At 39.0% G+C, this 72,089-nt stretch overlaps 2 protein-coding genes across 6 annotated transcripts; both read right to left on the bottom strand.

The window, feature by feature from the left end:
- Positions 1-21,889: 21,889 nt before the first annotated feature.
- On the bottom strand, positions 21,890-63,882 carry LOC121257168 (DNA repair protein XRCC2 homolog). Of its 5 annotated transcripts, XM_041158077.1 has the most exons (11): positions 63,621-63,882; positions 63,281-63,431; positions 60,458-60,618; positions 57,700-57,770; positions 33,069-33,131; positions 30,337-30,471; positions 22,961-23,054; positions 22,586-22,622; positions 22,358-22,458; positions 22,184-22,281; positions 21,890-22,128 (listed from the first exon to the last, which is right to left on the bottom strand). In XM_041158077.1, the coding sequence occupies exons 1-10, from the start codon at positions 63,810-63,812 to the stop codon at positions 22,258-22,260; spliced, it is 1,029 nt and encodes a 342-aa protein (XP_041014011.1). In that variant the 5' UTR covers positions 63,813-63,882; the 3' UTR covers positions 21,890-22,128; positions 22,184-22,257. The 5 variants fall into 5 exon arrangements, with proteins under 5 accessions (XP_041014011.1, XP_041014010.1, XP_041014012.1 ...); XM_041158076.1 differs by lacking the exon at positions 22,586-22,622; XM_041158078.1 differs by lacking the exon at positions 22,586-22,622 and having other exon boundaries at positions 60,458-60,637; positions 63,366-63,431.
- Positions 63,883-66,026: 2,144 nt separating this feature from the next.
- LOC121258703 lies at positions 66,027-67,745 on the bottom strand. Its single transcript, XM_041160245.1, has 2 exons — positions 66,844-67,745; positions 66,027-66,123 (listed from the first exon to the last, which is right to left on the bottom strand). Exons 1-2 carry the CDS (start codon positions 67,743-67,745, stop codon positions 66,027-66,029), a joined length of 999 nt encoding a protein of 332 aa, XP_041016179.1.
- Positions 67,746-72,089: the final 4,344 nt, after the last annotated feature.

Below are 72,089 nucleotides of genomic sequence, written 5' to 3'. Positions count from 1 at the left end.
AGTACTTGGCAACTAGGAGAGGGTCATGATGCTTTCATCAAGGACTATTTTGAGAAGATTTTTACTACCTCCTTTGAGAGAGGTAATATGGCTTTTTTGCACACTTTACATGGTAGGGTTACCTCTACTATGAATGAGAATCTGGCCATGCCTTATACTGAAGAGGAGGTGAGAGCTGCTTTAAGGGAGATGCATCCTTCTATGGCACCAGGCCCTGATGGGATGGTCCCTCTTTTCTACTAGAAATATTGGAGTGTGGTGGGGAGAGCAGTTACAAAGGCAGTCCTTACAACCCTAAATACCAATGAGCTCCCAACTGAGTTGAATCGCACATTTATCACTCTGGTTCCAAAAAAGAAAGACCCTACTTGCATGGTATACTACAAACCCATTAGTCTCTGTAATGTCCTATATAAAGTGGTGTCAAAGGTTCTTGCAAATTGTTTGAAGAGGGTCCTTCCTGATATTATCTCTGATACACAGAGTGCCTTTGTCCCTGGTCAATTGATTAGTGATAGCATTTTGGTTGCCTATGAGTTAATTCACCTTTTAAAATGGAAGAAGGGGGGAAGAAGGGTTATATGTCCATCAACTTGGACATGAGTAAATCATATGATCGGATTGAGTGGTCTTTTCTAAGAGAGGTGATGAGATCAATGGGTTTTGCTAAGAAATTAGTAGAGATGACCATGGTTTGGGTGTCTACTGTCTCTTTTTCAATATTAGGAAATGGTGAGTCTGTTGATCTAATAGTTCCAAGCAGGGGGATTAGACAAGGGGATCCATTATCCCCTTATCTATTTCTCCATGTACTGAGGGTTTAATCTCCTTGTTAAGAGCTGCTGAGGTAGAAAGCATTGTACCAGGGATCAGAATTTGTAAAGGGGCCCCACGAGTTAACCATATGATGTTCGCTGATGATAGTGTTGTCTTTTGTAGAGCAGATATACCTACTAGTGACAAGCTTAAGAATTTACTCAGTAATTATGAGCAGGCTTCTAGGCAGAAAGTTAATATAAGCAAAATAGCTATGGTTTTTAGTTCGAATGTGAGTTCAGAGGTGTAGGGTCAGATTCTTCAAAAGTGGGGAGTTGAGAGAGTACAACAGTATGAAAGATATCTGGGGTTGCCACCAATGGTTGGAAGATAAAAAACTTAGGCCTTTGTCTCAAGGGGATAAGGAAGTGCTAATCAAAGCAGTAGCACTTTCTATACCAACATATGCAATGAGCTTTTTCTTATTGCCAAAGGGGTTATGTTCAGAAATGGAGGCCATGATGGCTAGGTGGTAGGGTCAGAGAAAGAATGAAAGGAAGATCCATTGGCGGAGTTGGGAGAGTATGTGTGAGCCAAAATATAAAGGGGGCCTTGGTTTGAAAGACTTAAGAAGTTTCAATCTTGCCTTGCTTGCAAAGTAAGGAGGAGGATCTTACAAAGTGAGACTTCTCTACTCCATAAAATTTATAAGGCTCGATATTTCCCTCAAAATCAGTTCCTGGAGGCAGGCTTGAACTACAATCCTTCATATGCTTGGAGAGGTTTGTGGGAGGCCAAGAAATGATTAATTCATGGGTGTAGATGGAGGATTGGGGATGGGAAGAAGGCAAAGATTTGGAAGGATTGTTGGATACCGAGGCATAAAGCTCTTGAGTTGTCTGGGAGTAGTGCAGAAGAATGTGAAGAGACAGTTGATACCTTGATTGATGAAGATACAAAGGGGTGGAAAGTGGATAGGATTCGAGCTCTATTCAATCCACATATTGCAGCAGAAGTCTTGAAGATTGTGATTTTCCCTGGTAACCATTCTGATCAATGGATATGGGCTTGTGAAAGGAGTGGTAGATTCATTGTGAGGAGTATGTATAGATTGATTAGGAGCAGTTTGAAGGGTTCTGTTGGGGAGTGTTTTGATACAAAATAGCAACAAATTCTATGGAAGGCCATATGGAAGATGAGAGTACCAACTAAGATTAAAGTCTTTGCATGGAGATTACATAAGGAAAGCCTGCCAACTCAACAAAACCCGAGTAAGAAGAATATACTGACAGAGGGGGTTTGCTATTTCTATAAAAAGGATATTGGAAGGCATTCCACATGCTATTCTACGTTGTCAGTCTGTTAAGAAGTGCTGGAGTGAGTTTATGCCCATGATGGGGAACCTAGATCCACGACAATTTATGATGAAGACTGCATTATAACTAAGGGGTGGAGATAATTCAGAGGAGTTAGCAATTTTTTTCTCAGTGGCCTGGGGCATTTGGTACAGAAGGAACGAGATGGTTCATGACAAAGAAACTCTGGACCTGAGACAGGTGATTGAGCATGCTTTGTCACTGCTGAGGAGTTTTGCAATGTGCAAAGACCAACCTGTCTTGAAAGTTACGGAACATTTTCAATGGAACTCACCTCCAGCAGGGGTATTAAAGTTAAATGTAGATGGTGCTATGTTTAGGGATCCTTATCAGGCAGGGGTTGGGGTGGTGCTTCAAGATGAGAGGGGAGATATCCTCATGGCAGCTAGTATATTGGAACCAGCAGTTGATGAGCCTGAGTCGATAGAATTACTTGCTATATTCTATAACACTCAGCGAAGGAATTAGGGCAAAAATGGAATTGAGTCACTTAGAGGGTGAGAAGCCTCCAGAACAATGGAGAGGAAAAGAAATGGAATTGATAGAAACTATATTCAATAACCAAATAATATTCTTCAATACCTATTCCGTCGTTCCAGCAAGACATATATACCCATAGATTCCCACTAACAGCTAGCAGAGCATCCTCTAATCAGATGGCAGGATCCATAACAAACTAAAGCTAAAATAAACATAAGGAAATATAATGACTTCAACAGAAATGAGCCGTATAAGGCTTCAGTAGTAAAAGCAGTAAAGTGGGCCTAGACCATGGCCGCATGTCCATGCCTTAGAGCCCAAACCGAGTCTTCAATGTCCCTGGCCCTTGTTCAACCCAAGTCTTCCTTCAGCCCTAACACATGTGTGACAGATACCCCTTCTCTTTAGAAAACCTTGCCCACAAGGTGTGGGTAGGTTTCTTTCAACTCTGAATACGGTTCCCATGTCGCCTCCTCCATACGCTGCCCTTGCCAGCAAACTAAGAGTTCCACGAGGGCTTGATTTCTACTCTTCCTCATCCTACGACCCACGATCTCTTCAAGTTCGAGCTTAATCATCTCCTTGACGTTGACTGGTGGCAGAGTTGGAAATGTCGAAGCCACGATCCTTAGCTTTCTTTTCAACTGCGAGATGTGAAATACCTAGTGGATGGACGTCGTGGGTGGTAGTTCAAGCCAATAAGCCACTTCTTGGATTCGTTGTGTCACCTGGAAAGGCCCATAGTACCAGGGCGAAAGTTTCAAACTTTGTCGTTGGGCCACTGTCATCTACCTATATGGCTACAATTTGAGGTAAACCCACTCCCCCAGTTCAAAAGTTTTTTCCTTGTGCTTAAGATCTACATATCTCTTCATGCGTTGTTGGGCCTTGTGTAGATTCTATTTCAACAAGTGCATAATTTGGTCTCTGGTTTTGAGGTTCTCTTCCACGGCTTCCACCTTAGTGGTTCCTGGAACGTAAGGTAGTAGCTTTGGCGGCCCGTACCCATATAGGGCCTCAAAGGGGGTAGTCGGGTTGATGAATGGTGGTTGGTATTGTACCACCACTCAGCTAGTGATATCTAGTGAGCCCATGACTTAGGTTGATCACCCACAAAGCACTGTAGATAATTTTCCAAGCATTTTTTCACTGCCTCTATCTAGCCGTCTAGTTGGGGATGGTAGGAGGTACTAAAAAATAATTGTATCCCCTGAATCTTGAAGAGTTCCTGCCAAAATAAGCTTGTGAAGACACTGCCCCTGTTTGACACTATCGACTGTGGCATCCCGTGTAGTTTAAGCACATGTTTAACAAAGAGCAAAGCCACTGTTTTTGCTAAAAAAGGATGGGATAAGGGAACAAAGTGTGCATACTTAGTTAGTCTGTCCACTACCACCCACACACTGTTAAACTCCTGATAATTGGGTAGACCCTCAACAAAATCCATGGTCATGCACAACCATGGTTGGGAAGGAATGGGTAGTGGTTGGAGGAGCCCTCCAGACTTAGACTTGTCTGATTTCACCCCCTGACACAGCTCACACTCCCTTATAATTTTTTTTAAGTCAGACCTCATGCCAGGCCAATAAAATTCCCTTTTTACATGATGTAGGGTCTTGTCATATCTTGAATGGCCCCCGGAAGGCCCACTATGGAGAGTCTGTAACACTTTTTGCCTTGAATCCCCATAATCAGCCACACAAAGCCTCTGCTTGTAGTATATCAGCCCATCCCTCACTGTAAATTTCTGAGGAAGTTGGTCTTTTTCAAACTGAGTGAGGAGCTTGGATGTGTAAGGGTCTTGGGGATATCCCTTTTTTACCTCTTCCCACCAATTAGTGGTAGGTGCTGACGAGGTAGAAATGCTTACCTCCACCTCCTCCTTTCCATCTTCATCTTTTCTAGACAAGGCATCAACTACTTTATTCTCAGTCCCCTTCTTGTACTCAACCCTCAAGTCATATCCTAGTAGTTTAGACACCCATTTTTGTTGCATAGGGGTGCCAACCTTCTGTTCTAATAGAAATTTAAGGCTTTGATGATCTGTTCTTACTATAAAAATCTGCTCAATCAAGTAGGGCCTCCATTTTTGGATGGTAAGCACTAAAGCAAACAATTCCTTCTCATAAGTCGACCATGCTAGCACCCTTCCCTTAAAGGCTTGACTAAAATAAGCAATGGGCCTATTTTTTTGCATTAATACAGCCCTAATTGCTTTCCTTGAAGCATCACACTCTGATGAAAGGGAGTGTGGAATCTAGTAAGGCTAGGACAAGGGGATTAGTAACTGTTGGCTTAAGTTTGATAAAAGCTTCTCTAGCTTCAGGGGTCCAACTAAACTGGTTCTTCTTTAACAAGTTGGTTAAAGGGCTTGCAATGCCCCCATATCCCTTTATAAACCTCCTGTAATATCTAGTAAGGGCCTGCAATGCCCCCATATCCCTTTGTCGGGAAAGGCCATTCTTCCATGACTCTAATTTTTTATGGATCTGCCCTCACCCCACTAGCAGATATCAAATGCCCCAAATAGGCCACTTCAACACAAGTAAATCTACACTTTGAGGGCTTAGCAAGTAAGTTGTGTTCCCTTAGAGCCTCCAAAGTTAGTTTTAAGTGTTGTCCATGCTCCACCATATTTTTGTTGTAGACTAAAATGTCATAAAAAAAACTAGAATAAATCTTCTTAAGTAGGGTCTAAATATTTCATTCATTAAGCTTTGGACAGTTGATGAGGCATTAGTTAGCCCAAATGGCATAACTAGGAACTCGTAGTGCCCTCATGTGTCCTAAAGGCCATTTTAGGAATGTCTTCCTCCCTTACTCTTATCTGGTGGTAACCTGAACATAAGTCTAGTTTTGAAAACACTTTAGCCCCACTGAGCTCATCAAGCAGCTCCTCCACCTCTAGTATGGGGTATTTATCTTTGATAGTGGCCTTGTTAAGGGCCCAGTAGTCCACACACATCCTCCAAGACCCATCTGCATTTCTAACCAATAAAACTGGTGAGGAAAAAGGACTTTGACTGGGCTGAATCACCCCAGTTGACAGCAGCTCTTAGATATTTTTTCAATTTCATCCTTCTGAAAGTAAGGGTACGTTTAGGGTTTCGGTTTCAACCAAGCTTTTGGAGTTTCAATTGGATCCCAACCATTTAAGGTTTCGCTAGGATTGAAGCCTTCTTTGGTCTGGCACAAATTGGTTGATCAAATAAAATAAAACTTTGCTTAGGTGGCATGATCTCACACCTTGATTTCCTTCACAATTCTATCTAATGGTTCATCTTTGTGCCAAATGTCTAATACTATTTACTATGTGTGGCTAAGATCTTGCCAAGTGTCCAAATAAAACTTCTCTAACCTAATTTGGATATTCCACACTGTGATTTTAAAAACACTGCACTGGGTGCGCTCATCGAAGTTACTATTTACTCCAAAAAAATGCATAATAAACTTAGCACTAAAAAATTATAAATATTCATACTAACTTATATGAAAATCGTTTACCGAAATTCAATCCTGAAGTGCCTTTAAAAAAAATTTCACAATTTCGAACAGGCCTTTCGTCTGAAATTATGAAAATGAGCTATTGCGCCATAAAATCCTAAATAATGAACAGAGTCTAATGGCATAGACCAAAACACATTCTGACACTTCTAGCTGCCTCAAATAATTAAACTCATATTTCTAGCACCATAGTGAGTGATAACACTGACTATATTGACAGACTAAAACATGTACGATTGGTCGATGCGTAAAAATTTATAGGATTTTCACGACGTTCCTAAAATCAATAGAAATTCCACCAGTGAATTTCTAACGGGCTGTTACACCCTCAATCTCATGGTTTTGGGATTTTGGGAACCTAATAAGGCATGTAGGGAGATTTCTGGTTGGGTGTTGAGCATTGGGTTTTCTAAGGTTTCTTCCTCCCCACTTTCCTCCCCCAAGTCCTCCTCTACCTCCTCAATAAGGAATAATTTTGGGTTGGAGCATTTGTGGTTTGGGTTCTATTTTGAATCGCAGTAATAGCATAATCCTTCATCCCTGCGATCCTTCATTTGGGCATGGTTTATTTTTTGGACAAGGACTAGGGGTTTGGGAGGTCCTTTGGGTGCAGTTTTTAGGTTGTAATAAGGTTTTCTTGTGGTTGTGGTTTCAGGTATGGGCAATATTCCCTTAGAACTTCTCCTTATTGCTCCCAATAGTTCCTCTTGTATCCTTGCTAGGCTATAGGCAGTAAGTAATTTTTTTGGTTTGAACATTTTAATAGACAGCCTTATATCATCCCTTAGACCACTCAAAAACAATTGAGTATGTAAGACTCAGATAAGCCTCCCAACCTATTCGACAAGGCCTCAAAACTAGATTTATAATCCTCCACAATCCCCACTTGCTTCAAATGGGTTAACAATTCCATGGGGTCATCATATGAGCTGGGTCCAAACCTAGTTAATAAGGCTTGAGTTGAATCCTTCCCAAAGGTCCACACTACCAGTTTCTTCCAGGTCTTGGAACCAGATGAGTGCTTGACCCTCCATATGAAAGGATGTCAACCTCAATTTGTGTTGTGGTAGTGTATTGTAAAAATTAAAGAAATGATTGGCCTTATAAAGCCATCCCGTGGGGTCTTCCACTTTAAAACTTGGAAAATCTATGCGTACTAACCTTGGCATCATTTCTCCTCCAGATTCATGGTGCTCCTCGCGACAGTGGTGGTGGTTGGATGACTCCGAGTGACCAGAGTTATGAGACAACTTTTGCAGCTCAGTATTAATGGTTGTCAGCTGCTGCATGATACCATCAGATTGGCGTTTTAATGCAAGCATTTCAGTTTCCACTGTTTTAAATTTAGACTCTATAGATTTGTTCAGATTCATTAATCCCTCTTGTAATTGACTCATTCTTGTACCATCTACCATTGTAAGCACAGTGAGATCGAAATCTCTGATACTAGATTGTAATACTCAGCCAAGGAATTAGGAAAAAAATGGAATTGACTCACTTAGAGGGTGAGAAGCCTCCAAGACAATGGAGACGAAAAGAAGTGGAGTTGATAGAAACTGTATTCAATAACCAAATAATATTCTTCAATGCCTATTTCATCTTTCTAGTAGGACTTATACCCGTAAATTCCCACTAACAGCTAGCAGAGCATCCTCCAATCAGATGGCAGGATCCATAACAAACTAAAGCTAAAATAAACATAAGGAAATATAATGACTTAAACAGAAATGAGTCGTATAAGGCTTCAGTAGTAAAATCAGTAAAGTGGGCCCAACCCATGGTTGCACGTCCATGTCGTAGAGCCCAAACCAAGTCTTCAGTGTCCCTGGCCCATGTTCAACCCAAGTCTTCCTTCAGTCCTAACATGTGTGTGACATATTCTGAGGCCTGCAACTATGTGCAACAATGGGGATTCCTAAACTTATGTCAGAGAGTGATTGCTTACTCATGGTGAATAAATTCCAAGCTGTAGAGGCTTTGGATGTTGTGTATGACATACTATTGAGTGAAGCCAGGAAAAACATGACATTTTTTGAAGATTGTTCTATCCAACATGTAAACCACCTGGGTAATGAAGTTGCTCATAAACTTGTTAGGTTTGCTTGTAATGTTGATAGTTTAACGATGTGGTAGGACTATATTTCAGACTTTATTTCTCAAGCCGTATGACTTGATAAATGTTTGTAATTTCTTTTATTAATGAGAAGGTCATGATGTCTTGTTATCAAAAAAAGAAAAAAGAATAAAAAACAAATTGAAAATATTCTCAATTGTGCAAGTTCATCTCTAATCTTACTTAAAAATTTAATTATCTATTTGAGCACGAACAATAAAAACTCTGCAAAAACCCCCCAAGCAAAACGAAAACCTAGAAATAAAAACTGGCCTCTCCGTCTTGCTTTCGAAACTCTAATATATTATTTGAAAGGTTTCCCAGCACACGTTGAAGAGTCCCCGTCGGTCAAAAAGCTTGCCCGTTGGTTGTGAAAGTCCTTATTTTGAAAAGTCTATGTAGTCCTTCACATGTTTCCCACCTACCCCATCATTATCTGATATTTGAAACTCCAAAAGTAACTCACTCGTAAATCCTCACCGATCACTCCAATATCATAATATTTGAAATTCCTAAAAAAACTCACCAACCACCAATGACCAACCCATTAGATTTGTAAAGAAGGTCAACGTTGAAGAATCTTCTCATGTTGAGTCATATGCTTTTCACCTCAAATCTCGTGCCTCACCAACCAACAAATCCAATATCTCATTTTAAAACCGATTCATTTAATTATGTAATTTAGATTAGACGAGATTAAATATTTTAAATAATATTAAATATTTTAAATTAAATTAAAATAAAATAATTTGTAAAAATGGGTGCAAGACTCATTCAAGGGTGCAAGACTCGTTTAGTTACCGTTCGATTTAAAACTTTTTACTTCCACACTCAGGGTGCAAGACTCTACGTCATAAATAAAATGTGCTTTTAGAATAAAAGGGGTTTATAGTGGAAAACATTAATCTTACAATAAAATAAAAAGGCCTCTCATGTAATTAAAACTCTTACGCATAGACTTTTGTGCTCTTCCCTTTGAGCCGTGTCTGTCCTGATGCATTCTACTCATTCGATCCCTATAGAAGGAGGGGCATACATAAAATCTAAAATGAGTTGATGACTTGTAAGTATTACTTCATGCGGTTAAAATATAATAACATAGGTTTTCATTCATGCATTCATCATTCCATACATATTATACGTACATGCATTCATTTGAAAACATCATTGGACATAGTTTTTCTTTAAAAAAGGTTTTCTTTTCATAAAACGTTTCCTCCGTCAGTGCCTTCATTTCTTAAAGAATGCGATGCATTCATACATTTATACATTCTTCCTTATCACTTTTTTTGGTAGGTACACACCGTTACGCCTCGTGTGTTAGGGTTAGTGGTCTTCCTTTGGACCTGGATTCCATCCATGGCCATAGGTTGTGAATCCCTTTCAATCAGGGGGCAGCACTGGGTGCCCGGCATTGCAATCTGCCCATTTCTTTGGTACCCTTTTCATTCATTCATTTATTTTCATTTCATGTTTTTTAGAAAACTCTAGAAGAGTATTAACATAATATTTATCTGGACTCCATGCTACTTTCATATCATGCAATCCATTCATGTGCATGTTAGATGGCAACCTACATGCAGACAGATAACCTTGATGTCATTCTTTATCTAGTGCAAAAGCAACTTAAACTAGAAAAAGAGCTACACTTCACTTGAAACACTATCCTTCTATCTTGTGCTCTTAGGTGTCCTTTACTATGATAAAACCTTCGAGATCCACTTACAGTCACTACTTCTTTCAAACTCGACGTTCTACTACGAGTGCTTATCCACTAGGGTGAATCCATGATTCACCTTAGTAAGACACTAAGACCTTCATCTTTTTCTTCTTATTGACCACAATCTAACGCATGACTTAGACCGACTAAGTCACACATCCCAGTCCTAGACAATACACCCGTCACTACTTTCATGCATCTTAGCCCACGCTCAATCTTCATTCCCATCCATTTACGCCACATAGCTCTAAACCAACTTTGAGGCTTAAGCACCGTGTAACCATACTTAGGACAGATTACCCATTACATATAGTGAATACGTCCGGTACATGTGTCTCACTAGATTACACATATACCTTATCCCTTTATCAGCTAAGACTAACATATAACACGTTGATCACCTGCTTGTGTATACAAGCCCATACTCCGATACCAACCTTCTATTAACCTAGCTAGCATGACTCTTCATGCTACCCATCCCTTTTGACAATTCATCCCAACACTTAACATGACAAGACTCCATTCACAACTATGCTTCACGTCATATCATATAGCTCGAGACTACTCCAAAACTACACCGTGACTTTGTCACGTCACCTGACATCCTGCTATGTCATTTCTACGCTCCTAACTCATCGTGAGTACGGTCCCTCACGTACTCCTGTCACATCGTGACATCTCGTCACGTTCCTGCTACGCCATTCTTACACTAACTCATCACCCATCACAAGCACAACTTCTGGTTTAACCATGTCACAAAGTGACATTCCCCAGTTATGCTTCCATTGCGCACTCTTACACTTGTTCTATCGCTTCACACATGCTCCCAGCCATAAGTCAAATACGGTGACACATGTCACCTCAGACTATAGGCCAAATCACAGCTACTTCGGGATACTGTTCCACAGTTACCGACACTACTCACCACGCTCTGCTCTCATCAACTACACGATCATCCTTGTCTTGGCAACATGCCACACGGTGTATCACTGTACCTCATGGAGTACACCACACGTGCACTCCCTTTACACACGCTACGACACCTCACCACAATGGCGTACATGCCATATGGTCCATCACTCCATCACAAGGAATAGACTCCATGTGTACTCCTTTCACACACGCTACGCCACACAGAGTACACTCCATGTGTACTCTTCCCAATCCACACTTCACAACGTAGTCCACAACACTACATAGCACATCACATCACATCACCACACTACACAGCGAACTCCAAAATTACTAATAGCACAGTCCACAACCTAACCAACCAATTAACATATAACATAAATAACGAGGGATATAGTGTTATACTATCAACAGGATAACCCGTGCGTCGCTCACTGTCCGGCATGGCCAATGGCGTCGAAAGCCACTAGCTTGTGTGGTAGTGGTCACTACCATGACCTTACGACAGGACTATCTCAGGGACCGGATCTAGAATTTTGGTGGATAGATCTGGGCTATGTGAGGATAGCCAACATGGTGGGAGTTCATGGGTGGCGGCTAAGGCTGTGTACAGTGGCCATTAGCCACATATAGTGGCTATCCACCACGTAAAGTGGCGGTTTGGACTTAGGGCTAGGCTAAGGGAGGCCAAGGGAGGCTGAGTGTGGTCTCATGGTGGCTGGGGTGGCGGAACATGGCGGAGCCGTAGGTTTCCAAGGGGAACCCGTGTGCTAGAGCGTGAGAGGGCATGCGGTTGAGGGAGACCATGGGGCTTCGTGGGGAGTTGGGGGAAGGGAGGAGGGAGGAGGGAGGCCGGTGGTGGTGCTTGGTGGGCTAAAACCGCAGCATGGCAATGCTAGGGCTGTCGGTGTCAGTGAAACCGTGTGAAACTCATTTATGGGTAGTGTGCGTGTGTGCGACGGAGAGGAAAAGGGAGGTTCGTGGTGGCTGGGTTTGTGAGAGGTGGTCGCCAATGTGAGGTAGTGGAGGTGCGGTGGCCTAGGTAGCCACGTATGGCGGCGCTAGGAGCTACGCACGATGAAGTCATGCGTGAGGAGCTGCGAGCGTGCTGGAGAGGGTGGCTAGAAGATGGAGGATGGGTCTGGTGGTGGGAACTCGTCGGCGTGCAAAGAGGCCGTTGGTGGTGGCAGTGAGGTTGGGCGGCGCACAGTGGCGCCGGGCTGAGCTGAGGGAGAATCAGCTAGGGGAGAGGGGGCGTACGCGTGAAGGAGAGGGAAGAGAGAGAGGGAAGGGAAAAGTGAGGGAGAAAGAGAGAGGGCTTGGGTATTTAATCCGAGCCCTTTATCTTGGGATCCTCAAAACGATCTAATGGTAAGAGATTAAACACCGATTTAACTTAAAAACACTGAGAAGAATTAAAATAGAATATTATTTAAACTAAATTTTAGTTTATAAAATAATATCCCTTCATCATTAATAAAATGATGAAGTCTTATTTAATATCTTTAAGGGAATAAAACCATCTAATTAATTAGAGTTTTCAACATAATTTAAATCTCATAGTATTTTAAATAACTGAAATCATTTTAATAAGATGATTTCTAACAATTATAATATTTTTGGAGCTCTTCAAAAATATTATAATTGTCTTATTTAAAATCAGGCTTGGTTCAATAACACTGGAAATACATTATATAAATACTTTCAGGACATTTAAAATATTCGAAGGCTTTAAAACACTAGGCTTACCTTAGAAGTTACTTAATATATTTAAAAACACGCCATTGAGATTCGACACGCATAGCGTGATTCACATCCAAATTTGCTTACGTCGGAAAGAATGAGCAAGGTGTTACAAAACAGCTCATCATCTTCCCTTTGGACTGCCACAATCACTAACTTAGCATCACCTTCAAAGATTGCATTATGAATATTAGGTTCACTACAAAGTTCTAGAGCCATCCTCAATGCATAACTTTCTGTGACCATTGGGTGTTCAACATTGTTCTTTTGATCACAGACAGCAACTAGAGCTTCCCCTTCCTCATCCTTGATAATGATTCCCACTCTCATTCTTCTACTCTTCACATCTAATGAAGCATCCCAATTTACTTTTGTTGACCCTGGACCTAGTTTCTCCCATTTCAATGAACCCTTTCCACCATCTAGGCCCTGATTTTCTTGTTTCTGTAGAATCTAGGCAGACTTGTAATCAATTAAAGTTTCACTTGCCTTCTGCAGTAAAGCTTTGGGAAAAACTACCTTCTTTTCAAACACAAACAAGTTTCTTCTCATCCACTGTCTTCTGAATAAAACTACCACAAGTTCCAATTGCTCCTTACTCAACTTGTTCATCATCTTCTCCCACAACTGCATAAAGTCAGCTTCCTTTCTACTCCACTTTTGAACCCCACATCCTATTTTCGCCCAAATATCATTAGTTGTTAGGCACTCCTAAAGTACATGCATGATAGTTTCAAATTCTGCAGTGCAAATTAGGTAGGATTTTTCTGTCACTATCTTTCTTCGAAACAAGTTCTCCTTAGTTGGCAGTAAATTGTTTCTAGCCTTCGATAGGAACATTTTTGTTACACTAGGCACTGTAAGATCCCATATATTACTCCACCTTTCATCCATATGCTCCTCCATTGAGCTTTCACGTTTTCATCTTTTTAATCTTTCTAACTATAGGAAGTGTGCACTACCAACAGAGAATTCTCCTTTCTTAGAAAAGCCCCAAATCAATTTGTCTTGTGCCAATCATCTACTCAAAGGGATGCTCAATATCTGTACAACTTCATTTTGTGTGAAAATTGTTTGAATTATGGCTTCATTCCAGTCCCCCTTCTGCTTATCAATCAGTTCCTCAACTTTTGCCTCAGCCTGCAAAACAAAAATTGGTGACTATATAGACAAAGATAAGGGAGTAGGTAACCACTTCTCACCTCAAATTTTTATTTTACTACCATCACCCACTCTCCACCTTATACCATCTTTCACCAATTCCCTAGCATACCATATGCTCCTCCAAATCAATGAAGGCTAAGAACTCAATTTTGTATCCAAGAAACTTGACTGACGATAGTACTTCTCTTTAAAAACCACAGCTTCTAATGTCTTTGGGCTTTTAATCAACCTCCATCCTTGCTTTGCGAAGAGGGCCATGTTAAAGGACTTCATATCCCTGAAACCTAACCCCCCCCTCCCCCCCCCCCCTCCCCGGTTTCTTTTCTGCTCCCCCAATTTCTCCCATTTCCTCCAACAAATACAATTATCTCCCTACTGTTTTCCCCACCAAAATTTTGATAATAACTAATGGGCTCCAACATGGACCTAGTCTTAAATATCCATTGCAAGTTTCAAATGGGCCAATTACAAGATCAAGAGCGAAGAAGATCAAGCAAGCAATGCAAGGATTGGTGCAATCCACTTGAGATGAATCTAGCAAGAGCCCAACACACAAGATGGGCTTTAAAGAAGAAGAATCAGTTTTGATCCACTTGATACAAGCTGTAGAAGACATGACTTAGAGTTATTGTTTGGGCCTATTGTTATTAAAGGCTTTCAATTTGTTTAAATCATTTAAAGGATTTATTTTATTAGTTTAAAATAATTGGGCTTGAGGATGTTTGGCCCACATATGTTTTATTTTGTTGAACTAAGGTTTCAAGAAGTTACTGTAGTCGCGGCACTATTCATTCAAGGGTATTTTTGGAAGAAATGGCTTTACTTTGGCTTGAGTTTTAATTAGCTTTTGGTTTAAATACTCTTTGTAGCCTCATCATTTTAATCAATTTTATGAAATTTGATAAATTTATTCATTGTGAGTTGAGTTTATCCTCTCTTATTATTGAATGAACTTTTAAACTTATCAAAGGTAAATCACAACATTTATGGCGTTCTTCCTTATAATTTAGGTTCTTGAGACAGGTTCTTCAACAGATTTAGATTTTCATATAATCTAGGTTATTGAAATGAGTTCCACAACAGGTCTAAATTTTCTATTTGGCTTGATTTTGGCTTTCTTGGGTGAGTTTTCAAATTGATTGTGAGTTCAAGGGATTCTATTCCCACAGATTCATATCATTTGGTATTCAGAACTCAGTTTCCAATCAGGTCTGACTCTATCTTTTAATTCTTGTATATTTAAATTTAATTCTAGGGTTTCATTGTTCTAAAGGTGCAAAAGAAAACAAAAAATAAAAAGTAGGCTGCCGAAATTCTTAGAATTTTTGGTTTGATTAAAATTCACATCACCTAGGGTTTCTTGCATCTCTAAGTTTGTTAATTGCTTAGAGTGTCGTTCCATTGATTATCTTATACTTCATTATCAATTCTTGTGTGTTTGAATTCAATTGCTTGATTTCCACAATTGAATATTGATGTTTGTGATTGAATTATAGAAAAAAAAAAAAAAAGGAAAAGAAAAGAAAATTCGAAAAAAAAAAAAAAGAAAAAAAAGGTAGCATATTCAAAGGTTACTATATAATTACAACAAAGAGAAAGAAAACCATTTGTTGATTGAGCTTTATTGTCAAAGGGGCTGAATACATCTTTCTAGTTGGCATCTTGTTTTATAATTACTATTTCCCTTATATAAATTCCTTGAGTCTCGTGTCATTTTATTCCTTCCTTGTTTCTTGTTTCTTGCTTTTGTTTCTTGAACCTATTGTTGGTTGGAATAAAACAAGGTTGTATTTTCTTGATTTAGTTCAACTAGTTCTTAAAAAACTTGGCGGGAAAACTATTGGGGTAAAAGACAAGAGAGTGTGAGACTATTATCGAGAAAAAACCAATTAAGAGTTAAACACGAGTGGAGTGCCATTCTTCGAGTGTAAACACATAAGGGAGTGTATGAGGTTTTTCACTAACATTCTTTTTGTACAGTACATTACGATGTCTCGTAGGAGTGACTCATCACCAAAGGGGATGGCAGATAACTCATCATTTGTGTTGCAAGCCATGCAACAACAGTTTGAGCAATTGAACTTGGTGTTGGGCGAAATGAGGGATATGATGGATCATCAAGAAGCAGTGATTAGAAATCTGCAAGGTGGGAGAGATAGGAGGTGACGTGAGCCTAATATTGAGAATGGGTATGAGAATGGAGAGTACGGTGAGGATGAGGAAGATCTAACATCTGAAGTTGGGTTGGGTAGACATAGAGAAGTTAGGTGTGAAAGAGGACTTAGGGGAAACCCAGAGAGTTGAGATGGAGTAGATAGGAACCTTGGGAGCATCAAAATGAAAATATCATCTTTCCAAGGTAGAACTGACCCTGAAGCTTATTTAGAGTGGGAGAAAAAGATAGAGTTGATCTTTGATTTTCATAATTATTTAGAGGAGAAGAAAGTGAAGTTGATGGTAATTGAGTTCACTGATTATGCTATTATTTGGTGGGATAATTAGTGACCAATAGGAGGAGGAATTATGAGATGCCTGTAGAGACATGGGGAGAGTTGAAAGCTCTCATGAGGCGGAGATTTATACCTAGCCATTACTATAGAGACCTTTACCATAAATTACAAAATCTTACACAAGGGTCTAGGAGTGTGGAGGATTACCATAAGGAGATGGAGGTGACAATGATTTGGGCTAATGTAGAGGAGGATCGGGTGGCCACCATGGCTAGATTTTTTAGTGGTTTGAATAGGAAAATAGCCAATGTAGTAGAGTTACAACATTATGTGGAGATAGAGGACATGGTGCACATGGCTATGAAGGTAGAGAGGCAGTTAAAAAGAAAGGAGACAACAAGGTACACTTTGGTTTCTAACATTCCTTGGAAATCAAAGTGGGATAAGAATAAGAATGATCAAGTTGTAGCAAAGAGAAAGATCGAACCACCTAAGGGAAAATATGAGGGAACTAGCAAGGACAAACCCAAGATAGAATTCCAACCTTCAAGTAATAGAGATATTAAATATTTTAAGTGTTTGGGTTCAATGCACATTGCTTCTCAATGTCCAAACAAACGGGTGATGATTATGCGTGACAATGGAAAGGTGATGATTGAGAGTGAGGATGATAGTGATGAGATACCCAAGTTGGTTGATGCTAGTGATGAGGATGGAGTGGAATACGCCGTGACAGGTGAGTCTCTTTTGCCAAGCGTGCTCTCAATACACATATTAGCAGATGGATGATGCAGAGCAACAGAGGGAGAACATTTTTCATACTAGATGTCACATCAACGGAAGGTATGTAGTATGATCATTGATGGGAGGAGTTGTACTAATGTGGCTAGCACTACTTTAGTTGAGAAATTGAATTTACCTACCTTGAAACACTCTAGATCGTACAAGTTGTAGTGGTTGAATAATTGTGGAGAGGTTAAGGTGGATAGACAAGTGTTAGTTACTTTTTCAATTGTACAGTATCAGGATGAAGTGCTTTATGATGTTGTGTCTATGCATACTAGCCAAATTTTGTTGGGGAGGCCGTGGCAGTATAATAGGAGGGTGGCCCATGATAGGTTCAAGAACATGTACAACTTTGTAAAGGAGGGCAAAATGATCAAGTTTGCTCCTTTAACTCCAAGACAGGTTCATGAGGACCAACTGAAACTAAAATGTGAGGTTGCTCAAAAAAGAAAGAATTGAAAATGTGAGTGATCAAAAAAGAAAGAATGGAAGTGAGAGTGATAAAAAAAGAAAGAGTAAAAAAGAGATTGAGCAAAAAATAAAGAGTGAGAGTGAAAATGAGCAAAAAAGAAAGAGTAAAAGAGAAAATAGAGAGGTAGTTGAGAGTAAAGAAAAAATAGTAGAGCCATGAGAGAAAAAAGAAAGATAGCCCGCGGAGAGAAAATGAAAGACAAAAGGGAGTTTCTATACAAAAGAGAGTAAGGCTAAGAGGGCTTTCTTAGCAGATCATACTATGATTTTTCTTGTCTATAAAGAGTCTTACCTTAATTTTGATGAAACTAACCAATCTCTTCCTAGTTTGGTTGTTTTTTAGTTGCAGGAGTTTGATGATGTATTCCCAGAGGAGATGTCAAATGAGTTGCCACCCATTAGAGGCATGAAGCATTAGATTGATTTTGTACCTGGAACTGCTATTCCAAACCGACCAGGCTATAGGAGTAATCCAGAGGAGACAAAGGAGCTTCAAAGGCAAGTTAAGGATTTGATGAACAAGGAGTACGTGAGGGAGAGCATGAGCCCATGTGCAATACTAGTGCTACTAGTGCCAAAGAAGGATGGGACTTGGAGGATGTGCGTTGATTGTAGGGCGGTCAACAACATCACAGTAAAGTATCACCATCCCATTCCTAAATTAGATGATATACTTGATGAATTGCATGACTCATGTATTTTTAGTAAAATTGATCTTAAAAGTGGGTACCATCAAATTAGAATGAAAGAGGGTGATGAATTGGAAACTGATTTTAAGACAAAGTATGGGCTTTATGAATGGTTGATTATGCCATTTGAACTTACAAATGCACCTAATACTTTCATGAGACTAATGAACCATGTCCTACGTGCGTTCATAGGCAAGTTTGTGGTTATGTACTTTGATGATATCTTAGTGTACAACAAGGACTTACATGAACATATTGAGCATTTGAGATATGTGTTTGATGTGTTGATATGTGAAAAGTTGTATGCCAATTTTAAGAAATGTACCTTTTGTATTGAAAAAGTTGTTTTTCTTGGTTATGTTGTTAGTACAAAAGGTATTGAGATGTACGAAAAGAAAGTCAAGGCCATCAAGGAATGGCCAACGCCTAAGAGCATAACTGAGGTAAGAAGTTTCATGGCTTAGCTAGCTTTTATCGGCATTTTGTTAAAGACTTTAGCACCATTGCTATACTACTCACTGAGACAATTAAAAAGAATGTTGGGTTTCGTTGGGAGGCTAATCAAGAGAATGCTTTTACTACTATCAAAGAAAAGTTGTGCTTTGCACCTGTGTTAGCATTACCTGACTTTAACAAAACTTTTAAGATTGAATGTGATGTCTCGAATAGAGATTGGAGTCGTTTTGATACAAGATAGGCGGCCTATAGCCTTCTTCAATGAGAAGCTAAGTGGGGTGTCCCTAAGGTATCCTACTTATGACAGAGCTTTATGCTCTTGTTCATGCTTTAGAGACTTGGCAGCACTACCTATGGCCTAGGGAATTTGTGATCCACACCGATCATGAATCATTGAAGCATCTCAAGGGTCAAGATAAGTTGAATAAAAGGCATGCTAGATGGATGGAATAACATTGAGACCTTTCTACATGTCATCCATTACAAGTAAGGTAAGGAGAACATTGTTGCTAATGCGTTATCCCAGAGGTATGTCCTTCTTACTTCTTTGAGTGCCAAAATGCTTGAGTTTGAATATGTGAAAGACATGTATGCCAATGACGCTGAATTTTCTTATGTATATATGGCATATAATAAGGCAGCAATTGGTAAGTTTTACAAGCATGATGGTTATTTGTTTAAAGAAAGCATACTTTGTGTGCCAAGTTGTTGTTCTATGCGTGAGTTATTGGTGTGTGAGGCACATAGTAGGGGACTAATGGGACACTTTAGTGTCAAGAAAATTTTAGATATTTTGCAGAAACATTTCTTTTGGCCTAAGATGAAGAGAGACGTCAATCGCATTTGTGGCAGATGCATTACATGTAGAAAGACTAAATCTAAGGTTTTATCACATGGGTTGTATACACCCTTACCTGTTCCTAGTGAACCATGGATAGACATATCTATGGACTTTGTTTTACTACTGCCTAGGACAAAAAAGAGTAGAGATTCTATTTTTGTAGTTTTAGATAGATTTAGTAAGATGTCACATTTCATTCCATGCTATAAAACAGATGATGCCACAAACATAGATGATTTGTTTTTCAGGGAGATAGTGCGACTCCATGGTGTGCCTAGGAGTATTGTTTCTGATAGGATGTTAAATTTCTTAGCTACTTTTGGAAGGTGTTGTAGGGAAAATTGGATACTAAGCTCTTATTTTTCACTACTTGTTACCCACAGACTGACGATCAGACTGAATAGTTAATAGGACTTTAAGTCAGCTTTTACGCACTGTTGTTCATAAGAATTTAAAAACTTGGGAGGATTATTTGTCATTTATAGAGTTTGCATATAATAGGACTATGCATACAACTACTTCATATTCTCCTTTTGAAATTGTTTATGGTTTTAATCTACTTACTCCTTTAGATTTGATGTCTTTACCTGTTGATGGTAGGAGTAGCTTGGATGGACAAAAGAAGGCGAAGTTTGTGAAGTCACTTCATGAGAGGGTACGGCTTCAAATTGCTCAAAAGAATGAGAGGTTTGCTTCCTAAGCCAATAAAGGGCAAAGGCGTGTCATCTTTGAATCAGGAGATTGGGTTTGGGTTCACATGCGCCAAAAAAGATTCCCAACTCATAGACGAACTAAGTTGCATCCTCGAGGAGATGGATCGTTCCAAATTCTTGAGAAAATTAATGACAATGCATATAAAGTCAATCTTCCAGGTTAGTACAATGTGTCTGCTACTTTCAATGTTTCTGACATTTCTCCTTTTGATGTAGGTGAAGATTCGAGATTGAATCCTTTTGAGGAAAGGGTAAATGATAGACACAAACATAGACCTAGTCTTAAAAATCCTTTACAAATTCCAAATGGGTCAATTACAAGATCAAGAACTAAAAAGATCAATGAAGCAATGCAAGGATTGATGCAATCCACTAGGGATGAAACTAGCAAGAGCCCAACACACAAGATGGGCATTAAAGAAGAAAAACAAGTTTTGATCCACTTGATACAAGCTGTGGAAGATATGACTTAGAGTTATTATTTGGGCCTATTGTTATTAAAAGCTTTCAATTTGTTTAAATCATTTAAATGATTTATTTTATTAGTTTAGAATAATTGGGCTTGAATCCGTTTGGCCCACATATGTTTTATTTTGTTGAACTAGAGTTTCAAGAAGTTACTGTAGCTGTTGCACTACTCATTCAAGAGTATTTTTGGAAGAAAGTGCTTTATTTTGGTAAGGGTTTTTGATTAGGTTTTGATTTAAATACTCTTTGTAGCCTCATTTTAATCAATTTATTAAATTTGATGAATTTATTCATTGTGAGTTAAGTTTATCTCATCTTATTCTTGAATGAACTTTTGAACTTATCAAAGGAAAATTACAAACTTTGTGGCGTTCTTCCTTATAATTTAGGTTCTTCAGACAGGTTCTTCAACGGGTCTAGATTTCCATATAATCTAGGTTCTTGAAACGAGTTCCTCAACGAGTCTAAATTTTCCATTGCCTTGATTTTAACTTTCTTGGATGAATTTTCAAATTGATTGTGAATTCAATGGATTCTATTCCCACGAGTTCATATCAATAACATATTAATCTAGGCAAAGCATTTTAGGTAGTTTAAACACTGACATACTATACATTGGTATGGCCTAGAGGACTGCCTTAATCAGTATTTCTTTCCCAACTAGGGAAAGAAAAGGCAACATCTATTTGGACCACGTTAAATAAGGCAACATCCGTCTATGGTGAACTTGAATTATTGAGATGTTTAGTTCATTATGGCCTGAAAATTTTATAAATCACCATTTTTCATTGCAATTATTACATACTAAGATGCACTGCATATTATTTATGATGAACAATAATATTTAACCATATGTTGCATGTTCTGACACTCCAAGTTTCTGTTATATTCCAAGCAGAGGTTGGGGGCATCACACGTGTTCTGACTGAAACACTGAAATTAAGCCGGAATAATTCGGAATGGTCAAAATTTGACCCGAAATGGATCACCTCATCAAACCATGCCAGTTACTATTCTGGTACAAAATGTCCCGACCACTCCGGTCAGAACAAAATGAAATTATAAACTTTGTTCAAAGGCACACAAGAACCAATACTCTTTTGACTTCCAACACTGATTTTTGTCATATGATTTTTCCTTGACAAGGTTTTAATGAGACGCATTTTTCTATATGGTCATACAACGAGTTGTAAATGCATGCATGCGGATGGCCATATAGATTCTACCTCTTGGAATTCCTATTCATGTACTTTTTTAGAATTTCCAAGTTCATGGAAATTCATGTGTCACCATTTTATAGTTGTTATCCTTCAATGTCTATAAAAGTGAATCTTGAGGATCATATGTAATACATAAGTAATTTGAGATAAATGATATTGAGTTCCTGAAGAGCTAGATTCATATATTACAATCTTTCAATTCTCTTACTATTTTCTCTTTAACTTTACAATAGTTTCTTGTAATTGTTTTTCTTCCCCCCTTTTATCTCGCTTTTTTTTTTTTTTTTTTTTTTGGGGGGGGGGGGGGGGGGGGGGGGGTGCATTAAGTACTTTTGATCGGCATCATGTTAGAGATCAAGAAAGAACCAAGACTGCACACCAAATCTTCACGCAGTTCATGGGACCATGAAGACACCGGCCTACAGGTTCCAAAACAAATTACGATGTCAAATTTAGAACATTCGCAATCGATGAGTACCATGGGCTCTTGCTTACCTCTTTGACAGTAAATTTATCCACAAAACTCTGTGGTGGGAGCAGCCATTCTGAAAAATAGAGCGAGCAATCATCGTCATTGGTTCGAATGAGAGGATCATCTGGAAGCAACAAAACAATGTACATCCGTAGTTAAGAACAAAAAAAAAAGCTATTGGCTGATATTGCCATGACGACAATTAGTAAGGCAAAATTCATTGCATTTTCACCATAAAGAAAATTCTAAACCTGATGCTCCTACAAGTACCCTGTGTGTAACAAAGGTCTGCAAAGATTTAAGATAAAAGCAAGTATTCAATAAGACTTTTAACACTGATGCACCCTAAAAATTTCAAAATTAATAATTTAACATCAAAGTCCTTTCTAACTATCCCACAGTCCAATGCATATTCTTATAATCAACCACAAAGAACCACAAGATACATGGACAAAAATGTATGCATCTTGAAACACCACATTCAAGTAATATATTGGTGAAAATTGGTGAAACACCACATTCAAGTAACCTTTGCAACTGCGATATCACCTGCAGTTGAATATTACCTCCTCGTTATATATTGGTGAAAATATAATATTAAAAAGCAACTAATCATGAAACATTACCTGCCAGACAGAAGGCATGTACTCACGGTAAGGAAGTTGCAGAGATGTACTGCTCATGCTTCTTGAATTTGAGGTATCCAATTTCCCCAAATTCCTGCCAGCACATAGAACAATAAATCAAGAACCTAAAGCAGAATGAAGACTTGCAAAGGAAAAGTGGCCTACAAATTAGCCATCGCTGTCACGAAACCAAGAACTGACATAGAGATCACACTTTTCTATCATACAAGAATTACACTTTCTCCACTTGGTCCTTTTAGGACAAGAATTGGCAAAAGCTAATATAAAGGCATATATACCAGTCTGTCAAAGTTAGAGAAAGACTAAATAAAATTCCCAGCAGCTCTTTATGTAACCATCCAGGGGCGGCCCAAGCCACGTATAGGACTAGTAAGGTTACAATTGGAGTCCTTTGAAGTGCATAATAAAGGGCAAGAAACTTTCCTTCCCAAACAATGAAGAAACCCATTCACCACTTTCGAAGGATTCATGACTCATTTCCTTCCTACTCCTTCCTAGTAATTTCCTAGATACTTATCGACTTCTTATCTGTATTTTCTTAAGCCCACATGGCAAAACCAAAAATTGAATTTTAAAATTATAGCTACAAACCCCAAGTCTCATCCTCGGCTTTCCGGCAAGCTTGGATTGTTGTCACAACACCAACTTTATTAAGGGGGTAAAATAGCAATTTTCGTAATTTTCTCTGTATCACATTATTATTTCTGCAGGTTTATTCAATGGGCTTTAAAGAGGTATAAGAAAACTAGTTTATTATGCAAGAAAACACCCAATCCATGTCCTAATAGGAATAGTAAATAAAATGCAAGAAAAACTAGGAATCCTTGTACAATGATTCCTCTTGATCAAACAGATCTGCCCCCCCCCCCCCCCCCCCAAATTTTTATGTATAAAGCCTAAAATTCAGGATACCTTTTCCTCAAATTATGCTGCCAGCTTTTTCCTAAAAGAATAGAAAGTTGTCTAAAAGTCTATCATAGGGAAACTCAATTCCTATGAAATAGGAATGCCATTTTGCTGCCAGCCCTATCTTTTAGGACAAATCATAGATTTAGGACTCTTCTTCCAATACTTGTTGTCAGAACTCTAGGAGTTTATCCAAATTTATTTTCCAAGGAATCAAGTCTTTTTAAGGAGTTAAAAAGCTTATTTTTGTCAGCCCTGATGTATCCCAACAAACCCTAGCATTTTTTACGAGTAAGATAAATTTTGAAAAGTGATACATGAATTCACTTTTCATGTATACAGGAATTATACATGAATTCACATATCTAACAAAGGGGGAAAGAGGTATAAAATTCTGAAAATGAGAAATAGAAAAGGGAGCACCATGATGGGCATAATTATGTCCACTGATAAAAGGTGGTTAAACACAACTTTAACTCTGACACGATCTTTCACTATCCTCAAAGCCACACAGGTTTCTTTCCCTCGAGATGCACCATAAGATGCACAATTGAACCATCTTGCACAATCAAACATACTGATAGTGGCTAAACTGTCCATTCCAAAGTGCTAACAGCTTCACCACCTTTGAAGGCATCACCCACTTAGTACCAAGAAATTGAAGAATATGCTCCATGCTAGCAAACTGATAATGTAAAAGTAGGCGATCCCCAGCCTCTTCATTTCTTCTACACGTGCAACACGGGTTGACCGCTATCATGTCCAATGCCTCTTAATTTTATCCAGGCTAAGGACTTTCCTTAGAGCCGCTTCCCACATGTAAAAAGATGCCCTTGGAGAAACCCCGTCTTCCAAATAAGCTTCCATGGAAAACGTTCCTTGGAGTGATTACATAGCACTTCACAGTAAGACTTCACTTAAAAGAAGTCTCTCCTAGATAGGTTCTAAAGCAACTTATTAACACCATTTTGTTCCACCATATGTGCATAAAACTTGTCAAAGAATGATGAAAAAAGGTCAACCTCCCATTCATTAGCCTAGCTAGTGAATATGACACCCCATGAGCTGAATCATGTCAAGGAGTATAGAGGTCGGCCACATATGCATGCAAGCGGTTCTATAACTGGAAAAGTACTTCTCAAGGATTGATCCCCACATCTTTGAGTCCTTGCTCACTGTTAAATATAGTATACCGGGAGAAATCATCCCACTCTCTTCTGATGTTCTTCTGAAGACCCACCCCTTAAGACTCATTTACCTCAAGAGAACACCAATCTCTTCCATACTCTCCATAGGCTCTCCCGTAGGCTCTCCTGTTCATAGGAATACCGCCAAAGCCACTTCCCCATAAAAGCCTGATAAAAGACCATTAAATTTCTGACCCATAGCCCACCACCTTCAACTAGCATGCAAACCTTAGCACATTTCTTCACAAAATGGACCTTGGTGTCTTCCCCAACCCTCTGACAGCATGCTACGTTACCTTCTTTCCTTATTTAGCTTTCATATTTTGTATATATTTATGCTTCCTTATTTAGATAGCAGATGTTCCTTACTTAGACAGATTTTGTACATAGTCCTAGTTTCGTTACTTAGACTGATTCAATTGCTGTAATTTAGGCTTGATTCTAGCCTTGTATCTTGCACAGTTGTGCCTATATAATGAAAGGAAATCCTCACAAAGGAGGTATTCAATCCAGTTGACACCCTCCCTCAAAAAAATCTCATTGTATCTTCTCCAAACGGTTGGCCACTCCTACAATTTTATGTTAAGAGTTACGTATCAAAATATTTATGAAAATTCATGATTTTATATGAAGAGCTATGCATCAAAATATGTATGAAAATTCATGATTTTATATGAAGAGCTACGCATCAAAATATTTATGAAATTTTATGATTTTATGTGAGGAAACATATGTCATGACAGTCTATGAAAGATTACAATTTCATTTGAAATCTAAGATATGATAAGGCACAATTTAATTTGAAACTATGATATGATAAGACAAAATATAACAAGAAAGAATGCATGTATGATTATCAAGTATGATTGTTAATATAGGTAGCAGCCTATGTTATGATATTAGGATGGTACCATATGTTTAAAGGGCATATTGCATTGCTAAGATGTACATGCTGGTAGCATACCCAGCATGTCTTTCTTATATATAGATTCCACAACCCGAGGTCATGGGCAAAATTGGAATCTATTAAGATTTGCTAACCCTAACTCATAGATATCAACAGTGGGTACCGGCCTATGACAAGTAAAAGAAAAGTTAAGGCATTTCATGCACAGATCAGATTCATGTTCATGTTCATGTTCTTTACGTATGTAACTATGAGTATGCATGTTTTCCAAGAAACCCTATGTTAATATTATGTTTACTGTATGATGTGCTACTATTGAGTATTCAACACATTTTTGTATGTTTTTATATTTTAACCTCCTCAGGTAAGGTGAGGACCTTTATGAAGATTGACTTGCAGACAAGACTTGGCCCATGGAGGCGAGGTAGAGGCCTAGGTAGTTTATAACATGCTTATTTTTATTATTTTCAGTTTAATAAGTTATTCTTGATAAGTACATGAGATTTGATTGATTGTAATAAGTGCTTCCGCAGACTCTTTTAGATTTTAAGTATTTTAATAAAGACATCGCCAACGAGGAGCAATTCGGACTTTGCCAAGTTTACCTTCAACCCAGACATTTGCCTAACATTTTCTTATGAAGGACCCTAAACCCTATTCCTTCACCCTAGCCACCATTCCCACTTACTTCTGCCCCTTTTAAGCCCCCAAAAGTCAAGGAATCTCCTAAAACGCAGTGCTTCTCCTTTCCTAACAGATATCCTATGTACAGCCTCCCTTTTGTCATTCAAATGAGTTTTCTTCAAGCTTTGTAACTCCTTTCATCAAATTTCAAGTTTAGATATCTAGTAACCTTCTAATAGATTGTTACATCTTTCTTGGATAGTTTTGTCATGAAAATCAGTAAAAGCTCTCTAGCTCTTGAGGAATTGCCAGTCTTGCAGAATACGTCGATCATATACCCTTAAGGGTGCGGTAACTATTATATTCTTGCTTGAAAAGTGCTATTACATTATTATGCTACGTATGATCCTTCATTGAAAGCCCATTTCATGTACCAAAGCTATGGTAATAAGCAAGTTGCCTGTGAATTACTTGTTATATGCCACACATGTTTAATATGAATGTCATATTAGCTCATGTCAGCTTATAAGTCAAGAGAAAATCATAGTTATGTGAATGAATGTGAAGCATCAAATGATGGCCATAACTTATAAGAGATGCATGGTACCCATGCAAAGTTAAGGGTGGATGTGCAAGCCACACTGAAGGACAGTTGCGTGAAGGTATGGTAACCTATGGTCAACCAAAGAGAAGTTAATTTACAAGAACAAGAATATTTAGCAATCGCCCCTCTGCTCATAGGCTGTGGGATCGGTGCACAACCTTACACACAAGAGTTAACGCATGTTGGCCATAAAGAAACCTAAAGAGAAGTTTGATTCATGCAAAGAACATGTTGTTTTTCTATTCATTCTTAGACATGATGAACATGTTATTAGTGTATTCATTAATTGTCATATGTGTGATATGTTGATTGTTTATTAATTATGAAATCCATAGCAGAAGCCCCTTGGAGAACTTTGATACTCAAAGAATAACGGTTGGAGTATAACTAAGTGCTTGTTTGGTGAATAAGTGAGCTAGGGAGAGCAACGAATGAGCAAGCGGAAAGAACGGGCGAGCAAAATAAAGCGAGCAAGCTCAGGGGGCGAGCAATGGGCTGAGTAAAGCATTGGGTGAGCAAAGATAGACAAGTTGGTGTTCGAAACACGTACCACGAGCAAAACAATAAGAGTCCGAGCAGGTATCCAGAACACCTTCATCGTTCTACCTTCCATCCAAGCTAAAGCCCAGAGTTTATTCCCACGTTGTGTTGAGAAGCCGAGCAAATGGTTGGACATATGTTTCCCCATAACTCTCGGTAGAGGCTAGAGCAAATGCTCTAGAAGTACATTAGTCATACTTGGGAAAACATTAAGGAGTGCTCGGAAGTCACTTAAGCCGACCAAATGCTCGAAAGTAGGCAAGATAGTTGCTCGGTATTCCATCAAACAACATCTTTTTGAGATGATGCACGCACAAATGAGAGGGAGTCACAAACTCCACCAACACACGCATCCCACCCTAACACTTGGGACAATCTTTCGCCACTTGGGTGACATTCACAAGTGGTAGGAATGAGCTTCATTCCTTTCCTTGGCCGAGAAAATGCTTGGGAGTACGTTAGTCATGCTTGGGAACAAATTAAGGAGTGCTCAAAAGTCAATTAACCCGACCAAATACTCGAAAGCATGCAAGGTAGTCACTTGGTATTCCATCAAATGGCTTCGTATGGAGATGATGCACACATAGGTAAGAGGGAGTCATGGACTCCACCAACACACACATCCCACCCTAACACTTTGTAGTTGGCGTCAGACATTTTTTCGCCATGTGGGTGACATTCACAACTGGTAGGAATAAGCTTCATTCCTTTCCTTGGCCAAGCAAATGCTTGGGAGTATGTTAGTCAAGCTTGGGAACACATTAAGGAGTGCTCAGAAGTGACTTAAACCGACCAAATACTCGGAAGCATGCAAGGTATTCACTCAGTATTCCATCAAACGGTGTCTTTTTGAGATGATGCATGCATAGGTTAGAGGCAGTCATGGACTCCACCAACATATGAATCCCACCCTGACACTTCGCAGCTGGCGTCACACTTTTTCACACTGTGGGCGACATTCACAAGTGGTAGGAATGAGCTTCATTCTCCTTAGTCGAGCTCCTGACTCACGTCTAAGCACGTCCTTTCCTTCTCTGTCTCCCTTTCATCCAGCGTACACCAGGACCGACGATTACCTACCAATCAAGGAACCAACCCGCAACGAGTAAAACTGTGCACTCATGAAGATGACTTCCTTTTATCCCATGCCACTCAATCTTCTCCCCACACTTTGGTTTTGCAATCCAGGATCCTTCTCTCTCTCTCTCTCTCTCTCTCTCGTCTATTCTAATCTCCAAAGAGAAGGCAAAACTATAACTCTGCAAGTTGAGCTCTACTTTCACCCACTCGGACTACCATAATCATCATCAACGAGCAACTCAGTAAGAACTCACTGATAAGGTAGGTTCTTCTCTACGAAAACGCTAGCAATGTTGGTTAATGACTATGAGCATGTCGTGTTACAATCTACTACGTCTTCGCCCCATTCTTTTGATATTTTTCTGCATGCATTATACCCCACTATAATTTTTTTTTGGCACCAGGTTGAGAACAACATTCTGACTAATCCCAATGGTGTATTGGCCCTCGGCAAGGAGTGTCCAGCAGTGTACCTCGAGTAATTCAAGGGGAAAATTCCCCAGTCCGATAGTGCCTAGAGATTGTTTGCACCCAAGAGGACTCGAACCTTAAAATTCGAGGGAGCATACTACCAAGACCAAGTCCTTTACCACTTGGGCCAACCCCTAGGGAGCATATGGGTTGGCTGGTAATATGGGTTGGCTCAAGTGGTAAAGGCCAAAACCTGAGGGAAGCATACCATCAACACTTTACCACTTGATATGTATGTTGTTCCTTTGCAATGTATGCTTCAATGCACATGTTCCAATGGTAAAACATAAGCTAAATTACATTTGTTGAATGAAATGCTATTTACTAAGTGGAACAAATATTGGAGGAAAGCTATTTAAGAAGTCACATCGAGCTTTAAGTAATATAATTTATATTTGATTGTCCGGATATCATATCAACTCATCATATTTCTCTTTATGAAAACTTTGACCTTTGTCTTACAGACCTTGATCGGTAAATCAATATCATATGATAATTTTCAGATTATTTGAAGCCAAATAATGGAACAAATATTGGAGAAAAGCTATTCACTGTCTGAGTGTATTCTGTATAATGTGGAGCTGAATTATGATATACAACATGTAATACTTCAAATTTGAAACTAGGAGGTTTGTCAACAGTTCAATTAAAATTAATTTGTAATGTAATTACTGATTCATTTAGTCATGTTCTGGATGATCATTTAATAAACTTCTTTTTAAGACTTAATTGATACTGAAGTTGTTCGTTTGATCAATTACCAACGGGTAATCCCCACATCTAGATCTGGAGCTTGGATCTAGGATGATGACCCTTGACCACAAAAAAAAAAATCTACTTATGTGAAGAATCAGCATCATTTGACCTTTGGGAACAAAAAATTAGGATCTTTCACACAAAAGGAAAGTAAGATTGGAACTCACATTCCCATGTGCTTGGGCTTTTGCCTATTCTTACGACCAATATAATTTTGTTTACTGATAAGAAAAGGATTGGAACTGGCATAATCAGAACTTTTGGCCTTTCGGGGACTCACCGTTTGGTCTCCATGGAATATCTATCTCCAAAAATGGTAGCTTTTGTAGCTATGACAAGCATGGGATGCAACAGCAGAAGCTTTCTAATCTCCTGAACTACAGTTTCTGACACAGTCTGAAGAGAGGGGGTTTTCCTTCAAATCAAACAATATAATCAGCAAGATCAAGTACGATCTAAGAATCTCGTAACAAATCAGATTTACACCGACAATTATTAAATTTACAGCACATATTGTACCAACTTAACATAATAAAAGTCAAATGCATATATGTGAGGATGATTGCTACTTGGGTGTTGGGGTGTAAGTTAATCGGTCTGGACTGGAAAACCTGACCGGACCGAATGGTTTGGTCTCAACCCGACATTTTCGGTCTGGTCCATATATATTTTAGAGTTTTGGTTTTCGGTTAAGTCTCGGGGTGTATTTTTTTGGACCGGGTTAGACTGACCAAAATATATATATATATATATAGTTTTTTTAAAATAAATTTATATATATTATTTTATATGGTAGTTATATAAGTTAATTATGTAATTTTCATCTAACCTATCACCATTGACCATATGTATTTGGACTTTGGATGATATTGCATTTTTTAATTTCATTTTCTCTATTTTTTTTTTTTTTTGTAACTTTATTATTTTTGATAAGATATCTATTTTTGTAACTTTATTATGATAATTGCTAATTCTCATGGACGGATATGGGTAATTTCGATAATTTTCCCAACTTTTTTTAGGCTATTTTCAAGCACAAAATGTGAAAATTAAGATAAATAGTTTATATTCAAAACTGCAAACATTGTAGGATTTTTGTATTGATGGGCCGAATATAGCCAACATACACATTAGAAGTGATTTTGGGCTTTTTGTATGTTTGACCCATTTTACATTGGCCTGGACCGAATTGGACCAAATGGACTGAGTGGATCAATTACACCCCTACTTGGATGTATGAGGAACAGAAAACCAAAACGAAATTAATGTCACTATATCAATGAGAAAATGACAAATTATTTATTCAAAATCTAACTCCTTTTATTGCCCAGCTCCACTTTTGTACCAATCTAAGATCAAGCTTGTTTCAACCAAGCGCTATACCGAACTTTGATGAATTATACATACAATCTGGATGGATGCTTGGATTTGGCAATGAATTGTATTATGGATGTGGATTTGGAGGGCCCAATGCAAATTTTCTTTTTAGTCTCTCAAAATTGGCTTCAAATTGGTTTTGAGTTTCAATTCTAAAGCCAAAAGTCCAATTTCACAATAAAACTAAGAATCTGTGATCCCAAACCTTAGCCGTTTCATGCATCTCTCAAACTGCACCTCCCATGTCTCTCGAAACAATATATCAGTGTTCGAATGGATAATTTTACTTTGATTTTTGTGTTTTGCTTTATTTGGTTTTCTGGAAAGTCTATTTTAGTGGGTTTTCTTTGTTGCACGAAAATAGAGGAACGGGTAATGAAGACAGTTTTCGCTTACTGAGGTGCAGAAAAGTTTTAGTTTCTTCGACTGGTGGAACTTCAGTTTGCTGTGGTGTGAAGCTGACTCTTGTGTGTTTATTTTTTCCCTTTGCTGATTGTTTGTTTCCTTGTGCTTGTGACTTGTTGTGCTTCTACTCTCTTTCTTTACTGTTTCAGTGACTTTTAGTTGTTTGTATTTTATATATTCGTTTTGTCATCTACCGTGTGCTTGACAGAGTGTTTGTGAGGTTTGGGTTGTCTTTTTTTTTAACCTTTAATTGTTCACCAGCAGTTCTTGTCTTCCAGTGGGTTCCTCCTGGCAGCAATTATAGCAACAAGAAGAAAAGGGAAGCCTGAGGAAGGAGGACCTCAGTTCACTTAAAACTCTTTCAAAATCAGTAAAAAGCCTCTCACTTCATATCTGTGTTGTCAGTGACAGATCCATAAATTCATCTTGGGCGAAATCAAGTCCCTTAACTCCACCCCCTGCAGTAGTTCACATTAAGACAATCTGTATACACTTCTCTAGGCGGTGGTAGTTCCTAAGCCTAAAATAATGTAGTTTTAGGTTGGGTATATTTTTTATATTTAAATAAGAATTTTAAAACAGAATAAAAGACTAGCCGAAGCCCAAGTACACAGGACGTATACAAGAATGAGCACCTAACTAGAGTTAATAAAAATAGATACAAGGTATTCCTGAATATCAAGCCCATTTTGGCTTTGGTATAGTGGTTCTGATAGCTATAAATAGAGGCAATAACAATCATTTGGTAATGTACTTGAAATTCTCCACCTTTTCAAGGTGAAGGCATGGGGTTCAAAACATTAAAAGTATTGCACTTTGTGAGATATAATATTCTTTTTTTGATTGATAAAAAGAACAGGTAACTATAAGCACCAGGGCTCCTGGCATTGGAGATCAATTTTATGAGTTGGATTTATAAGCACCAACTAGGCATATCAAATGGTTTTTCCTACATTATACGGACACAAGGAGTGAGAAGCTCCAAGGAAAGCAAGCATAAAGATCAAATTATTCAAAAGTATGGTCTAGATTTGAATTGGGCCATAGTTGGAATCCTACAAAGTCTATGTGCTTAGTATGATAACCAAAAAGCCAAACTAGGGAAAAAATATGGTTGCAGGAAAATTATAAATTGACTGATAACAAATCCATAGAAGCCAAAACAATTCATAACAAGGAAAAAAATCAATGACTCGACTGAAGTATCAGTCACCTAATTGCTCTTGTTACCTGTTAGTAGCCCCTAATGGCATGAATGTTGAGGCACGATCTATCCAATGGAAAGCTCCAATACTGGTATGAAAGGGATCCAAATTTAGATATTATCAATTAAACAAAATCAATCTATTTTCAGATCCAATTGCACTAAAACCAACATAACCTCACATTGGATATCATGCTAAGGGTAAGAAGCATACCATTTAATTTCAAAAGGTTTAAAGTTTCTTATTAATACATTAGAAGTATGAAAAGATAGTCTGTGTTTCTCATTTCTCTCATATTTAAGATCAACAACAAATCCTGGAAAAACATGTGCAGGTAGAAGTAGACAGCTGCAATTATTTCCTTTTTAAAGCTTGGCTTAAAGAGGGCCATCCATCTTCTATTAGCACAGGACCTATCCGATCCCCACTCGCATCACACTCTATAACAAAGGTTTTAGAAGAATCAGGCAATGCCAACACTGGAGGATTATGACAGCAACCTTCAGTCTTTAAAATGTTCCAATGAAAGGGGTCCTTGAGAAAGGCAGTCAAGGGGGCAGCAATCATTCCGTAATCTTTGATAAACTTCAGATAATAGCAAGTAAGCCCAAGAAATCCCCGCAAGGATTTCACACTCCTAGGGCAGAGCCATTTCACCATAGCTTCAATCTTAGAGGCATCTGCTTTAACACCATCCTGAGATATACTATGGCCCAAGTACTCTATCTCAAAGTATACATATTTTTGCACTTGGACTGTTTAGCATATAATTGATGGTCCTATGAGGTCTGCAACACAGATTGCAAATGCATTAGATGAGCCTCTAGACTCTTGATGTATACCAAATATCATAAAACAAAACAATATCAAACTTTCTCAAGAAAGGCCTGAAAACTTCATTCATGAGGCCTTGAAATGTGGAAGGTGCATTTGTTAAACCAAAAGGCATAACCAAAAATTCATAGTGGCCTTCATGAGTGCAAAAAGCTGTCTTGGAAATGTCCTCCTCTCCTTCATTCTAATCTGGTGGTAACCAAAACGCAAGTCCAGCTTAGAGAAAATTGTAGCTCCTTGTAACTAGTCCAAGAGCTCATTCACCACTGGAATAGGATACTTATCCTTCACTGTAACCTGGTTCAAAACACTGTACTCGATACACATATGCCACATACCATTAGCCTTTCTCACCAACAAGATAGGAGATGAAAATGGTGACTGACTAGGCCTTATCACTTCAGTTGCTAAGAGCTCTTTCACTATCTTTTCAATTTCAGTCTTCTAGTAATATGGGTGACGATAAGGTCTCACAAAAACTGATTGATCTAGGCTGGAATTGGAAATGGAAAGAAGGAATATGTGATTTGGTGATCTTGAACTCTTTGAGGGGGTAAACTCTTAGGTTCCTCGAAAACCTTGGTAAACTTTGCTAATAGAGTAGTAATTTCAGCCTGCTCTTTAGGAGTGGCACTTCTGTTAAGCTCATAAGCTCTAAAACAATTCCCAATTTAGGAACCTTAGTAACCTCCTTTTCATGAATCAACTCCCCATTATTAGTGTGGAGTCCTTCTAAGACTACATACTGTTGTTATAGGGAAACTTCATTGTCATCTGCACAAAATCCCAGACTATAGTACCCAATGATCTTAACCATTGGACTCCCAACACCACAATCACAAACCCCCAATGATAAGATAAAGAAATCAGTAGAAAAGTTCATACCTTGCACCCTGAAGTTTGTATCGGTACATTTTCCCTCACTACATAAGGTTTCTCCATTTGCCACCTTCACATTTATAAGTTGTCTTCGAAATGGGTAACTGACATCGAGTAGCTATTAAGGTATCCAAAAAATTATGGGTACTCCCAACATCTATCAAAATACTATCCCATTGATTCTATGTCCTTCCCAAAACTCATTGTTCTCGGGTTAGGAAACACTACAGAATGTAAGGAAATTTCAGCCAACTCTATCAATTCTTCATTGATTGTGTTATGCCCAATTCCTCAATCATCTACTCCTGCTCCAACTCTTCTTGTGTGAGGAACGCACCAGCGCAAGAAGACGGACCACCTTCCAAGGGCAAAGGAAAGGTGAATGAGTCTTTCCTTGGCAAGTGGAAGGCCAAGATGATCCTCCCTCATTAGTTTAGTGAAAAATGAGAGGCAAGGTCTGCAAAATGCATCTAATCAAAAGAAAGGACGAGCAGCACCACGTAGAAAGCCTGACAGACACATCTGAGTGCAGATGTAACAATTTTCACTTTGTGCCGAGCGAGCAAGTATGGAGGCAAGAAAGGCTGGTGCAAAAGGCAAGAAACAGGAGCTGAAGAGGCTGGTAGCTCGGGCGAACGACAAGCAACTAACGACAAGACCCATGAGGATGTATGAGCTTTCCGGCATAACATGAAAATACTCATAAGGCAGCAGTATCATATGCAAAAGCCTACACTCCACCTGAGAGGTCAAATTAGGAGTGAGTCTGCAAAAAAGATTGTGGTCCTGCAGGCCATATTGTATGAATCTCCAAAGGTATGGTCCAGGGCTACGTGGGAGACCCATACTTAGGGAAGGAATCCGGATTGGACACATGACAAGCCACAAGAATGTGCATGCCTTGTCCCGTCAGTCTGTCTCTATCATCCTGCAAAGGGACGACCAAGACTAAAGGGCTCCTATTCAATGACATAAGAAGTCAGAAGGACACCTGACGATCCCGGCCTATAAATGGCTTAAAGTAAAAGTCAAAATCTCAATTTTGAGATCTCAAGCATTGGAGTTTTTTAGAATCGACGTCTTCAAAGAGAGCAAGTGACTTCAAGAGAGTAACGAGAAGAGTAGTGTCAGCGTTGTCGTAGTATTTTATATATTGTGAGATAAGTTAGCTTCTAAGATAATTATGAGAATATGGGGTGAATGTTGTGGGAATGTTAAGGTTTAACTTTGCATATTCTGTAACTTTTCCCTTTCTGCTCATGAAAATAAGATATATCTCCTTCATTATATCTATGGATTATCTTTACTCTGTGATTTGAGAGTCCCCGCACTCCCCGCACTATTCCTATGACACATTGCCACGAGTTTCATACAGGAAGTAAGGGTCCACGTGATAATCGAGGTGAAATGGTTTCGTATTGGCCTCACTTGATAGACGAGTTGAGAGATTCCCAAGGCATAACATGTGTGGTGTCTTCGAGTAGGTGATTGGGTAGACGTGTCCCCAGGGCAAAAAGTATACTTCATGCTTAGAGGTTGATTCCTCGTCATGCATGAATATTTGTTCACGGATCTTTTACATGAAATTTTGCATTACATCTTTGTTATGGAGATGTGATTTGGGAAGATTTATTGTATTTTTGGTGATAATCTTATTTATAGCTAGATTATATATAGATGTCAATCAGGCTGTAAATACTTACCTTGTATAACATATTAGTGGTGGGTAGACGCATAGAATTTGGTGACAATCTTGTATATTCTCTTCTATATAATGAAAGTAAACCCTCAGTAAAGGGCATCAGACCAATTGACATGGTATCAGAGCCCCTACTTTGATTTCCGTCTTTGTGGTCTTAATCACTGGTGTGCGATTTCAGTTGCTGGTGGGAGGAAATTTTTTTCCTCTATTTTCACAAGTTTTTTTCTTGCTCTTGGTGTTCTCGGTTGGGAGTCGGTGCTTTATGTGGTGATCAACTTTGTGGGTTTAATATTTTGGTGGTTGTCGGCAATTTTTTGTTGAATTGCGAGTATCGTTTTGTTGCAGACTCCTTTTGGTGCTTTTTCGTGGTGGCTAGGTAGCTGTGTGACAATCGGCTCTCTGTGTGGCAATTGGCAGTTTTTGTGCGTGGCTGTGTGGTGGTCGACTACTCCTGGTGTGGCCGATGAAGGTGCTGGTTGTCTCTTTCTGGTGTGTCATCAATTCTAGGAAGGCACTTTAACTAGGGCAATCTGGTTGCATGACTTGGGCCTATTAACGTTTGGGCTTTTCCTTATTCTCATTTGGATTTGGACCTGAATTGGGTTGGGCTTGCTGTTTATTTTTCTTGGGCTTATTATTCGGAAATTATTTTGCTAGTTATTGTCGTGATTGCCTGAGTATTTTTTGGTTGGAATTATTGCTATTTTTAAGTTGTTTTCATTATGTCTATTGAGAATACTATTGTTCGATTTATTGGAAAGAATTTTCCTAAGCGGAAATTTCAATTTAAAATGTTTTTGAAAGAGAGAGAATTATCAAATCATATTGATAGTTCTGCTAAAGTTCCCACTTATGAAAATGAATTTGCACAATGGGAGGTCAAGGATGCTAAGGTGGTCTCCTGGCCATTGGGGACAATTGAGCCCCATCTTGTAGCAAATATTTGTTGTTTTACTTTTTTATTACGACTCAGGCTATGTGGGGACTATCTCCATATTTATCACAAAGATCACATCGCTCGAAAGTTCCAATTGGAGTTGAAAATTAGTAATTACAGTCAAGGTAATTTGACCATTAAACAATTTTATTCTTATTAATCTTTGGAGCGAGTATTCTGCAATTGTTCATGCTAAGGTCCCCCCGGTGGCACTAGCGGCTCTTCAAGTGGTTGATGATAAGTCAACACGATCAATTTCTGATGAAGCTTCGGCCTCAATTTGAGCCTGTCTGGGCCGCTTATTGAACTGTAATATAGTTCCTTCTTTGGATATTTGTTTGGGAGATTTATTGCGTGAAGAACAGCGTTTATCTACTCATATGAGTATGACTCTCGAGAAGGTCTCTTCTAAGGCTGTTAATGTCGCCTATGCAACACAAGGGAGAAGGATAAACAAGTTGCAGTGTTTCGGTTGCAAGGAGTTTGGTCACATTGCTTGCAATTGACCTAAGAAAGTTTGTAACTGCTGTAAGAAAGGTCATATCATCAAGGGCTGTCGGGTGTGGCCTCAAAATCGCCAATACTAAGTTCTTCAGGATGTTGTTCCGTCATCTTCTTCAGTTGCACCTCGCACCGTAAGCTCTGATTCATCTATTCTCACACCAACAATGGTTCAGCAGTTGATTGTGTCTGTTTTTACTGCTTTAGGCCTACAAGGTATAGGTACTAACTCAACTTCTTGGATTGTTGATTCGGGTGCTTCTAATCATATGACTGGTAGTGCGACGGGTCTCCATGGTGTTCGTAAGTATAGGGGCACGCAAAACATTCAAATTTTCGATGACAGTACTCTTCTTATCACTGTTGTAGGTAATATGGGCTCTTCTTTTCGCAATGTTTTTGTCTCTTCTGGATTATCTACCAATTTGATTTCAGTTGGACAATTGGTGAATAATAACTATGATGTTCATTTTTCTCATGGTGACATTTGTTTCCTTTACAATTTTATATTCCTAATATTGTTTATTTTGCTTGTATAGCTACTGTCAATAACAATGAGGTCTGGCATAAGAAATTGTGTCACCCTAATTACGTTGTCTTGACTCATCTTATGAAACATAGTTTTTTGGGTAATAAAAATTCGTTTTCTTCTTCTAATGCATCGTTTGATTGTGCTACTTCTCGACTTGGTAATAGTAAAACTTTACCTTTTCTTGTGCATGGAAGTCGTGCTTATACATGTTTTGAGATTGTGCAAACTGATGTTTGGAATGTGAGTCCTGTTATTTCTCATCAATTAACGTTGCAAGATATTGATATTGACCATGAGAAATAACAGAACTCACACTCCAAACATCAGTATGCACAATCTCAAAACATGTAGAAGCACGGCTTCCATGCACAAGAAAATGTAAAGTTTTACTATTACAAAGTTGACAAGTAGCACAATCAAAAGATGCATTAGAAGAAGAAAACGAATTTTTATTACCTAATAAACCATGTTTCATAAGATGAGTCAAGACAACAGAATTAGGCTGACACAATTTCTTATGCCAGACTTCACTGTTATTGGCAGTAGTTGTACAAGCAAGATAAGCAATATTAGGAATAGAAAATTGTAAGGGAAATAAACATCCCACTTTAGGCCCCTTCGCGATCACCTTCCCTGGCACCTGATCTTGCACGAGACATACCCATCTGAGTGGATAACTATTGTTCTTCATGCAATAAATCTTCTAAACAAATAGCCAAAGAAGGAACCAGATTATGGTTCAATAAGCCGGCCTAGACAAGCTCAAATTCAAGACGAAGCTTCATCAGAAACTGATCACGTTGACTCTTAGCATGAATGCATGAAAAGCTGCTAGTATTACCGGGAGAATCTTAGCATGAACAATTGCAGAATACTTGCACCAGAGATTAATAAAACCAGAATAAAATTGTTCAATAGTCAAATTACCTTGACTGAAATTGCTAATTTCTAACTCCAATTAAAACTTTTGGGCACTGTGGTCTTGGTGGTAAATACGATGGAGATAGTCTCGCATAGCTTGAGCCGTAGTAAAACAGTAAAGATTGGTCACAACATGAGGATCAATCGTCCCTAACAGCCAAGAGACCACCTTAGCATCATTGACCTTTATTGCGCAAATTCATTTTCATCAGTGGGAATTTTAGTAGAACTATCAATATGATTTGATAATTCTTTCCTTTTCAAATATATTTTAAATTGAAATTCCCACATTAGAAAATTCTTTCCAGTAAATCGAATAATAGTATTCTCAATATATATGATGAAAGCCACTTAAAATAGCAAGAAATCCAACCAGAAAATTTCAGACAGCAATGGTAATAAGCAACGCACGGCAATAAGCAGCAAAATAATTCCCAAAAAAGAAGCCCAAGCAAAACGGGACACCCAACCCAAGTCCAAACGAAAAGAGGCCCAAGTTCACACCAGGAAACTGGCCCAAGCCCAAGTCAAAGTGGCCCAATGAAAATATCGAAACAAAGACAGACCAGGAAACTATAAAGGAAGCAAATACAGTCACCTTCGTCGGCCACACCAGGAGGAGTCCAAGCTGCCGACCTGTAACACCCAAGCCTAACGCCAAGCCTGTTTTTATATTTTTGGGTTAAGTATATGAAAAGCCCAGTTGAAATTTTTCGAATACTATTTTATGGGTCCAAATTGGTTTTTAACGGTTATCAAATTTTTTCCAACAAACTTGTCATTGTAGTTAAATTTTTGAAATGGGCTCTGCCTCAACCGAGGGCCCACGCTGGTTTTTTTTTTTTTTATTAAACTGGGAGACCCAAACAGTTTATTTTAAAACTCCCCACCTCTTTCCGTTAGTCATAAGCATTCACGTATCTAAGGTATTTATTCACTCTCTTGCACTTGCACGTCTCCTACGGCTCTAGGGTTTTCTTTTTACGTTTAGTCACCTTTATATATATATATATATATATATATACATACTTTTTGCAAAACACCAAGCCGCAGCACCATAACTCAGTTTCTTCACACCGTCTGAAAATCAGCCCAACGCCTCCACCACGCATGTACATTTGCAGCATGCTTACACTACGGCTCAGCCTCCGTCAAACCCTCCACCAAGTTCCAGCCCCTGCTACCCTCTTCAACCACCACTCCACTGCCACAAACGAGACAGCCGAGACACAACTTGGCGTCATTTTCCGTGGTGTTGCTGCATCAGAAAAACCAACGCCCATGTGCACGCAGCCAAACGGAAACCACCTCGTGCGAGTTTTCCCCTGCACGACGAAAGCCACTAGCCATTGCCCAGCCCCATATGAAACCGTAAGCCACCGATAGTCCAGCAATGAATCATCCCCAACCCCTTGAAATACTCTATTTTCTATACCAAAAACAGAGCATCCCGAACGCCTCCTCCCTCTGCCACCAGGCACCACCAAGCGACACCAGCGGGTACAAGCCACTTTCACCACCCAGAAACTCCTCCGTGCCTAGCCCACACGAGACCGGCAGCCGCCTGCATAGAGAGCCGAAGACCCCTGTTTTTACTCCTCCATATTTGTTCCTTCACGGTTGCTCTCTCTCTCTCTGTCATTGCTTAGCTGCCTATCATGTTGCCGAAACCACCCCAGCCGCCTCACCCAGCCTCTTGCCGCCGCGTCTCTTTGCTCCATGCCCAACATCATTTTCGACGAAGTGCTCAGGTGGCACAGTTTTCCTTCTCACGTAAGCCTTTTATCCTCTTGTATTGTTCCGTTTTCGGTCCTTCCCAATTGCATACAAGTTTTCCTTTAATTACTAAACTACCCTTAAATCATTTCTAAGTTGAGTAGCTTCCTAGAAGCCCTTTTGATTAAATTACAATTTGTTTTTAAAAGAGTCCAAGCTGCCATTGCAAAATCTCTAGAATATAGTGTTTCTTGAATTGTCTTTCTTATATAAGAGAATAAATGAAGTTTTAATTGTATTTTCAAATGTTTAAAATTTTAGTTTAAGTCGTTTGAATAAAATTTTGACTACCGATATTTTTTTAAATGTATTATTCGAAAAGGTTAAGTGCTCATCGATGAGTATGAAGAGTAATGTTTTAAGACACTGGGTTATGAGAATTTTAGAGTTTTGGAAAAAAATAGGTTATTTTAGTATTTTTGGCTTAAATATTGACATAAATGGTTGATTGAAAATTTACGGAAGTACATGAAAATTTTATAGGTGACAATTGATTTTCGTTCAGTACTGCTGTGGAGAATTTCTGATAAGCTAAGAAGTTCAGGTAAGCAGGGTTCCTATGCTAAAATTTGCATAAAATAAAATGAGTTGAGGTTGATTTTTTATAAAATATACTAAAATATACATGTTTGGTTATGAAAAGAAATTTGAACTACCTCAGTTATTTGTTCCGCATTACTCATGAGATTCTATTTAAGAAGAAATTATTTTCTGTCATGACTGGTGTAGACATGAGCTTATTTTTTACATTCTGTTTCTGAATTTTGAAAAAGAGAGCGAATATGAAATTTTGTGCATAAATTATGTTTTGTGATATGATTTTGTTCTGTTCTGATAATTTTCTGTATTCTGATATGATATGATGTGATTTCTGAAAACCTCTGGCGTAACACTGTTTCTGTTTCTATTCAGTTCTGACCTTACCACGGGTGTAAAACTGTGGCTTCTGTTCGGGTTGGTTCCAACTTTTATGTTTCTAGTGCACCCACTTTGGAGACAAAGTGATTTTCTGCGTGGTCTTTCCTATATGCACACTCGAGGCTCCGAGAATGAATAAGGGGAAGATTTACATTCTGTTTCTACTCGGTTAGCTACCGGGGTTTGTACAACCCTACCACGGGAGTTAAACATGGTATCTGTTCTGATATGATAAGATAAGATGTGATGTTTCAGTTGATGCTATGCCAAAGGGATTTTAATTATGAATATTTTTGAAATTTCGCTCTGATATTTTTGATAAAATGTTCTAACGCTGCATTTTGAAAACAAATACTCTAATTCTACATTCTGAAAGAAAATATTTTGTTTTGCATTCTGAAATCTGTAAATGTTCATGTTTACACACTAGTATATGGCATCTGCTTACTGAGTTGTTGATAACTCACCCCCTTATCTCCACAATATTTTTCAGATAATTTTGATGCCTCAGCTAGAAATCAAGAGTAAGGTTTGATGATCATAGAAGAATAAATGTTAGAGGGTACAAGTTTTTTGGAGAGTTTTATTTAGTAGGTTTATGATGTTATGTTATTTGATATTTGGAGTCATAGATATTTCTAAATATTTATGGAGTTTTTAAATTATTTCATTGAGGTTTTTATTTAGTGTACTGGTGGAGGAACATAATTTTTTTGATTTGAATAAATATGGATTTGTATTTTTTTTGGAAATATTGGAGTATATTAATATGTTTTGGAAGATGGAGTTAGGTTACAAGAGATAACTCTCTAACCCCTACGGGACCAGGGCGTTACACGACCACCATATAGCCACCCATAGAACCTGCCAACAACCTCACAGCCATGGTAGGAACCCATGTCTTGTGGCCCATGGTCAAGCCACTAGCCAAGTCAAGACGAGGTTGGACAATCCCAAAACAGGCCCACGGGCATGCCATGGGGCCTGCCTTCACATGCCCAGGATGCCCAAGGAAGTTGGTGACCAAACCAGCCCATTCAGCATGGCCAACGCGCACAGCAAACGCAGCCCAGCGCGCACAGCACGCATGCCGCGCGCGCACGCCTCACCAGCGCCCCGCGCGCGTACACCTCGCTCGCGCCCACGCTCGCAGCGCCCCAACACCAGCGCGGGCACGTCTCACCCGCGCTCCGCGCGTGCAGTGCCCTGAGCGCACGCCTAGCCCGCGCACGCCCAGCGCGCGCGCGCCCCAGCGCCCAGACCAGCTCAGGGCCCTGTCAGCCAACCTAGCCCACCCATGGGCTCATGCATGCCATGGGTCAACTTGGCCCATGCCAACTATGTTAATTTTTATTTAATTATTTATTTTCCAATGGACCTATTGGGGGTTTCCAACTTGTTATCCTTATAAATAGGACCCTTAGTCTTTGCATTCACATCTTTTGGCAAATTCCCTAGTGGGTAGACTTTTTGTTCTTGAGATCATATTTCGGTGCTAGAGCACTTGGGCTTTTTGGGTGCAATTCGTGAATCCCAAAGAGAGGATCACACATTGCAATTCGTGAATAGGTGTGGTTCATTCCATCTATCTTGTTCTTGCAACTTGGTGCAATTCGTGAATCCAAGTTGTGTTCATCAATATATGAGGTTTATTTCAATTATTGTGCAATCCTTGAATCAATAGTTGAAGTGTTATCTTGTTCATCCATTATCTATCCTTGTCCATATATGTTCTTCATCTTGTTCATATATTTTCTTGCATATCAAAATATCCTTAAATCATAAAAAGAGTTCATATTCTTTGTTGAATCCATTCATTCATAGTGTTCATCCATTGTTCATTGGTGTCATCCATTCAATCTAAGCCATACACAAATTTCGACCATCATAGAGTTTGTCATCCTTTCCATAAGTTTGTCAAACTTACCATAAATTGTTCCCTCCATCAAACTTGCCCTAGCCGAAACACACTCCCAATTTGAATTCAAATTCAAATTTCAGCAATCACTTGCCTTATTTGAATTTGCCCTAGCCACCCATTCCACTTGCCAAACTTGTGTTCTTATAATTTAGGAACCCTAGTTGATCCAAACACTTCACCATTCTTGGCCAAATCCTTTCCAAATTGAGTTCCTAGATTTTAGGAACAACTTCCTAGAATCACTCTCTAGCCTTGTTCGGCCAACCCTAGCCGACCACATCCTTACCCCAACTCCAAAATCCTAAACACAAACCCTAGCCAACTCCATCATCTTAACCCTTGACCTAGCCATCCATCAAGAGTCCTCTTTGGCAACTTCCTTAATTCAAGGAAAGTTGACTCAATCCAATCTAATCCCTAATTCTAGGAACTTCCTTAGAATCACTCCATCCCTCCAATCACTCATCCAATTCCTAAAATCCCTCAAGGCTCCCTAAGGTGATTCCTTCCTTTTAGGAGACTTGACTTCATCCAATTCAAATTCAAATTCAAATCTCCCTCATCACTCAAAGATTCCTTCCATCTTTCAAACTTACCATATCCATTCCTAAGCCAACCAAACCCTAGCATCATCCTAAGCTCAAACCCTAAACCACCTCTTGCTAATCTCGAAATCCATCTTAGCCACCCCACAAAACCCTAGCTACACTACACCATACTTACCCAAATCACCATCCAAGTGGCCCAAACATCAAGGGTAAACCTTAGGCCATTCCCATTGCATCACACACCCATAATCCTAAGCCAATCTTCCAAGACCACGCCTACCCTTCTTCTTCATAGTCCACGGCAACCCTAGTTGCTTCCAACTCGAATCATAACCTCATTTCATCCGTTCCACCCTAGCCTCCATCATCTCGGCACTTCACTCAAGAACAAATCTAGCCACCCACATTGATTTGTCTTAGCCTAAACACTTAGCCTACTCAAATACATCATCATTCCATCACCCAAACACCACCATTTTGTGGAAGGCCAAGCAAGTTGGCAAGGTCACTCGGTCGTCATCTTCACCAAGGCAAACTAGTGGACCTTAGTGTTAGGGACAAGACCGGGGTCCCTAAGCACCCATAGACGCTGTCAACCACCACAGAAAGTGTCAACTGGCACAGAAACAACACTCACAACTCCAAAGAACGCCGACAGCCACCAAAGTGATGAGCCTAGAAGTCAAAAACACCACAAACGTGTGAGAGAACACTTCAGGGAACACCACAGCCACCAAAAACCAGACAAACATGCGAGAATAGAGAAGGAAAAAAAATTTCCTATCATCGCACCTCATTCTCAAGGATAAAGACCACAGAGAAACAATAGTCAGAATAGGGGCTCCGGTACCATGTCAATTGGTCTAAATGCCCTTTACTCAGGGTTTTCATTCAATTTATAGAAGAGGATATACAAGCTAAGCACGACTAATATGCTTTACAAGGCAAGAATTTACAGCCTTATTTTCTACTATTTACAAGCCAGCCATAAAAGAAATCATCCCTAAAATATGACAAATCATATCCCATAGTATCCTAAAATATATCTCCATAACAAGTTCTTCCAATGAATGCTCTTTGTCTTCAAACATTAGGTCATTTCGCTTCTTCTATAGGCACTACAGAATACATATCGGAACCATTTTCCACACTGCTAAGATTTGTGGAAAAACTAATAGATTGGTCCAACTAGCCATGAGCTCAATCACTGTGGCAGGCATCACCCAAGCAAGATCTAACCTATTGAACACTTCATTCCATAACATTCTAGCGACCTCACAATGCAACAAGAAGTGATCCATAGTTTCACCATTTTTCCTACACATTCAACACCACTCTAATATGATCACCCTTCGTTTGCATAAGTTGTCCAAAGTCCAGAACTTACCCAATGTTGCTACCTATAATAAAAATGCCGCTTTAGGAGGCGCCTTATTTCACCAAATCCTTCTCCATGGGAACTCAATATTTTGTGGTTGTGTGAGAGTCATATAAGAAGACTGAACTGAGAATATACCTCTACCGGTGGGTATCCACCATATCGTGTCAACACCTTGTGTTCTCGGTATCATGGTGTATAGAAGACCAAAAAACTATTCAATATTGCCAACTTCCCAATCTTGAGGTGCCTTGGTAAAATTCACATTCTATTGGACTAGGTCCCTAGAGAACTCCATACAATCAACCACTGATGCATCTTTCTCATGTGTAATTCTAAAAATTGAAGGGAAAGAATCCTTTAGAGCATGATCTCCACACCATCGATCAGTCTAAGGCTGCATTTGAATGTTGAACTGAGTTGAGTCGAGTTGAGATGATAAAATATTGTTATATAATATTATTTTTTAATATTATTATTATTTTAAGATTTGAAAAAATTGTAATGATGAGTTGAGATAGGTTTAGTAACCAAACAAAGCATAAAATTTTATTCTAGACCCATTACCCAACACAAGCTGAGTTTGCCTAACAAAAATCCCCCCACCCTCCTCTAATGTGTTTCCAAATTCTAACTCCATAAGCCCCATCAACTTCTATACAGCACACCCCCCCCCCCAAAACATAACTCCATACTTTTATGCTACTTTGTTTAATTTTCTTATTTATTAGAGTTTTTATTTATTTAGTTTATTTTTATTTAGAAATAAATAAATTGATGGTCATGGGAATTGAGGAGGAAACTTTTCTTTTCGAATAAACAAAAATTCCCTAAAAAAGTTCCTTTCTCGAATTTTCTGTAACACCCTTCAATATTTGGAACATAATTTCTGCTAGAGAACTCCAAAAAGGGCGATCTGGGTATCAACGGAAAGCTAAGAGAAAACCCAACAACTTTCGTGTTGAAGACTTTCCCAAAGAACGAACATCTCAATAGAGAAAATTGAGCTTCGAGTCAGCGGCAGAAAACTGCCTACTTTTTATAATCTTGTTTTGGGAAACAACAGGGAGGTGAAAAAGTGATCTATGGAGGACGACCAGAGCCTTGTGAAAGAGGATTTTTGTTTCACTATTACAGAGGAATTCGAAGTTTGGAAAAAGAAGAAGACAGAGGCCGAATTGAAGTTTGTCGATGATTGAGATTCTCGATCTACATACAGTTTTCTTCTTAACTCTTTCATCTTCTCTTTGCATAATTTTCATTTTAAATTTCAGAATTATTATGATTTGTTTTGATTCTAGTATGATCTAATTTTATTGCTAAGGCTACGATATAGCCTCTCCATGAAAATTCTGAATCTTATTTTTATGTGATCATAATTTTATTATTCCTTTTGAGTATACATCATCGAATTTAATGCTTTCAATTATCTAGCCAATAGTTGAGTGATTTGTCGTCCATGTTAATTCGAGAGATGATGCATGTAATTTAGCTTCGTATGATGTATGCCATGAATTAAACGGAAGACAGGAATGTGTCAACGTGATTTGTGCGGCTTTTATGCGAAATATTATTAATCTTAATTTACTCAAATGCTTTTAAATTCACATAGACATATCACGGGTTATCGTATGTTGGGTAATTCTGATTCTACTCAAGAGAGAATCTTAGATAAGTTAGAATATTTTTTCATCAAATAGGATGATAATTGATTGGTTGCATGGTTAGGATTTGGGATTGGATTGATTAGATGAGCCGGATGTCTTAGTGTTTTCTTCTTAGGTGAAATATTGTTCTTTATTAAGTGTGTGGTCAATTCTTTATTTGTTGATTTAATTTTATTTGTTTTCATTTTTCAAATTCAGAATCCACCACTTTTCTTTATTTTCAAATAATTTAGAATCAGAACAATTTCAATAATTAATAGGTAAATAGTCATTGTGGATTCGACATCTTTCTTTATCACTATATTGTTACGATTTCGTATACTTATCAAAAAAAAAATATATTGTTATGATTTCATGCACTAATGAATTTTCACAACAATCACCAACTTCCATAAGGCTTCTGGTTCCATGATGTATCTCTACATCCAATTCCCAAGTAAGACTCGATTGAAAATCTTCAACTTTCTAATACCCAACCCACCAGAGGAGACTGGAGAGCAAACTTTATCCTACTTGACTAGGTGAAACTTGAATTCATCTCCTAACTCACTCCACAGAAAATCATGATAAAGTTTCTTGATGCGTTTTGCCACACTTCCTAGGATTGGGAATTCAGATAAAAAAGTAAGTTGGCAGATTAGAAAAAGTACTTTTGATTAGAGTGATCCTGCCACCTTTCAAAAGATACACTCTTTTCCAACCTACAAGTTTGCATTCAATCTTCTCAATAACTGTATCCCAAATCAATACAAACCTTGCAGCTACCCCCAAGGGAAGACCAAGGCAATTCATGAGGAGAGAGGAAACATTACATCCAAGGATATTAGCCAACTTCCGGATATTGCGAACATTACCCACTGGTACCAAGTCGATTTATAATAATTCACTTTCAACCCTGATACCGCTTCAAAACACAGTAATAATACCTTCAATGCTTGAATTTTGTTTTATGCTGCCTCACAAAAGATCAGTGTATCATCTGTAAACAATAAGTGAGATATAATAATGGAGCCCCTAGTAGGATTACCAATTGAGAAACCATCAATAAATCCATTGTTCAGCAAGGCTAAAGTCATTCTGCTAAGTGCCTCCATAACAATAGAAGTGGGGATAAAGGTCTCCTTGTCTTAGACCTCAGGAGCTGTTAAAGAAACCATTTGGGCTGCCATTCACCAAGACTGAAAGTTTTGCCATTGAGATGCATCATCTAATCCACGAACCTACTGAAATATGACGTGGCGTAGGGATCTTTTTCTCTCTATGGTTTGGAGGTGCTTAGAGCTTCACTATGGCTTTAGCCGCCGGCCGTCTGCCTCCCACGGCAGGGCTGGAGGCTGGAGATCCCACAGTACAGGAATGGACAAACAGATCATTGCAGCGCACTAAACGTGCGCCTATCACAGGTGCAGCTTTTGTGGATGTGGTGGCTGTGAATCCTCAGTTGTTGCCTGAGGTGCTTTTACCTCCACGGGAACCTAGATTTCAGGATGACACAATGTTTTTCATGTTTTCGAAGACTAAGATTCAACAATCTACAGAGCCTTTTCGATTCTCGATGGTGTTGAAATTTCTTCGCCGACGGCCTTCACTCAATAATATTCGTGCACTTATAAAAAATCGTTGGGGGTTGAGATCGATGCCGGTGGTTGGGAAATTGTGTAATCCACAGAATGTGTTGGTACGGATGGCAAAGGAGGAAAATTTTATTAGTGTAATGGAGAGAGGGAATTCCAAGATTCATGGAAGCCCTTTTCAGGTTTCTCACTGGACCCCGGATTTTGTCAAAGATGAGGATTCCCCGTGGGTCCCCGTTTGGATCACTTTGTTGGGTTTGCCTCTTAATTATTTTCAGGAATCGATGTTACGGAGCATGGGGAATGGTATTGGTCGATACCTAAAGAGGGATAACGCCACGGCGTCTGTGACTTGTCCGGAGGCCACGCGAATTTGTGTTGAAATAGATGTTTCGCAGCCTCTGCGGAAATCATTTTGGTTGGGTCCCCCGAGCCATTTTCAGGAGGTCTTTTTCGAATCAACCCTGTCGTATTGTGTTTTTTGTAGGAAATAGGGTCATGTTGAGGCTCGGTGCTCAGGAGGGAACGTCCTATGGATGGGAAAAAAATAAATCCTCACGGGTTGGCGCAGGAGGATAGAAAAAAGAAGGCTAAAAACAATATGTGGAAGGTAGTGGGTAATCGTAATGGTGAAATGACCAGTAATGTGTCAGAGAAGATGATGGGTGAGTCTTTGAAAACCAGAAGAGAGGCTATTCTCGAGTCCATCAAGTTGAGAAAAGAAGGGTCCAGCGGGAAGGTATCTGATGTCTGGTACGTCTCCCGGATGGGAAAATGTTTAAGGCGCGTATGGAAGAATCTAGAGATGAATCGGCAAAGGTGATACATTTAGAGGCAGTGACGGTTCAGGCTAGTGTTGGGCCTATGAGTGGAGAGGAATTAGAGGATCACGTTTCAATGAAAGGGATGTTGCATAATAGGCAAATTGGTTTGAAATTACAGAGGCGTATTGTGAGGGGAACGACCAGGAAATTCGGCAAAATTCAAAGCCAAGAAGTCATTTGCACCTAGTGGATGAAGCTCTAGAATTTGAGTTAGGTGTGCTGGGAGATAAGGATGTTTTTTATGTGGAAGACTTGCATCACGTGGACCTTATATCCAAGGCTGGGTCTGAGGGTAAATTTGAGGAGGAGTTGAATGAGTTAGCGGCAAAATCTTTTGATTCCGATCCTGACATGCATGTCCCGTTGAAAAAAGTTAAAAGTGCTACGAAAAGAAAATTCGATTGTGGTATTAGAGCGTCGCACTCGCTCCAAAATATTTCTTTAGTTTTTTTATGCAGATTCTTACCTGGAATATTAGGGGAATTCTTTCGTCGAAGAGTAGACTTCAGCATATTTTAAATAAAAGTCGCCCTTCTGTGGTGGCCATTTTAGAACCATTGTTAAATTCTAATAAGTGTAGTAGATGGGCACGTTGGATGAAGTTCCCTAATTGTTTCAATAATGCGGAGGTAGGTGGTTGGTTTGAATTGATTTCATTGTCGAATCAAGCTATTAGTGGCTGGTTTGTTCATGGGAATTGTCGGGTGCTTGTTACCTTCATGTATGCTAGTTGTTTTCAGGCTAAAAGAATGGAATTATGGGAGTTTCTAAAGTCCCAAAATCCTTGCAGGCTTCTGTGGTTCATTGGGGGGATTTCAATACTATTCGAGCTGATAGTGAAAAGATGGGTGGTCTCTTGCAGGCCCCTCGGGCAAAGAGGGAATTTAATGAATGTATCCATGAATGTGCGCTTGTGGACCTACCTTGTGTAGGTAATTGGTTGTCGTGGTGTAATGGAAGGAGAGGGGGTAAAAGAATTTGGGCTAGATTGGATCGAATTTTCGTGAATTTGCAATTCTTGAATTAGTTTGGAGATGTTACGGTATCGTATCTGCCCAGGACTTCTTCGGATCATGCGCCGATGTTGGTGCAGCTCATCAGAGAAAGGGTGGGTGTTATTCAGCCTTTCAAGTTCCTCCACATGTGGGGATCTCATGAGGGCTTTCTTCCTTTAGTGCAGGCAGTTTGGACTGAAGGCGTAGATGGGTGTGCCATGGTATGCATAAGTACGAAGCTTAAAAGGCTATGACGTGCTTTATGTATGTGGAACAAGGAGGTCTTCGGTCAGGTGGAAGTAGAGCTAAAAAATTACAAGGATCACATTACTGAGCTGGAAGTAGTATTGTCTCATACTTACTCGAATCAAACTGAGCAGGATTGGCTGAGTTGTAAACAAGAACTTTTACAATGGGTACATAGAGAAGAAGTGATGGCCTGCCAAAAGTCACATATTAAATGGCTGGCTGAGGGGGATGCTAACACCGGATTTTTTCATGCTTCAATGTAGCTCAAGAAACAGAGCAACAAAATTGATAGAATGCGAATTGAAGATGGACGCACGTTGGACTCAGAGGAGGTGGTACATGAAGCGACAGTTGGTTTTTTCCAGCATTTGCTTTCGGTGTCACCAATTGAGAGAAATTTGGAGAAGTTGGAGTTGGTTCAGCCATGGTGTCCATGGAGGAAAACGAGGTCCTGTGTGCCGCACCTACTATGGATGAAATAAAGAAGTCTCTATGGTCTATCCCAACTGACAGTAGCCCGGGTCCGGACAGTTTTTCGACAAGTTTTTTCATGATGGCTTGGGACATTGTGAAAGATGACTTGTTGGAGATGGCTAAAGATTTTTTTGAAGGGCAGCCGATTTCCACTTTCTTTGGAGCTACAAATTTGGTACTCATTCCGAAAGTTGATGAGCCTTTGGGCTTTGGGCAGTTTCGACCGATTAGCCTTTGCTCAGTTGTCTGTAAAATTATGTCAAAGATTATGGTCTTTCAAATGGCGCAGATTCTAGACAAAATTATCTCCCCTGAGCCTGCAACATTTATACCAAGTAGAAGCATTTTTGAAAATATTTTGTATTGTTAAAGACTGATATGGCCAAAGCGTATGATAGAGTTAATTGGAACTTTCTTTTAGAGATCATTCTCCGGTTGAGTTTTTCTGAAAAGTGGCATAATATTGTTTTTAATGTTGTCTCCTCCCCTTGTTACTTGGTGATATTAAATGGATGCCCCAAAGGATTTTTCAAGCCGTCGCGTGGGCTAAGACAAAGTGATCCGCTTTCTCCTTATTTATTTATTTTATCGAATGAGATCCTTTCTCGGATGCTTCATAAAGAATTTAGTTTGGGTCAGATTAAGCCTTTCCATCCTGGTGGAGGTACTTTGATTTCTCATTTGTTACATGCAGATGACATTCTGATTTTTGCTAATGGGGGCAAGTCATCTATTTGGAATCTTATGGGAGTATACAAGTATGAAGTGATGTCTAGTCAATTGATTAATCCGAGCAAGTCATCAATGTTTTTTTCATCCCCTATTTTGGCTGGCCGGAAAAATGAATTGAAGGTTATTTTGGGATTTGAGGAAGGAAGTTGGCCTTATACATATTTGGGCATCCCTCTAATTGTAGGGAGAATGACAATCCGAGTGTTCGATTCGCTCTTGACAGAAATTCAAAAAAAGTTGGTAGGATGGAAGAGTAAGATTCTTTCCTTTGGAGGTAAAATTGTTCTACTCAAACATGTTTTGAATAGTATGCCTATACACATGCTTTCGGTTTTGAATTTACCAAAAGGCGTGATATCGGGGATAAGGAGGATTTTCTCAAATTTTCTATGGGGTTCCTCATTGGAAAACAAAATAAGAAAGTGGATCTCTTGGAGTAAAATTTGTGTGCCGGTGGAAGAGGATGGGTTGGGTATTCAGGATTTGCATGAGGTTCAATCATCCTTACTTATGAAGTTTGCATGAAAGTTAATTAATGATAAATCGATGTGGTCAAATATTTTCATTAACAAATACATTGGTAATTCTCACCTCTATTCAGTGACAAATCTTAACAAAGGGTCTCGCTTCTGGAAAGGGATAATGGAGCTTATGCCACAGGTGTTGAATAATTCACGGTGGATCATTCGGGAAGGCCATGTGAATTTCTGGATGGATAACTGGGTAAGGGAGCGACCGTTAATCACTTATCTTCTTGTTATTGGTGATTTGAAATTGCAAGTGGCGGACATTATTACGTGTACGGGACCGAACCTTCATGCGTTGCGGGAGAGAGTTCCGGAAGAAATTGTAACGTTGATTTGTGATGCTGGATTCAAGCTACGTTCAGGCGTGGATAGGTGCGTATGGAAGCCGACAACCAGTGGAGAGTTCACTACTAAATCTACTTGGAGTTTGATCCAACAGCATGGTGAAATATGCCCCTAGAAAAAATGGCTAAGGAAGAATTGGCTTCCAAAGAAGTGGTCTTTCTTTGTTTGGCGAGCTAAGAGGAAGGCAATTCTGGTGGATAACATTATTCAACAGTTGGGCATTCCTATTGTTTCTAAGTGTGAGTGTTGTGTTCAGCCACAAATGGAGTCTTTGAATACATTTTATGTGGGAGTGGAGGAGCTCAAAAAATCAGGAAATTTCTTACCGAATGAGAGTTCCACATATCCAGAATTAGGAGGGAATGATGAGTTTCTATTGGCAACGTGCATCCATGTCCACACAGGTTGGCTGGCTTCGAGGGATGCTTCCGATTGTTATTTCATGGGCGTTATGGAGGGCTCAATGTGTGGCAAGAATGGAAGGTATGGAATTTAATCCTAATGTTATTATTCGATCTGTTAAAATTGTCAATTAGAGAATTGTTGAGTAAGATGGAGAAATTTCAGTCCATAAGCACCCATGAGAGGACGGTCCTGGAGGACTTAGCGTGCCCAATTCTTCCGGTTGCTACAAAGACACTAAAACTTATTGCATGGCGTCCACCGGCGAGAGGGCAAGTAAAATTGAATGTAGATGGCAGATCTTGCGGTAATCCGAGAGACTCAGGTGGAAATGGCATTATTCGAAATTCTCAAGGTGGAGTGGTGGTGGGTTTTGCTCATTCATATGGGCATGCTACTAACAACATCGCTGAATGTAAAGCTCTACTTGATGGGCTTTGATTATGTAAGCAATTGGGCTTGAGAGACATTTTGGTTGAGTCAGAGTCGATGGTCATAGTTGGATGTTGGCTACGGGAGTGCAAATATTGGTTTCTTTGGGATTTTTGAAAGGAAATTGTAGCCATTGTTGGGGAGTTAAATGTGTGTTTCGGCACATTTTTAGAGAAGCTAATATGGTAGCTGATTTTTTAACTAAGCAGGGGTCACACAGGGATAATTTTCAGTTTGAAGACAATACTTCCATTCAAGGCCCTATCCAGGGAATTATTGGTATGGACAAACTTGGCATTCCGTATCTTAGACAAGGGTGATGAATTGGTTTTGGGGGGTATTTTGTTGGGGTTTTGGGGTTTTTTTTTTACCTGTGGGCTCCTTGTTCTCGGGGGTTATATTTTTTGGTATTTCTCTGCCATAAGTGAGGGTTTTCTTGATAAAAATTGGGAATGGGTCACTCTTGTACATGTGACCTCGGCTCTTCTTTTAAAAAAAATAAAAAAATCTAATCCACGAGCACCATTTCACCCGAAACCCACACCTCCCAAACAAATAAAGTAGGAACTTCCAATTAACATGATCATATGCCTTATCGATGTCTAATTTGCATAGAATCCCCGGTTGTTCAGATTTTAGTATACTATCTAGACATTCATTGGCAATGAGAACTGAATCCAGAATTTGTCTACCTTTCACAAATGCATTTTGGGGTTTTGTAATGATTCTCCCCAGGGCCTCCCCTAGGCGATTTGCGAGCACCTTCGATAAGATTTTATACACCCCATTCACGAGGTTAATATGCCAATAATCATTCACCTCCAATGCCCCAAACTTCTTGGAAATAAGTGCAATAAATGTGGCACTGAGACTTTTCTCAAACTTCCCAACCGAAAAGAATTCATGCAACACTCTCATTCAGGGGTTTGTTTGGATTGAGAAATACTCTCAATCCGTCTCGTTTTATATCAACATTACAAAGTTCCACAAAAAATACAATAAACAATTCAAATTTTTCAAATCTCAATTCAACTTTTTCAAATTTCAAAATAATAATAATATTAAAAAATAATATTCTAACAATATGTTATTCAACTAAAACTAAAACTATCTCATATCGTCTTACTATCCAAACAACCTATAAATCCTCCCTCACCACATCCCTACATGTCTGAAAAAATCACATGAAAAAACCATCTGAGCCTGGTGCTTTACCTTTGACCATTATCCTTAACACGCTACGAACCTCCGTCTCCTCAAAGGGCCTCTCCAACCACAAGGCTTGCTACGTATCAATGGACTCAAAAGCTAGTCCATCGAATTTTGGCCGTCATCCCACCTGCTCACAAAGCAATTGTTCAAAAAAGTCAGTAACATGCTTGCTAATCACAAGAGCCTCCACACAATCCCTGCCATGTATTTTCAACATCTCAATGTTGCTAGTTCTCCTATGAGAGTTGGTCATTCTATGGAAGAACTTTGTACTTCGATCCGACAAGTCGAAGTCAGAGTCAGATCAAAGGCTATGTGAATCAGAGTAGGAGTCGGAGGTAAGGCAGCCCAACTCCGACATTGTCGATGCTCAGCCCTAACCACCTCCTTCCCTTTGCATACATACTATACCTAAGGGCTTAAGAACCATTACTAGGTAACAGAAACAGTCGAGCCTCTTATAGAAGATGCAAACAGGGTAACAGAAGATAGTACTTCCCCTCTTGAGGAAGCAGGCACGGTAAATGGGTAAGGATTGTCGAGGGGTGGAGCAAATACAAGCAACGTAGATGGAGGGGAGGAACTTGTATTGGTAATAGATGGAGGGGACAACAACCATATAGCTGTCGAGCAACCATTTGGCAAGAAGGAAATTCACGATTTATCATTGGTGCCTTGTGTGGGGGAAAATTTTGAATTGTCGTTGGTGCCTCGTGTGGGGGAAGGTTTAGAGTCGGGAGTGCAGTCGGGAATTGTGGTTGGGGACAATGTCGTTCCCCTGGTTTCTCTTCCTCTGATTAACGATATAGCGGGTTCAACATCGGATTGGATTCTGAATAAAGATAACGGGTTTCTACAAACCCTGGGGCTTTCATATGGAGAACATGGAGAATATGAAGACCAATTTAAAACACTACTCACTGCAATTGAGGCGAGCCACGTGCTTGAAACCAAATCTAAGTTTAAGAAAAGCAAGGAGTTAAATAATCTTTCATGGGCAATCAACTACGACGCTACAGGAGCTAGTTCAAGTCGAGGGAAGGCTAAAGGGAGGGCTTTCGAGTAGAGGTTTTTACATAATCTATGGGCTGGGGTCGGGGAGGTGTGTTACATTCCCTTTCAGACTTGGTGTATTTTGGGTAGGTTTTCATGGGCTTTTGGGTCATTAGGGGCTCTCTTGTTTGGGCTAGGTATTTTCTTGTATACATCCAGTGTACTTGGTTACACCTATTGATATATATATAATATTATTACTCATAAAAAAAAAAAAAAAAAAAAACCATTACTAGCTTCTGGCCATTACCATAAGTTTCCCTACCGCTAGTGCCTCCACCCCTATGTTGTCCCCTGGACTATACCAACGCCTCCCTACACAGCTAATGCTGAGAATTGAACTTCATCCCCAATAACCTCTCCAAAATCCCAACTCCATTATGTTTCACACCTTTTTCCTCCGAGATGAGGTCCTTCATCACATCTACCAACCTCCTCCAGCCCCCTCCCTCCACATCTTCTAGAATGAAGATAAAGTTACGCCTTCCGCCCCCACCATATTCCACCAGTGCCATATATTTGTCGCGAGTATTTGAGCACCTCTGTGCTATGAAGCTTCTATCACCTTCCTTGTCGTAGCATACAACTTCATCCCACCCCTCAGGCATTCCTCCAATACTCTAATAAACCAGTGTAACATTGTTTTCCCCAAATCTTCCAACTCCTCTCTGTTATGATCAAGGAGCCTCCCTCCCTAATCAAGACAAAGTCTTTTTTATTCAATAACTAACTTTTTCGGGACTCCCATTATACTCGAACTTACCTAAACTCACTGTGCCACCCACTCAGTCTCTTCTAAGTTCGGTTTTTTATCAAATTAAATAATTATTTTTAATTACAACATAAATTATTTTCTTAAAGTTAGTATATGTTAATTATTTAGAATATTAGCACACACTTGATTAGAACTAATTGAAGATATGTTATTTTATATAGGTGACGAGCTTCGTGATTAAATTATTGGATTAGCGCTACAAGGTAAGTGACATGACTATACACTTCTTAGTATCGTAAACTAATTCTTTAAATTATAGGTGATGACGACATACTACACTGATGATGATAACCACAAAAATTATAGAAATTAAAATAATGATTATAGTAATGAGCTAAAACTCGAGAAGCTTTTAAAGTGAAAATTGTAGCCCCACCCACATAAAAATAAAAAGAAAAACTAATCACTTCTAAAAATTAACCAAGCCTAACAATGTAACATAAACTGCCAAGAAAAATATAAACCCCCGAAACTTGAATTGGTAATGCCATTAACAAAATCCTTGAAAAACAATGCAGATATGTAATGTTCCATATTAGAAAACAAACCTGTCGATCATGAGTATATGAACACTAATGCCATGCAGTTCTTGTTCCTTCCGAATCCGATAGTGCAATGTCTATAATCAGGAAAGTTAAAGAACAGAATCTATAAGATCTTCCACAGTAAATAGAACCAAAATAAATGCAACAGTTTTAAACAGGAATATGGCATATAAATTGTTTTAGGAAGTAAATAATTCTTTAAAAATAAATGTAATCATGCTAGTTTAATTATCATATGCTTCTTTTTGGCATGCACATCTTAAAGTAATATCTGCCATTGCTAACATGGTGGATGATGCTTTTCTAAAGAGAAATTCTTCTAGAAAAGAAACGGAAAGAACACCTCTAAAACTTTTCGATTTGATTTTTTATTATTGTTACTATTCTGCCATCTAATCTTAAGGGAACCCCTTTTTGTTTAATACAATGACCTAAAAAGGAATTGATAGTTCAATGAGCTGGAAGGTTTACAGGCAGCAGATTGGCACAAAGTGGTCCTTCATGCCAAAAAATGACAGGGACGGATTATAGATCAACTAAGGCCTCGTTTGTTTTGCCAAACACTCTCATCTCATCTCATCTCATCTAATCATTACAATTTTCTCAAATTTCTACACAAAATAAAATAAACAATTCAACTTTTTCAAATCTCAAAACAAAAATAATATTTAAAAAATATATACTAACAATATTTTATTCAACTTTTAATTTTTATCTCAACTTATCTCATCTCATCTTATCTTATCTCATCTCTGAAAACAAACGAGGCTTAAGTGCTCATGGCTTTTAATAAAACTTCACATTTACTAACTTATTGGCAAGTGTATTCCAGTGAACTACAATGTGCGTGCATTTCATTTTCATCAACATTAATATATAAAGAATTATAATTACTTGCCTAATAAAGTGCAAAAGGTCATAAGAACAAGTTTATGCTCAGATATCACCATTGAGTTTGAAACTCCCATCAACAAGCATCTTTGTTGTAAGACACTTTATTCTATCTCCAGTGAGCAAGATCAAGCAAACACGAGGGCAGAAGTGATGTTGTAAAATGACAAGAAAAATAGATTTGCTGTCCAGGGCCTTTGAATAGTACTCATCACCAGTAGAAATTATAGGGATTTATGGAATATGATTTTTAGGGTTGGCTGAGGTTTAAAAGGAAGCCTTACTGAGATGTGATTGTGACCCACAATTCAAAGAAAGTAGAAAATGAGAGGAAAGGAGTAATAAACCTTGTGGTCTAACAAGGACCTTCTAGGAGTCTCAACGTGGGCATTCTAGGAATCTCACTTATAATAACTTTAATGGAGTCATACTATTAAAGGAAGCAACATAAGCTGAAATTTCACTGATCAAAGTAATATCTAAGCGTTACAAGACCACAAGATTATTTCAGTAGCGAAGTTTGAACATAATCCATTAAGTAAAAGTGAATCTCATGATGGCTTTCAAAATCCTCAAGATTGCTTACCGCAGGAAGAAATTTACTTAGAGAAATAAACTGACCACTTCTTAAAGGCAAGCAGAATGAGCTTGATCTCATGCTTGGATGAGCCTCAAAATTGCTGGATGAGATCAAGTTTACATCTTGCTATGTTATCCACAATGGTACCTTTTTTCAAAGAATATATTAAATGCTTCATAGCATTGTATCAGTGACATGATAGCATGCTTTACCAATGAAAATTTACACTTAATTTGACAGTGAACTTTTGCAGATCTGCATATGGAAGAGAACTGATTCTCACCTTCAAGCGCTATGACACACTCAAAACCACGGTGTTGGAACAAACTTTAGAGAATAACAGCAATGGCATGTGACACATTGAATAGTAGAAGGTAGGTCAACAAGTCCAGGAACTATTAGTGACAAATGACATCGTTCCCTAAAAGATTATGCAGTCCACATATATTAAATTTCACGACATATTTGATGCAAAATTCATATATATCTAAATGCTATTTTTATCCATGGTAGAGGCTTTGTGTACTGGTTCTCATCATTCATTCTCATCTTATTCCCCCTGTTTTGCATTTTTAGATTTTGGAGCATATTTTTTTCAAAGTTATGTGATGTCTTGTCCTTCTTTGCTATGCTTTCCTTCCATTCATTCTATTGAATAATTATCTGATCTTGCTTTCCCTTATTTTGTTATTGGAGGAGATATATTGAACCATCTCACTCTTTTTGGACAATTCGGAATATGATCAACGAACCCAACAAAGTTGAGTTTTATTTTTAATGGGTTTTTCTTTTCTTTTAGAAAAAGTATTATATGGGCATCTTCGTGAAGGCAAAAATTATTTGTCAAATTGGGCAGGCTCAAGGTATATCCTAATATGTTCATATTATATTTGACTTCTAGCAGCACATAACTTTCAGTGTAAATTGACCTATCAAAAAGAAACTTTCATTGTAAATTCTAATATCTTAAGTAAATCAACTTTGACTTCCACATAAAGTAAATGGAGGCAGTTACCAAATAATTACTATGAGGTTATGATAATTTTCCTCCAATGAAGCACGAACTATTGAGGGAGCATAATTTTATCATTATTCCTGCTCCAAGGAGCATTATTTTTCACTTTATATCTCCTAAGCTGTGTGGATCTATTCTTGGCCTCTAAGTTTATGGGAAACTCAAAGAGTTCTTTTTTTTATATTTAGAAAACTCAAAAAAATAACATGAGCATGAAAAACAGAAAAATTATTTAGAGATAAAAAGGATAAAAAAATAAAGAAAGATATCCTCACCTTGAGAGTGGCAAGAAACTGAAAACTATCATAACAGCGAATGAACAGGAACCGTCTCATGCACAAAGAATATAATTCCTCATCATAAGTAGGACTCTTTTTGGTATCATTGTTCCATAAGTCAAAATCCATGTGCTCCTGATCTATTTTTTTTAATGATCCTAAAACATTCAAACAAAACTACAGCAAATTAAATTATTACTTGCTCAAGTTCTATATGAATAAAGAGATTGAAAAACTTATTTTTGTTCGAGGAAATAAAATGAAATCAGGATTCCTATATCATGTGTAACAGTAGCTACAGTCCTTTTCTATGACTGCATAAACAGGCCAAATAAACTTCAGATGCCAATGCATTCCTCTTCCAAGCATCCGAACAATTGGCCAGCATTGAATTCTCATTCTTAACAATGGAGAATAAGGAAAAGAGTGAACAATTGTTTCGCATAGCTTCATACACTATATGTAGTACAAAGCAAGGTGATAACAAAGCATATAGTTGACCCATTTCTAAAGTTCCTATTTTCAGGTTGCAACGGCATTTAAAATAGATACTGTGTTTGGCCCTTTCACTCGGATAACTTTGCTTATTATATGGTGCATCAAAAAGACAAATAAAGGGTTCCTCCTACCAAGAACTCAAGGGATTAAAGGGTATGGAGGAGGAGAGGGACATGTCAAAAGTGGAGAGGTCTAGGTAAAACTCAACTAATTGCAGAACTTGAGTGAGTTTCTTTGTTCGAGGATATATCTTGAAGACCAAAATGAGACCTTATCATTGAAGGAGGGTGTTAAATGCACCAATTTCTTCCGGATGGCTAATTCGCATAGGAGAAACAATGCCATAGAGATGTTAATGATGAATGGTGTGCCTACCTCTAACCTCCCTGAGATCTTGGATCATATCGCTCTACTACAAGAAAATGATTTCGGAAGAATTCTCTTGGAGATTGAACATGGACTTGTTTTTTATGCTCTAGATTCACAAGAAGCAAGGGGGGCTCGAGATGCCTTTTGAAGAGGTGGGGTGGAGATCCAGAAAGTGTTAAGAAGTATGGCAAGTGACAAAGCTCCAGGCCCGGATGGTTTCTCTATGGCATTCTTTCAAACATGTTGGGAAGTGATCAAACAAGATATCATAAGGGTCTTCCATGAATTCCATGAAAATGTCAAGTTTGAAAAACTCTCAATGCAACCTCTCATTCCCAAAAGACTAGGTGTGATACAGATAAAAGATTATCATCCCATTAGCTTGGTGAGTGGGATGGACAAAATCTTTCGGAAGTCTTGCGAATAGATTGAGCATGGTGGTGAAGAGTATATCATAATCTCAAAATGTCTCTATAAGAGGTAGAAGAATTCTTGAGGGAGGAAATTGAAGATATGATTTCTTTGTGTCCTACAAAGAAAGAGAAATTCACCGTTCACTCATTTTTACCAATCCCTTGCTACTCATAACTCAAGTCCATTTTTTTGAGTAATCTATGAATAGAAGTGAAATGATTTTAAGTTAAAATGTTTTATTAGCTTTTGGAAAATGAGAGAAAGAATTGAATAAAAATAATATAAAGTTAAAATATTGTTAGAATATAATTGTTTAATATTATCTGTGTTTTGGGGTTTGAATTATTTTTTTGTTTTGTTTGAAAGTTTGTTAAAGTTGTAATGATTAGGTAATGATTAGATGAAAAATTTGAAAATTTTAAATTGAAAAGTATGTGTTTGAGTGATGTTGGTAAGGAAATTTTGAGATGAGATGAAATGAGATGGGATGTGTTTCCCAAACAACCCCTAAGGCTCCACTAAAAGCAGTATTTTTCGTAAGGATGGCTTCTTGAGGGAAGATCGTTGCCTTAGATAATGTAAGGAAACATCAAATCATTATCATGGATTGGTCTTGTATGTGCAAAAAGGGTGGGGAGTGTTGATCATCTACTACTTCATTGTGAGATTTCCATGACCTTGTGGAATGAAATATTTGCTAGGATAGCTTGGGTGATGCCGAGAAGAGTAATTGATCTTCTCGCTTCTTGGAGATGCCTTCAGGGCAATTCACAGATCATAGAAATCTGGAAGATGGTTCCAATGTGCCTATGGGTGGTGCCTTTTGGGGAAGGGGAATGATAGAAGCTTTGAAGATCGTGAGCGGTCAATGCATGAGCTTAGAACTTTCTTTTTTAAAACTTTATTCCATTGGACTTCTGTAATAGATTATAGTGGTATGAACTTGCAAGAACTTCTTGTATCACTAAATCACCTAGCATAGGTGATGCCCTTGTTTAAGTGTTGGACCATGTCAGTGACTATGTAATTTTTATTTTTTCAGACAAAATGTCAGGTAGTACCATGAGTATAAGAATTGGAATACTATATCAGGTGAAACTGATGGTGCAATAAACTATACTACAAATTTGCAGTTAATATGCTAAGAAAAATGCTATTCATCATCACCATCATACTTTCATCATCCTCTGATGTGGCATCAGATGAGTGGCAGATAAATAGGTTTCCAACCAGTTCATACCTCGTAGAATGGTGAGAGGATGGTCAATAGTATAATTCATATGATGGTGTAATAAACTATACTACAAATTTGCAGTTAATAAACTAAGAAAAATGCTATTCATAATCACCATCATACTTTCATCATCCTCTGATGTGGCATCAAATGAGTGGCAGATAAATAGCTTTCCAACCAGTTGATACCACGTAGAATGGTGAGAGGATGGTCAATAGTATAATTCATAAGCTAAAGTATGGTATCTCCTAGCCATGGATTTACCCTTTTATAGGAAAACAATGGAAGGTGGCACAGATTCTTACCATTAGATTCCCCATTTATTCGATGCTTCAGCATTTTAGAAAGGCGCAAAATATCAAACCGACAGTCCAAGTCAATGAACATTACCAAGCGGTCGAGGCCTCCATAGTGCACCCCATTCCACTCTTTAGGAAGAACACAACTCACTGCAGCCTACAAATATCTAATTATGGAGAATATCATCGGAGTAATAATCACAAGTTGAGTTGAATTAAGCTTCAAATATGCAATCAGTATAATTCTTTTTTCTTCTAGCGTTTATTATCAATAGGATGATCATAGACCAGTTATAGTACAAAAATATGAAAATAATGAAGATAAGAGGAAATCATTATCTGGGACCTGAATCAGGATGTGGGTTTTGGCAGAAGGAGAAGTGCCGACAAGCTCAACCACATTACCGACGCGTAGGGGAACCCTATGAAGTGGGGGAAGAAGCAGCAAGGGTCGCGCTGTTAAAACCCTAGCGAGCATCGTTTTGGCACTCTCGTTCCGATCGATCCATTCTCTGGGGCTGCCCACCACTTTTTCCATTTTTTTCCCTTGAAACTACTTCCAGACGGCTATGGGCGGGAGTCTGTGGGAACAATATTAACACATCACATTTGGTGAAACAAATCAATGCATGTTCTTTTTTATTATATAGGAAATACACATCATTTCATTTCATAAAGAAGTTATATCTGTAACTCAAATTACAAGTCAAATTAACTTATGTTATAAGCTTTCTCGTACACAAATATCTTTACGACATGCATTGTCTGAACTTAAAAAAACTCTTAAAAGAGAATATCAATCTCTGTATAAAACAGAGGTAAAACCAACCCGCATCCACACTCCATCCTCCAATGGAGAAGAAGTAAACACTACACTCATCCTCCAAATCGGAGGAGGGCGAAACCATTACTGGTATTGAAATAAGTCCAATAGCCTATTTCACTTTATTTTTCCTACAAACAAAAACCCAACAAACAAACACCAACAAAACACAACGACATAAAATTGAAATTACAAAAAACAAAAAACAATAGAATCGCGAAAAGCATAAAAGGGAAACACTGGTGGCGTGTGTATGCTCTAGGAAGGAGCCAATCAGTCGATCATGACGGTGCCCAAGTCATTGGGCCCTAAGCTGCCACGCATGGCATCAACGGAAGGTGATTCACGGTGGTTCAAGTGCGCCATGCGTTTGCTTTAAACCGCGCGTCAGTGTAAGGCCCCGTTCCGAATGGCGCCCAATCCAATCGACTGCAAGATCAACGGGTGAAGATTCTCCCAATGGTACGCGTGTAGGAAGATGGTCACGGGAGAAGCTCGAATCGACTACCCTCCCTTATTCGGCCAAAAAAAAAGGGGGAAAGAAACCAAAAAACCACTGGAAAAGCAGGGCCGGCAATAGATAGGGAGGAGATGGAGAGGAAGAAGGAGCTGAAGCTCCTCTTCCCCCAGCTGGGTTCGGATGAGAGAAGGTTTCTAGAGAGAGAGAGAGGCTCTGATTTTATAGAGAGGGGGGCTAAAAATTGAAAAGACCGAATATAAATCAAGGCATGTTCAGTATCACCTTTTTTAAGATACAACATTTTCAAACTAATCATTAAAATTAAAAACCAATGCATTGCCCTTTTCCATTTCTACCCTTTTCCTCTCTACGGAATAGGGTTTTTTCTGCCGCAAGGTTCTTGGTCTTCATGTGAGGCTGCATGGTAGCCGCAGATGGTGGCACCGATCGGCCTTCCTTTGCCGACCTGGTGGCTGCTATCCCTCAACCCATACCTGAGATGATGCTTGCGCCCAAACCTCCGAAGATGGTGAAAGGAGAGGCTTATTTTCAGTTTACTAAATAGGAGATTGCCCGTTCAGAAAAGCCATTCCGCTATTTCGTCGTGCTCAAGTTTCTGAAGCAACGCCCTTTGTTGGACGTCGTGCGTGCGTTCATTCACAGTCGCTAGGGGCTTACGGCCATTCCAGTAGTATCTTCAATGAGGATACCTCACAATATCTTTGTACGTATGGCTAATGAAGTCGATTTTACCAAGGCATTATCACGAGAGGTCTGTGAGATTAATGGGATCTTTTATCGTGCATTCAGATGGTCACCGGATTTTAATGAGGATGAAGAGCCTTCAAGAGTTCTAGTATGGGTTTCTTTGCCGGGTCTCCCTCCAAATTTTTATTAAGAAGCTTTCTTGAATATCCTTATGGCGCCCATTGGGACGTTTATTTCTCGTGATAATCCGACTCGTTGCGCTACGAGGACGGATGGAGCAAGATTATGTATGGAAGTTGATGCTGCAAAACCTCCCCTGACTCATTTTTGGATTAGGGCGCTGGGATTACCCTCGAGTCGAAAGCAAGAGATTGTCTATAAAACACCCCATGCATATTGTTCTTCTTGTAACATGCAAGGTCATAACTCACGGACGTGTAAACCTGGACAAGTTGGAAAGAATGGGAAAAGTCGAGTTGGTAGGAAAGGTCATTCGGGAGACAAAGAAACTGGTAGAAGATCAGGAGATAGAGCCGAGTGCTTCTGATAATGTTGAAATTTCACCTCCTGTTGCTGTAGAAATTACTGTTGTTGTGGAAAGGATAGGAATGGAAACAGAGGATGCAGGGGAGGGGGTGATGACTGAATTAATTCCCAATCTCCCCTAAATTATCGGCTCCTAGATATTTGAAAAGGAAATTCCCCTCCATAAAGCCAGTATGAAGTAAAAGCCGCTGCTTGTGCCTAGTAGGAATTTTATCTTAACAATACAAAGCAGATTTCTGAACATTGATAGTTTGTCCCGACCACCTCTCATATTGACTCAGAATTTGTTGAAGAACCCGCACCGACCTCTGACTTCCATTAAAAAAAATCATGACATCATCAGCATACATCAAATGAGAGACAATAGGCATACCTCAGGCCTGAGAGAAAAGGCCAAACTAACTCTCTCGGACGCTCCTATGGATCAATCGGGATAGGACCTCTTGTTGAATGATAAACAAATAAGGAGACAGAAGATCACCTTGATGAAGACCTCGACCGCCCGGAAAGAAACCCTTAATGGTACCATTCATCATGACAGAATACCAAGGGCTAGAAATACATGAATAAATCAAATCACCAAAATTGAAAGGAAAAACCAAACCTTCGCAAGACCGTTATCAAAAACCCCCAGTCCACCCGATCATAAGCTTTCGCCATATCCACTTTCAGCATAATATTACCCTCGTGAATACTTTTATTAATAGAATGCACCAATTTCTGGGTGAGGCTAATGTTCTCAAAAATACTCCTTTCAGGAATAAAGGCTCATTGCTCTGAAGAAATCAAGCGAGGCAATATACCTATTAATCGAGAGACAATAATCTTTGAGCAAATTTTATAAAACACAAAACAAAAACTGATGGGCCGAACCTTATCAAAACTTGTGGGCGACTCCATCTTTGGTATAAGAACCAAATATGAGGCAGTGAAAAATTTAGGAAGGTGCTTAGCCGTAAAGAACTCCAATACTGCCTTCCACACATCACTTTAACCACCTCCCAACTGCTTTTATAAAAACCCGATCCAAACCCATCAGGGCCCGGAGTACTGTGATTTGGAATGGATGACAAGGCCTCAAACACTTCCTCTAGCGTAGGTGGGTGAAGCAGGGAGACATTGTCCTCCTCTAAAATGATCGGATCAATGAGCCCTTCCAGTCTAGGTTGTTCTACGAGTGGTTCTCCTTGAAGTGAGGTTTGAAAAAACTCAACTGCCCCTTGGTGTATGCTTTCTGGACTCTCATGAACCACCTCATTCGATCTTATTTCTAGCACTCTTTTGATTCTCTTGTTAGCAAGACAAGCATGAAAAAACTTTGAGTTACGATCGCCCTCCACCTTCCATTTCGACTTAGTCATTTGTGCCAATCTGATCTCTTCCCGGCGCCTCCAACTAGCTAGATCCGAGACTGCCTCTTGTAGATCCCTCTCCAAATTTACCTCCCAATTCGTTTGAAGTTGTTGTTCAATCACCTCAACTTGTTTTTCAAGGGCATCAATACGACCCAAAGTGCAGCCAAATACCCTTTTGTTCCATTCCTGAAGCATTATCACCTTTGTCTGTTTTAATCTCCTGCTTAAAATCTGTAACACAGAACCTTTCACCCGTAAATTCCAAGCAAACTTAACACAATCTAGGAAACCATGATGATCCACCCACATTTGTTGGAAACGAAACGGAGCCGGCCCATAAGAGAAAGGATCTTTTTTGAACTCGATGAACATGGGAGCATGATCTGAAGTAGAACACGACAAATAAGAACAAATAGCATTAGGAAACAAATTAATGAAAGAACTATTTGTTAGAGCGTGATCAAGCCACGCCCACGAGTGGGCCAAACCCGACTGCCCATTACACCAAGTGAAAACACTCCCTTTCGTAGCCATTTCCATAAGACCCCCTTGGTGAATCCAATCATTAAAATCATCCATAACGACATTAGGCCGAGATCTACCTCTTCTCCTTTCTGAATCATTCCGGATAATATTAAAATCTCCCACAAATACACAAGGTTTTGACCCCAAATTATTAATGTTGAGATCTTCCCACAGGTATCGCCTTTCCGCCTAGGAACATTTGGCATAAATCACAGATAACAAAAACTTCTCCGCACCATCATGGCACTCCTTCACGGGTTAAGAATTTGCAAATTGTTGAACATCTCAAATGTGATAGTTGAAATGGATTCTATGGTGGCTTAGAGGGAGATGTGGTGTGTGGTACCTAGATGATTTTTGGGAGGAAATTATTGATTTATCTTGCACAATTCATTATCGTTTCCCGCATGTTTTTCATGAAGGTAATAGGGTGGCGGATTGGTTAGCCAAGGAAGGGGCTTCAGGTGCTGAATTGACTTTTCTAATAATTACAATATGCCTCGGGTTCTTCGAGGTCTAACTCGTTTCGATTCTTTGGGTCTTCCCTCTTTACGATGTTAGGTCTGGTTTTCTTTGTGGTGGTTTTTCTTTTTCCTTTTTGTTCCATAGGCTTGTTATAGTTGGTTTTTTTCTGGTTTGTGGTTTTGTAGGGTTACCCATGGACCTTGTTTTGTTATCACAGTATTCTTCTGCCACAAGTGAGGGCTCTTATAAATAAATATGGGAGGGGGTCATTATTGGACATGTGACCTTCCGCTCTTTTTGAAAAAAAAAATCTCCTTTTCTAAGACAAATGATATACAAGTCTCAAATGCACAACCCTCGTGCAACCCCTTTATAAAATAGTGGACCCCATTCATCAAAACAGAATACGTGATCACATTAGGTTTTAAGGCCTTGTCCACCATCTCCAAAAATACACTGTTTGCAACATTCATATTCCCTTCTCTGCAGTGGCCAAGTGTCATGTTGTTGTATGAAACTACACTGGGCACCCAGCTCTTTTATAGACAACCGCCGAGGGTAACCCCCGTAGCATCGACTGACACATCATTTGATATTTAAAAAAAAAAGAAGGAGAAAAACGACATGAAGAAAAGAAAGTAGCACAGGCTGCTAGTGATTTTCTCTTCAACAATTTATCAGATAATTTGCATGCATTCTTAGCCCCCATCGCAGCAACTCTTATGCATTTACACCGCTTCTTCCTTGATACAACCAAACTAACAACAAGTTTCTAACACTCCAAATACAATGAACTCTACAGAACTCTAACCTCGACAACTATCCATAAAATCATAAAGCTTAATTTGCTTCAAGCAAAAATTCAGATTTCAAAAGAAGAGATTGTGTCTGGGTCCGGAAAAAAAAAAATTTGCGATTTTGGGTCTGGAAGAAGAAGAGATCATCGTCTTCGTCGTCTTTGGGTTTGGAAGATCTTCTGGGCTTTGCAGGAAATCATAAGGCTTAACTTGGTTCCAAGGATCAAACACCAAAAACTGACAAATATATCAAATGCCCATTCACAACAACAATGGGAAAGGCCCAAAAGAGCTCAAATTTTGAAGAAACCTGAGATGGGTATGCAACAAGTCAAGTGAAGGACCAAAAAATGTTCAATTTGAAAGAAAATCTGGAATTGGTGTTCATGAAACTTAAACGTAAATAAGGATTTAAAATTCATACACTGTCTTTGAAGATCCTTTGCCGAGGATTTCATTGTACTGCAACAAACGAAGGAGCCAAAAAATATTAGACTCAAAGTGGTACCTTCCTCTATCCAGGTACCACATGAGAATGAGAACAAGGAGACCTCTGAAACTTTAGCAGATCAGGCCCATTAATTTCCATCTTTATGGCTCTAGTGGTTCTTGGCTCTAGATGTTTTGGTAGTCATGCAAGCTTGCATGCCAAAAACCTTCATCTCCCAGGTCTACGACAGCATTCTCGGGCTCCTTAACTCCAATCTCGTGCACTCGGCCTCTGCCAGTGAGTCCAAGGTCTTCTATTTAAAGATAAAGGGGGATTACCATCGCTACTTGGCCAAGTTCAAGTTCAGGGATGAGAGGAAAGCCGCTCTTGAGGATACCATGCTCACATACAAGGCTGCTCTGTCTTCAAGCTGTACAAAGGCTGCTTTGTCTTCGAGTTGTAACGAACGACATCGTTCAAATTTTTTGCCACATCGGATGCAATACCACGGGGGATGCCCCAGGCCGATTGTCTATAGACGTTTTCCTAGGCACCACACCATTTCTGATCATCTTTTCCCTTATGCTTTGAGCCTCATTAACCTTACCTTTTTCACAGAACCATGACAAAAGATTATTATATGTGACCACATTGGCAATATCGCATTTGATTGCAACTGAGACGCATTTTCAAGAGAGCGAGATTTTAAGAATCCATGGATCAAGGAATTCACGTTAAAGACACTTGGCTGGATACGCTTGTCTTCCATTTGGGTGTAAAGCTCATTGGCCTTTTCCATGTTGCCATTTTTACATCACCATTCAATCAAGACTGAGTACATAACCTTGTTTTGGTGAAAGCCCAAACTCACCAATCTTATTGAACAAATCCAAAGCACTATTCAGATCACCTTGCATGCAATACCCTTTCATTGAACTTGTTGCTACAGCCAAATTCATTAGCTTCACACAACTCAACATCTCATCCTTAAGCCTCACTACCTCCACAATATTTCTTGCTTCACACAAGCCCCAATAACAGAAGTATATGTACCCTCGGACATAACATATCCCATTTCTCTCATTTCTTTCAAAACAAAGAAGCCAAACTCCAATCGAGTCTTGCACAAATTGCCTAAATAGCAATACTATATGCAGCTGCATTAAGTTCTACACATGTAGCCTTTGCATCTATAAAATACTTTGTCGCGTTCTTAGCCTCCCCTTCCTTCAAACACGAATGCATCATCACATACACTGTATAGCAATCTGATATGAACCTGTAGGAATGAATTCCCTTGAACCCACAATCAATTTGAAAACTCCCCAAGAAAGCCAAAAATCAAGTCAAGGATGGAGAATCTAGACCCGATGAGAACCCGTTTCAAGAACCTAGATTATATTAAAATCTAGACCCGTTGAAGAACCCGTCTCAAGAACCCAGATTACAAAGGAGGAACGCCACAAAGGTTGTGATTTACCTTTGATAAGTTCAAGAGTTCAATCAAGAACAAGAGGAGAAAACTCAACTCACAAAGAAAATTCAATATTGTTTGATCTCTCAAATGAGGCTACAAAGAGTTTTTAAACCCAAACTTAATCAAAATCCTAGCCAAAATAAAGCCCCTTTTACCCAAAATTACCCTTGATGAACAGTACCGGCTACAGTACCCGCGGCTACAGTAACCCCTACAATAAATTGATGAAACCCTAGTTCCTAAAATGTAACTTTCCAAATAAGCCCTTGGCCAAAATACAAGGCCTTCCCAAAAACATAGTTCATAAGAAATAAGACATGTGAGCCAAGCATCTTCAAGCCCACTTATTCTAAACTAATAAAATAAATCATTTAACCAAATTAGAAGCCTCCAATAACAATAGGCCGTATCTCTAAGTCATGTCTTCCACAGCTTGAATAAAGTGGATCAAAGCTAGTTCTCCTTCTTCAAGCCCATCTTGAGTGTTGGACTCTTGCTAGTTTCATCCCAAGTGGATTGCACCAATCCGTGCATTGATTCCTTGATCTTCTTGGCCCTTGATCTTGTAATTGGCCCATCTGAAATTTGCAAATGATCTTTAAGACTAGGCCCACCTTGGTTCCCATCATTCCCCCTCTCCTCAAAAGGATTCGATCTCGAATCTCCACCTGGATCAAAAGGAAAAATGTTAGTAACATTGAAAATAGCAAAAACATGATACTTACCTACTTCATATGTATTTTCATTAATTTTTTCAAGAAATTGACAATGTTCATCCAAGCTACTCCTATCATCAACAAGCAAAGCCATCAAAGGTAATGGAGTAAGTGGATTAAAACCATAAACAACCTTAAATGGAGAATAAGAAATAGTAGTATGCAAGGTTTTATATGCACACTCTAATAAGGGCAAATGATACTCCTGCAAATGTCCATGTAGCAATTCAATGAATGGCAAATGATACTCCCACAAACGTTCATGAAACACACCTAAATTTTTTCTTACACCACTCCAATTATATGCAAACTCAATGAATGGCAAGTAATACTTCCACAAATGTTCATGCAACACGTTAATGAATGACAAATGATACTTCCACAAACGTTCATGTAATACGTCAGTGAATGGCAAATGATACTCCCACAAACGTTCATGCAACATATTGAAAGTCTTCCTTACACCACAATTACCAAACAAACCATCATGTCTATCACACACAAGCAACTTAA

The sequence above is a fragment of the Juglans microcarpa x Juglans regia genome, chromosome 3S, assembly GCF_004785595.1.
Source record: "Juglans microcarpa x Juglans regia isolate MS1-56 chromosome 3S, Jm3101_v1.0, whole genome shotgun sequence".
Classification (NCBI taxonomy): Eukaryota; Viridiplantae; Streptophyta; class Magnoliopsida; order Fagales; family Juglandaceae; genus Juglans; species Juglans microcarpa x Juglans regia.
The sequence above is the reverse complement of the archived record's forward strand: the minus strand, read 5'-3'. Positions and strand labels throughout refer to the sequence as shown.

What these genes read in the sequence shown, in the direction of transcription:
- LOC121257168 (XM_041158076.1), bottom strand. Translation starts at nt 63,812, where the DNA reads ATGGAAAAAGTGGTGGGCAGCCCCAGAGAATGGATCGATCGGAACGAG. An exon ending in AAACCCACATCCTGATTCAG is followed by an intron (nt 63,432 to 63,620) that starts GTCCCAGATAAT and finishes AGATATTTGTAG; the next exon opens with GCTGCAGTGAGTTGTGTTCT. An exon ending in TATTCCATGGAGACCAAACG is followed by an intron (nt 23,055 to 30,336) that starts GTGAGTCCCCGA and finishes ATGTGCTGGCAG; the next exon opens with GAATTTGGGGAAATTGGATA.
- LOC121258703 (XM_041160245.1), bottom strand. Translation starts at nt 67,745, where the DNA reads ATGGATGATTTTAATGATTGGATTCACCAAGGGGGTCTTATGGAAATG. An exon ending in AGTACTCCGGGCCCTGATGG is followed by an intron (nt 66,124 to 66,843) that starts GTTTGGATCGGG and finishes TTTTAATGGAAG; the next exon opens with TCAGAGGTCGGTGCGGGTTC.